General features: G+C 45.3%; 1 protein-coding gene and 1 long non-coding RNA gene across 7 annotated transcripts; one reads left to right on the top strand and one right to left on the bottom strand.

Annotated features, from left to right (window-relative positions):
• Positions 1–12,784: 12,784 nt before the first annotated feature.
• LOC134486750 (uncharacterized) lies at positions 12,785–36,674 on the top strand. 6 transcript variants are annotated; one of them, XR_010066125.1, is made up of 6 exons: positions 12,785–13,057; positions 16,740–16,845; positions 28,571–28,728; positions 29,252–29,344; positions 31,088–31,194; positions 32,012–36,674. It is a non-coding gene; the product is annotated as an uncharacterized LOC134486750 (long non-coding RNA). The 6 variants fall into 6 exon arrangements; XR_010066128.1 differs by having other exon boundaries at positions 12,787–13,057; positions 28,597–28,728; XR_010066124.1 differs by lacking the exon at positions 12,785–13,057 and having other exon boundaries at positions 15,115–16,845.
• Akr1b1 (aldo-keto reductase family 1 member B1) lies at positions 32,414–46,507 on the bottom strand. The gene is made up of 10 exons (NM_012498.1): positions 46,404–46,507; positions 41,455–41,622; positions 40,738–40,854; positions 39,717–39,794; positions 39,306–39,428; positions 38,802–38,908; positions 38,409–38,490; positions 37,813–37,896; positions 35,353–35,435; positions 32,414–32,806 (listed from the first exon to the last, which is right to left on the bottom strand). The coding sequence occupies exons 1-10, from the start codon at positions 46,467–46,469 to the stop codon at positions 32,764–32,766; spliced, it is 951 nt and encodes a 316-aa protein (NP_036630.1). The 5' UTR covers positions 46,470–46,507; the 3' UTR covers positions 32,414–32,763.
• Between the last annotated feature and the right edge of the window lie 25,301 nt (positions 46,508–71,808).

Raw genomic sequence — 71,808 nt, forward strand, 5'->3', positions numbered from 1 at the left:
CATTCTCTTTCTTTCTTTCTTTTCTTTTTTGCTTATTTGGGAGACCAGCTCTCTCCCAGCCAGCCAGATCTGGGTACCGAAAGCTGTGGCACAGGGTCAGTTCCAGGTGCAGACGGAAACCGGAAGGTTTTTTGCTTATTTGAAACAAGGATTCATGTAGCCTAGGCTGGCCTCAAATTCACTGTATAGCTGAGGATGACCTTGAACTCTCAACCTCCTGATTTCAACTCATAAGTTCTAGGATCACAGCATCACACCTAGACATAATTAATAACAGTAATGGTCCCTTCCAGCTTTAAGTTAATATGAAGTATCTTTTCCTACCATTAGAACAGCCATAGGAGTCCTGCTGCCTTTGACTTGAAAATACCCCAGTCTTCCATGTACAGGGAGTGCAGATAAAGGCAGTATAAGAAAAGGAAATAGTAGCAGTTTTGCAGAGTCAAGGAGGAAGAAGGCCCAGGAGATGGTGGCTCAATTCCCCAGCAAACAACTCATATAAATGGGCTGATGATCGCTCTTGATTGCCCATGTCGAAATTAATAGACTTTAAAGAGACTTCAGAAATATGTTCTCTTGAGTTGTTCAAGAAAATCCATGCACAGAAGGAAGCAGAAATCTAGAAAGTCAATAGGCGTTATTGTCCTTGTTTCTATTTTCTTTCTCCTGCTTTTCGAAAATAAAGACCCAAGAGGGGATCGTTAAACAGGGTCTGATGGCTTCATTTATCATTAAGAAGCCATCTTGGTCCTCTCTCCTTGGCCTTCCTTTCAGTCTCTTTTCTTCCCTTGTTTATGTCCGTTGTTCTTTCGTCCATTTCTGTGGGTTATGGTAGGAAAATGCAGGGCCCAGCTCAAAGGATGGCTAAGGAAGGGCTCTTGGTGGCGTAGTGAATAGGTTAACACAATTCTCACGTGACATAGGAACATAGGATTGGACCAAGTGAAGAACTTCCAACAGTCTGAAGAAGCTTTCCCCAATATGTGAACACATGCATATGATCGGGCATGCACACACAGACACACACAGACACACACACACACACACATTCACATGCACACACACAAACATGTGCACACACATGGTCATGCACACATGCACACACAGGCATTCACACAAACACACATGAGCATACATACATGCACACACACACACACAGACACACACACACACACACACACACACAGACACTGTGAGTGCACACATACACCTGCATGCACACAAACACACAGGAGCACACACACACATATGCACACATTCACATGCACACACACAAACAAACATGTGTACACACATGGGCATGCACACTCTCACACACAGGCATTCACACAAACACACATGAGCATACACACATGCACACACAGACACACACACATGCACACACACACACACACCTGCCTGCACACTAATAATAAACAGATTAGATTAGGTACGAGAATACCTGGCTACATAAACAGGATCAATGCTTCTTGTTCTTCACTCAGAGGCGTCAACATCTACCTATCACAGTGCCAACTCAGATGTCCTCCTTCCCTTCTTACCCTGCCCCTGTGAAGTTGAACATACAGCTCTCTAGTTCTAGTTGTGTCTGTGTGTCTTCACCTCTCTGGGGCTCTGTTCTACCCGTGCCCTCACTGAGCGTAAGCAAGGAGAAAGAGCCAGGCCTTTTCATGTTTCCTGTATGGTGTGTGGCTGCAGCTGCATGTCCCTCCTGCAGCTTTGGAGTCACAGCGGAAGTCTGCAGATGTGAGAGGGACAGTCGATGTCCTTAGGAAACTGAAGATGTGAATTTCTAAGCCCGGGGGACCTTCGTTCTGGGTTTGCTCAAAGTCTATTTTTACTTCAATGATTTTAGCTACAGCTGGGACTACGTTTACCCATTCACTTAAAAATGCTTCATTTCCCTTCCTCTCCTTTATGTCTTTCTCTGTTCTGTCCTTGGAAGTGGAAGTGAGTTATGTCGCCTCTGCTGCTCAGCACGGAGGCCCCAAGCGCCTTCCTTCCTGGGTACAGACAGGTGTTGTAGAACCCACTGGCCTGCCCCCAGGGAACCACTAGGAAATTTGCTGTGAATGCTGACCAGTGAATAGCATTGTCTGCTGAAAGCATGGAAGTTTTTTGTCTTGAATAAATGATTGTGGTAAGAATTAAATAAGAGGTCTGGAGAGTTGGATCAACGCTTAAGAGCCCTTACTGCTCTTGTAGCCAACTCAGGTTCCCAGGATCGGTTCCCAGCTCACAGCTGATTGTTACTCCAGCCCCACGGGATCCTGCCACCTCTTTGGGCCTCCACGGACACCGGGGATGCATATGGTGTGCATATAGACACATAGGTGAAATACTCATACATATAAAGTAAAACATAAATAAAACCTTTTACAAAGATTTTTTAAAATAATCAAATGAAAAGGTTTGGCACCGAGGAGGTAATCAGTAAATTATAGATCTCTCTCTTCCGTTGTCTGTAAAATCTGTTTTAAGTCCTGGCCAGAAAGCAGGCAAATGACTTCTTGTAACCTAGACATTTCCAGGCTCTCCTAACTTGCCTTTCATCCTCCTCCTTGTCCATGCCTGGAAGCCAGTACAAAAACTATCCCCAAAACCCGCGGTGATAGTGAGAACACGCCCAGCCCCTATTGCAGGCAACCTAATCCTCACGGTGTCACCGTCTGTCTAAATTACACAAAGTTACAGAGGATGAAAAGCAGATCAAAATGAAATTCACCCCGAACCGGCAGCGCGAGTCCAAACTCCCAGCCTCCCCTGGACACAAAAGAAAGCAGAGCAATGCTGCCCCCAAGTGTTCATACTCTGAATGACAGTTTTTAACTGCTGGGTTTTTTTTTCGTTAACTCCCTAAATCTAATGTGTAGCTTCAAACTGATCCAAGCCCGCCCGCCCCCTCCCCCAGTCATGAAAGTACAGGGTTGACAGAAACAGGTAGCGGCAGCCTAGTCTCATATATCTGATGCATGCACTGAAGTGAAGGAGATGCTCAGATGCAAGTGGGCCTTCCTTTGAATGGGCTCCCTTCGGCCCCTTCCTGGGAGGAGGTCACAGCACCATGGGATCTTAGCTTATTCCCTGTGAAGTGTGGCTGGTGAACAGCCACCGTGGAATGGGAGCCTCAAGGCACCCTGAAGGCTGCTCAGGTGTGGTCCTGGCATCCATTGTGGACCTGTTGGTGGATGGGAAATAAAAAGAAAATAGATAAAGATGTCCATTGGTGACATTGCCCTATTCCCGTGGTTATATATCCCCCGAGTGGCCCATTTTAAGATACAATGTAGCATCCCTGAACATTCACAACCAGTTTCAACCTCAAACAATGCCCTAAGCTTAGACAATGGGAGCATATAATAAAACCATTAAAAATGGATCGTCTGTTTCTAATATAATATATTGAATTATAAAAATATATGAACTTCATTTTTAAACCCAATCATGCCTTTTGCAAGTTTCCCATAACTATGAAAATCAGCTCTTGTGAGCTGGTAGGAGCTGGTTTTGGTATTCCATCAACCTGAGCTAATAATCATTCTGTCATTAACTTGAGGCCAATGAGAGAAGCCATGAGCGATCTTGGGGAAGAGGCCATTGATGGAGCTGCTGAGAACAGCACTCCTCTTGGCTGGCTCTGAGGCCACCACTGGGTGACAACAGAGTTCCACCTTACTGAGCCCCAACTCTTGACCTGGTTTTGCCTTTTCCATTTTTGGGTTAGGTCTACTCTGGCTTCTCTGAGGGACTCAGAGATACAGAACAGCCTGCCCAGTGTAGTCCTGGGCCCTGGGGAGTATATCCATTTAATGGTGATTGTTGAAAGAATCAGATAGTAGAGAAGGCTGTGGCCAAAGCATGGAAAGACCTGGCTTCTGGTCTTCATGACGCCATTACTAAGTTGTTCAACTTTGAAGTCTCTGGGCCTCTGTGTCCTCATCTGGGAGACAGAGTAGTGGAGACATTTGAATCTGAAGTCTCCATCTTTGAGATCTGACTTCCCTGTTGGGTCACAGGGTAAAGGAATGTTCTAACCCACATGAAGAGGCTCTAATCAATGGAAAACTCTACTGGGAGCCCAACTTGTCTATTCATGGCAGGAGTCCAGGGGCATGCATAGGACACCCTGGAAATTCCAGAGAGGGGCACGTCTATGCCAGGTGACCACAGCCTTGGATTGCTTAGGAAACATGTCAGGGAGAGTTCCAGCCAAGTCCTTTCTCATCTCTCCTGGGAGATGACCTTGGGATAGGAAGTCACGGGGAAGAGACGATGGTGTAAATACCACAGAATGTTACTTTTAAATGGCAAGCTTTATCAGGGGTGAATTACACTTCATCCTTTAAAAGCAAGGGGATATTTAACAAGTCAAGAATAAAGAGAAGGCTCTTAGGGACAAAGAGGGGATGAAAGAATGTTCTAGAAGTCTCTATACTTAGTCCTAATAGAAAGTCTCCTCTTTGGAATAGGAATTGTAACAGAATGCATTTCTTTATTTCTTGATCAGCGCTCCAGTGAAACTTGGCTATCCCATGATAGAAGAGCAAGAGGAGGAACGTGGAACTCCATCCTTGTCCTAAGGGAAGGGGAATGGGAAGGGAGGGGTGGATCCCGATGGCTCTTGCTCCAGACCTGACTTCCTTTCCATAGGACCCCAGCTCCTGGTTCTTTAGGCGGTGTCTGGCCGGGTTCTGGGCCTCTTCCCCCAGTGACCTGTGGCCCCTGTAGGAAAATTCCCTTTCCCTTTTGTTGAGCTGGGGCTGAGATGGAAGTTTCCAGAGGAATTTTTTTTCCCTCAGAACCCAAGGGGTGGAAAATAAGCACAAAGTTCTTAGAGCAACCCTATTCTGGTGGGTTTCCACAGTGGTGGAAGCACAGGCCCAGGCTAAAGGGAGGGCTAGTGGGCTCTTTCTCTGGTCTTAAACCTCAGCAGTGTCCCGGTTGCTGCCAACCCCTCACTGCGTTCCCCATACCACTTTTGGGCTGGGGCTATGGGGCATGTTCCTGAAGTACAGGCAGAGCCTTTGCTCCTAACACCATTCAAGTGGGTTTCAGAATCTCGGGGGTGGGGAACAGATCCAGCCAACACCATGTCTACCGTCTGCTCCAACTCATCCATCCTGTGTGTTCTTCTTCCAATGAAGACCTTTGCTAGTAGGCTCTTGTGTGTGGCCTGTAGGCTAGTCCAAGGCATAAGGCGTCTTGGAAACTTAACAAGTGTTCCCATGGCTTCTCAGGACTGGGGACTCAGAATGGACTCTTTTGGGTCAGAGGGTCAGGCTTGTTCATCTCTTGGCCAACTGAGTAGAACCCAGGCTTTGGAAGGCAAGGAGAGGCAGCCCACAGCACCTTGTCTTTGCATGCTCACTGACATCTCCTTGAAGAAGTTGTAGGGGGTGGTGTGGTTCAGGTGGGGCTGGTCCAGGAGAGAGAGGACCTAGGAGTCTAAGCACTGGTTGGCTCTCACAAGCAGAAATTCATAGGGTCACCCCTGGGCCCAAGCTTTCGTTGGGCAGAAATTATAGAGCAGCTAAGCCATTGTGGACACTGCAGGAGGGGAATCTAGATTTTCATGGAGTTTCCCAGTTCCACATACATCTCAGCCCCCAGGATCTCTGATACTCCTGACTCAGTCCTGGAAGTCACTCGCTAACTGCACTACTCAAGCATCAGCAGACCTAGGCCCAGCAAGGCACTGCCTACCAAGGCCTCTACCCAGTGGCCTCAGGACAAACATCTTAGGTCTTCTTGGCAGCACCAGTCCTGTGGCGGGGTAACAGGAGACAGGATGAGCACGTTCACTTCCTCTGTGAAACCTCCCCTCAGGGGCTTCCTTCTGCCAGGTTCAAAAAGCACCGTTGTGCTCAGTGACTAGATTTTTCAGGGTCCTCCCCGCCCCTCTCTCTCCCATCATTTTTTCCAAAGGATGTTCCAGAGAACTGGGATCAAGATACTGAACAGTCCACTGTACCCTGAGTTCTGACTGGGTTGATCCCAGTAGGCCAAATGCAAACCTTCCTTCCCTCAGAAAAAGCCCTATGTTTTTCCCCCTTTTCTTAACTCAACTCGGTCTAAGAACACCTTTAAAAGGTCCCCCCAGCCCATTCATCGTTCATTCTTTAAATGCAGTGGAGGTTAGAATTTGGATCCCCATTCCCCTCAGTTTTGTTTGGGTTTTGTGAGGTTTCCTTTTATTCTGCATCCAATGGGTAGAGCCGAGGAGATCTGTCTGGCAGGAGCAGGCTCAGCTCACTTGGAGGCAGGTTAGAGTGAGGCCCAGCAGAGGCTGCTCCTTGCTCTGATGCCTCTGGAGCAGGGGTAGGGACAGAGGATGGGAAGAGGAGGGGAAGTTTGCCTTCCCCCAGCGGTGTCTGGCCCTACTCAGATGTCCCAGTTCTTCGATGAGATAGCCCAGTGCCTTCTTTCCTCTCGTTTCTTTGATTATTAAAATTTCTTGAGACTGGCTCATTTACCATGGGAATGCTCATGGTAAAAGTGGGGGCGGGGGTTCTCACCCTTATAGAGACATTCTAAAGTCTTTCAAATTGCAGGCCTGGGCAGGCTTGGTAGAGCCAAGACATCAGAGGGAAAGATGGAAAGAGTAAGGCTGGCCTCTGACCAGCTGATGTAGAAATTTAGCCCTGTCGGGGAGACCTATCTCCCTCCTTGGTGCCCCATGGCTATTGACAGCTGATATCATAGACTTCTTTGTTTCAAGAGATTTGGCCTAGTCAAACTGAATAAGACCCTGTCCCTGGGATAGACCATGACAGCCTTACAGAAATGTGATTCTCCTGGGTCAAAGGTCCTTTTCAGGACAACTCTGGCCCACAACTGGAACACCTCAGCTCACTCCACCCCACCCACTTCCCATAGCACTGCCCTGGAGCTTACCTCAGATCCTTGATTTGTAGGACAGTAGGATGTTAGCCTCCAGTCAGTTCCCACCTTCCTCTATCTTACTATGCCATCCTCTGGGCTTCTTCCTTAGCTCTAGCCAGTGCCCAGGACCTTGGTGACATTCTTTACATTTTCAAAATTATCACACGAGCACTGCAGGCCTAGAGAATGGTGCTTCTGCAGTCTGAACTCTGAGGAGGCAACAGTATGGTAGTCAGACACTGTGTTGCTAAGACAAAATCCTGCAGGCAAAGAACATAAAAGGAGGATTTGCTTTGGTGCATGGTTTTAGAGGTCTCACTGTGGACGGCTGACTTCATGGCTATGGCCTTAAAATGAGGCTAAAAGTCATATGGAAGGCACGTGCTGGAGAGTAGTGGCTTACGGAGGACAAGAACAGAGTACAAATAGGGCATGCGCCTGCCCAGTGAGCACTTCCTTTAGAGAGGTCCCACCTCCTAACTTTTCATACTTCCAAACAACATTGTCATGTTAAGAAGCCATGAAAGGATTCATCCAATGATTAGACCAGAGGCCCCAAGAACCCAGTCATTTTCCTACATCCCATGAGTTGTCAGCCAAGCTCTAGGCACATGAACCTGTTGGGGGTGGGGCTTTTGCCTGTTAAAGTCATAGCAGGCAGAAAGAAGGGACATTCTTAAATGGTGTCTTAGTTAGGGTTTTACTGCTGTGAACAAACACCATGATCAGTGCAAGTTTTATAAAGGACAACGTTTAATTGGGCTGGCTTACAGGTTCAGAGGTTCAGTCCATTATCATCAAGGCAGGAGCATGGCAGCATCCAGGCAGGCATGGTGCAGGAGGAGCTGAGTTCTACATCTTCATTGAAAGGAAGCCAGGAACAGACTGCGCATCCTCAGGCAGCTAGGAAGAGGGTCTCCACAGTGTCACGCTTCCTCCAACAAGGCCACAGCTTTTAATAGTGCCACTCCCTGGGCCAAGCATATGCAGACCATCACAGATAGGATACAAGCAGAGGAGAGGGCACTGTCTCAGGATAACCTGGAGGATACCCCTATAATCCCATAATTGCTAGTCCACGGCCTCCGCCATGGCCATCTGCAGGACATTTTGGTCCTAGGCTGACCACCCAACTGATGTATTCCTCTAGCTTTACAGTGGAGGAGCAGGAGAGGGGCAGAGAAAACCTGTAGCGCTGTGGACCCTCTGTGAAGATGCCAAGCAGAAGCTTGGAGGAGAAGCTATCACCCTAATGCATGGCCTCAAAATGGAGACGTCCCTGTACGGTCGTGTGGCATTTGCTTCGTGTTGGACAGTGTGGTGGGTAGTTCACAGGTTGGTCAATCCTTGTAATAACTCTCTCTTGCACAAACGATTTTGCTGCCTTCTTCGGTAGATGCTGATACTAGAGTTCAGAGAGGTTAAGTCACTTCCCCAAGGCTCTAACCAGCAAATGACAGTGCAAGACTCCACCAGTTCCGTCCAGCACCTCACCAGTATTGCTCTAAAAAAAAACTATGTCTCAAAGCGAAAGTCCCAGAATCAGGCTAGGAAAGAATGTTTCTCTCTGGTGGGCATCTCCTCCCCTCCTATCTCCAACCTCTTGTTCCCGCAAGGTGGATCACAGAAACCAGAATTATTCTTGTAAGCCCCTCAAAGAGCACTTGCGTGGCCAGACCCCACCCCTGAGAATCTCCAACTTCCAGGTTCTGCCCAAAGAACACTTTCACAACCATCTGGATCCAGTCAATTGACGTGCAAGTAGCAAAACTTTGTCTAAAAAAGTAAAAAGCCCAAGATTAGGCCACATAATCCCGCCAATCCCAGGCTATCCTGGAAGGCTCCGCCCCCAAGAAATCCTATATAAACCCCGCCCCCAAGGCAGCCACACACCTGTATTTTTCTCAGTAAACGCCTTGTGTGAGGTTATCGTGCCGTGTGACTTTATGGTCCGATTTCCTCCACATCTGTTATCTGTGGCCCTGGTTGGGGCGCAGGAAGCTTTTCTCTCAGTTGATTGGTTTCTGTCATATGCTGATCTTTCAGCCTGACTCACTCTCCACCTCCTTCTCTCTTAATTCTTTACTAGACGTTTGGTTTTAGCTGTGATGGATTTGAGGTTTAAAAAACCAAAAATACGGCTCAGTGGTTAAGAGTACACCCTGCTTTTGTAGAGCACCCAAAGTTCCCAGCACCTGCATCCAGAGGCTCACACCTGCCCGAACCTTCGGGAACTCAATGTCCTCTTCTAGATTCTGTGGGTAACTGCACTCACAAACGCGCATGAGGGTGCACACACACACACACACACACACAAACACACACACACACACAACACACACACACATTTAAAAATAAAATTAATATTTTTAATGGTGCTTCGAGAAGTTAAGTAGAAAAGATGTGATTAAATGAGCCATTACCACAGAGAAGGATCCTTCTCAGAGACCCTTCAGCAGGACAATGTAGCCAGCCAAACTATTCCACAAAGATGCCATCCATCAGTGGGAGAGGGAATCCAGGGGAGGATGCAGGTGAAAGCTGAGTGGAGAGAAGTTATGCAGCTGATAAAGGAGAGACGGCAAGAGAGACAAGGAGGCCAGCAGGAATTGCCGGCTTCTCAGCTGGGCAAAGGGCAGTATCCGGAGTCAGTGGTGGGAGGGGAGATTCTACCAGTGAGATTTGCGCTTGACCCCAGCTCCAATTTCTGCCTGGCAGGACATGTACCACACTTTCCAAATGTGCCCCCTCCTCTGTGCCACTTCAGTCAGAATCAGAGGCATCAGGGGTGTTCCTTAAAGGGGTCGATTCCTCTCGGCCCACTTGGGATCTCAGTGAATAAAAAGAGCAAGAATTAGAAAAATCTTTGATATCCAAGATTCACGAATCTTCTTTCCTGCCATTTACCTCAATTAACTTTGATGTCGGGAACATAGGAAAAAGAACAGAGTTGGAGAGATGATGTCTTAGAGATGTTTGCGGATGTGTAATAGTTTTATGTGAGGCGATAAACCTTGAAAAGCTGTTATGGCTGGGGCAGGCGGAGCTGAGAGGGGAATGTATGTCCAGGGATCATTTGAAACCAGATGCAATTTTTCTCTTTTGTCTTCTTTGGTATATGACCTTTACACATAAGCAGCCCTAGGAGCCCAGCGTCTAGGAAGAGATCAGAACTTGTTACAGAAGAATTGCTTAGAGAAAAGGCCGAGCTCCTATTCACTTTTGACATTTAAAGATGAGCGGGGCCACTCTCTTGAGTCTGAGATATCCAGAGAGATGATTTGCTAAAGGCCTTTGCCTTCTGTTCCTTTACCGCCCGGGATAAACAAGGCCCTCTTCTGTTATTAAGGCTGAAGCGGAAAGTGGAAGAGGGTAATTGTGGCACAAGGGATGTCAGGGGAAAAACACAGTTCAAAGGGAATGGGAGATAGTTTATTCTGGAGTCGGGTGTGAGTCACCACAATTGGGAACACAGATGTAGGTTACTCCAGATTTCAATGTTCCAAAGTGGTAGCATTTCAATGGAGTCTTTATGGTAACAGAACAAAGAAAGCCATAACTTAAGGTACTGTTCAAATACACTGGTGGAAACATTGAGAAGGTTAAAGAAAAGGAGAAAATCTCTGCTACAGGCCTCAGATGCTGCCTGATTACACACTTCCTTTTGGCTGGTGGAAGCATTCCAAAAGGTTGTATCTGTTGGCTGTTAGTCACAAGGATGTTAGGGTTGGCACAAAGGGGACAAGAAGTGGTTATTAAAGCAGCTAAAGGTGGTGTCTTAGTTAGGGTTTCATTGCTGTGAAGAGACACCATGACCAAGGCAACTGTTACAAGGAAACATTTCATTGAGGCTGGCTTACAGTCTCAGAAGTTCAGTCCATTATCATCGTGGCAGGAAGCATGGCAGTGTGCAGGCAGGCATGGTGCTGGAGGAGCCAAGAGTTCTACATTTTGTTCTGAAGGCAGCCAGGAGAGACTGTTTTCTGCAGGCAGCAGGGAGGAAGGTCTCTTCTACACTGGGCAGTGCTGGAGCATACGACCTCAAAGCCCACCCCCACAGTGACACACTTCTTCCAACAAGACCACACCTATTCTAACAATGACACACCTTCTAATAGTGTCACTCCCTGTGGGCCAAGCATTCAAACAGATGAATCTGTGGAGGACCAAACCTATTCAAACCACCACAGGTGGCCCCATGGTAAGCTGAAACTGACCTCCACCCTCTTCACATTCACCAACTCAGTTAATCAACCTTGTAGAGGGCTCTGTGGAAGGCGGGGGTTGGGGGGTGTGTTTGGGAGAGCTTTCATTCACAAGGAAGTAGAATAGAGCCAGGTCCCTTTGAGACAAGAAGGAAAATTGGAGGCTGGGGCAGGAAACAAAAGACTTCTTCCATGAGTGACACTCAAGATGGGGCTCCATTAGCCAAGAACCTCACTTGTGCACAATGAAGAGTCTGAGAAAGCCCATCGGTATGGAGAGCCAGGAAGCCTTCTAGAAGACCCATCTACGATACTCAAGGCCAAGAGCCTGTTCCAGTAGAGCCAAGCTTTGCCAGCTGAGAAAGCTGAACTCTTTTAAAAAGATTTATTTATTTATTATATATGAGTACACTGTCGCTGTCTTCAGACACACCAGAAGAGGGCGTCAGATCTCATTACAGATGGTTATGAGCCACCCTGTGGTTGCTGGGATTTGAACTCAGGACCTCTTAACCGCTGAGCCATCTCTCCAGCCCAAGGCTGAACATTTGAAGCTGAGAAAGACTCAGACATCTAAGGAGCTTTCGGAGTTATCCAGCCCAATTAAACCTCACAAGCCATAGGCCTCATTTAACTTAATTTTAAATTTAATGCATTTGGATGTTTTGTCTGCATGCATGTCTGTGGACCACATATGCGCCTGGTGCGTGTGGAGCTCAGAAGATGGCATTGGAGCCCCTGGGACCAGAGCTACAGATAGTCGTGAGTCACCGTGTAGGCGCTCAGAATCGGACGAAGGTCCTCTGGAAGAGCAGCCGATGCTCTCAGCATGGTGTCATCTCTCCAGGCCCCCTTACATAAAACTTTCCTTCTGATACTGCATATCTGAGGTGTAGCCTTTGAATTCCATGGAGGAGTCACAGTGCTAAGAGTAGAAGATGTGGGGAGATTTTGACTTAGGGAATCTGGGAGCAGGGGGACCAAAAGTGAGGAACAGGAGCTTCAGCAAGCAGCTGGAAGAGGGGAGTGCCTATGGGTGGTCAGCGTTGCAAGGAGAGAAGCTGGAGTATGACTTGGAAAGCCAGGGCACAGGGAGAGAACAAAAAGTACAATTTCATGTTGCAAGAGGAAGGGCTGATAGAGATGGGACAAGATTCACTTGGTTAATAGCCAAGGGGCTTAGGTTCACCTTGGTCTGTTTCAAAACTGGGTGGGATGTTACCAGTGTAGTACACTGAACACTACCAACCAGAAGACCAATGTAATCTTATAAATGAAGGTCGAAGGGAAGCCGGGGTCACCCCAGGAATAGTTCCCAAAGCTTTGTCAACCTAAGTCCTTGTTGATACAATTTTGTTGATACATTTCTACCCCTTGACCAAAATATCATACTTAAAACAGTAACAACTAAAAAATAAACCACACAAATGTTTCCCACAGCCCTGATTCTAGTACTCTTACAATATTTTTGCGGCTGCACTCGACACATGCTGCATTATATTTTATTTCCTGCAAATAGCCACAGCCTCCCAGTGCTGCACGCTCTTCTGGAACCCGTCACTCTTCGCCCTAGAGTGGTGTTGCTCTCCCTTCGCCGTGACAACCAGATGAGGCTTGGTGATTTTCACCGGAGAAGAGGGGGAAGTGGGCTTGTGTAATTGTCAAGGTCGGGTTGCATGAACTGCATCGGTTTCTGCTTGGCTCTCTTTGAGACTTCTGCTCTTGGAGTCCAGCCATGATGTCCTGAGAGAGCCCGAGCCAATTATAATCCCCTAGTCAACAGTCAGCCAGGGTCTCAGCTGAGGCCAGTACCAACTGCCAGGCACTGAGGGAACAGGCCTCGAAGTTTCTGGTGATCCCAGCCCTAGCTAAGTCCAGCCTCACGGGCCCAGACCAGCCTGTCACACTGCTTATTCAGTTGGAATTGCTGACCTCCAGTAAGCGGCTGTGTCGTGCCACCAAGTTTTAAGGTAATTTCTTTAACAGCCGAGGTAGCTGGAGCACACAGGGTTTTGTTTTCATAACTATCGCATTGATTAGCATAAACATTTTCTCATGTGGCTGGATATTCATCATAAGTGCTCAACTGGGTAACAAAATATTTTGAGTTGATGTGGTGTGTTTATTTAAATATTGTGCTATTCTTGGCTATTGAGAAGGCTTCTCACCTCTCACTATTTAGCTGCTGGTATAAAACGTTGTGTGTAGAGACGTTTCTTCTTTACTGGATTGCCTCACTGGGACAAATTCCCAGAAGTAGAATTACATTTGGGTGTGAGCATTTGCCTGGCATCCCAAACGGAGAACCAAATTACTTATCAAACACACCAATGATCTGCCATCAATTATGCTCAGCAATACCCACACAGAAAATCACTCAGATTGGTTTGGAACACACACACACACACACACACACACACACACACACACACACACACTCACATAAATATATAATCACATTAATGGCATACCTTTGCCATATTCAGACACCCTCATCAATATTGCTAATTTAATCAAAAGAAATTGAATTTTATACAGATGGTTTCTACAGATTTTTTTATATTTAAAAGATTGTTTTCAATCCTACGCTGAAGTGTCTACATGTATTCTACATCTGATAATGCATTTTTCAGAGCCCTTAAAAAATCATTTTTTTTTAGGCAGACATGGTGGCATACACCTTTAATATGAGTATTTGGGAGGGAGAGGCAGGCAGATCTCTGTGTGTTCAAGGCCAGACTGGTCTACATAATGAGATCCAGTCTTTAGGAAAAAGAAAAAAGAAAAAAAGGGAAAAAGATAAAAAACTTTTAAAGCTACAAGTCACAATCAACTGATAGACTATGAGAATGCATTGATTGTACTAGGGTAAGCTTATCTCCCTTCCAATTAGTGAACTATATGAAATGGATTAAGTACCCCCTGACCAGTAGGACAAAGAGATTTCATAGGATAGAATAGAAATAGCAGAGCCCTATGCACTCAATAAACCTCTTTTTCTCCTTCTCTCACCCCCCCGTGTGTGTGTGTGTGTGTGTGTGTGTGTGTGTGTGTAAAAAACTTACTGTTTCAAGGTAAATAGATATTAGATCATTATATAAAATATATATTCTGGGCCAGGAGAGATGATTCTTCCGTTAAGAGCATTTGCTGCTCTTCCTAGGACCTGAACACAGTTCCTAGTACCTACACTGGGCAACTCACAACTGCCTGTAACTCCACCTCCAAGGGGTAGGAAAGCCCTGACCTCCATGGATATTCATAGGCGCATGTATAGACCAGCACACACAATCACACAGATGCATGATTCTTTCTTTTTAACATTTCCCTTTCTCTTTTTTAAAGATTTGTTTATTTATTATATATAAGTACACTGTGTAGCTGTCCAGAAGAGGGCATCAGATCTCATTACAGATGGTTGTGAGCTACCTGCATGGTGGGTTTTGCTGGGTTTTGAACTCAGGACCTCTGGAAGAGCAGTCAGTGCTCTTAACCACTGAACCATCTCTCCAGCCCCAGACATATAATTAAGAATAGTAAAAATATTTTTTTAAGAAAAATATTCTTAGTGCAATAAAAATATCTTTAAAACACCAGCCTTGGGCTGGCAAGTTGGCCTCATTTGGCAATCTGAGACCCTCAATTCAAGTCCTGGGACCCTCATGGTGGAAGGAAAAAACTGACTTTTGCAAGTCGTACACTGACACACACACACCACCACCACCACCACCACCACCACCACCACCACCACCACCACCACCACCACCACCACCACATCACCACCACACTAAATGTTTTAAAGATTTAAAATATCAGCTTTATAACTCATATTTACTGCCCTAAATATGGTTTCTAAATCATGGTCTAAATCACGGTGTGCATGTTCAGTTCTTCTGGGTTTCATGAGGTTGACTCCTGACTACTTTGCTACAAATGGCACAGCTCATGCGGTTATGCAGCTTGACACAGAGTTTGGGAAGCACATAAACATCAAAGACACTTGCTTCAGATTATGACCCTAACTGAAACAGCCTCTTCAGTGGCCTTCTTTTTTTTTTTTTTTTTCTTTTTTTTTCTTTTTTTCTTTTCTTTTTTTTTTTCTTTTTTCTTTTTCTTTTTTTTTTTCAGTGGCCTTCTTAACAGGCTGTCCTTGGGCATGTACCCAGCACAATTCGTACAGTGAATTGGCTGCACGTGGCCACTGCCCCTTTTGGCGCAATCCCCTTGTTACTTCATTTTTGGTCATCTTAGAGCCAAGACCCTCTTTTCTGTTTTGATGTATATTTCCCAGACTGCGACTTCCCTTTTTATATAGAATTATCTCTCTTTTGCGCTGCTTCAACTTTTCATGCAGTCAAACCCAGCCATCCCTTTCTAATGTTCCTGTCTAATTTCCATTGAAAACAGAAATTCATCTTGTTTCCACTGAGGTGATAAATGATTGAGCCCGTGATTTGTTCACTCGGTTCCTACCAAGGCATTCACTCAACACCCCTTGAACTAGAACTAGAACACAGCTCAGCAAAATGCAAATGAAGAGCTGTGGCACAGATGCTATTATGAAGCCAGGAAGGGGAGAGCCTATGAGGATCGTGGGCGCATGCGCCCCACTCCTCACTTCCAGCCATTGGCTTCTGCGTCATCAGCAAAACAGTTTGTGGTGCAAATGCTGACTGAGCAAATATTGTAATAATAATGAGTTGACTACAGCAAGAGATGGGAGGAAGCATGGTTGTAAATTTCAGGACCCATTCAGGACCCAGAATGAGACTCGGGAGTTGAGCTCTGGGACAAAATTATCATAGCAGAGAGCACAGAGATGATGATGACTATCGAATAATTTTTCTTTACTGAAGAAAAGCTCATTCCTCCTCGCCATCATCTGTGGGGTCTGCCTTTATTCCTATTTCATACATGAGAAAATTGCGGGGCAAAAGGTTTTGTGACTTGTTGAAGGTCGACAAGTTAATAGGTATCTGGAGTTTGAACCTGAGCCTAAGCTGTTCATTACTACGTTCTAAAGGAGAGTTGCCGCAGACCACCCAGGGGAGTGTGTCAGCAGAGGGACCAAGGCTTGGATTTCAGGTAGAGAACGGATTCAGCATGACAGACAGACACAAACTCGAGGTGTGTGCTGCTGCGAAAAGCTTTACTTCTTAGCATAGATTTAAGCAGTTAGAACAGGTACATCATAACTGGCAGTCATCCAGCTCTTATTCATCACCCCACCAATGTCCCTTGCAAGGAGGAAAGCAGAACGTGCAGTCTAGAAACAATTCTCAGCCGCAAACAATAGTTTAGAAAACTGCAGTTATACTGCCAGACTTGTGGGCACCAGGTATGCATTCATCATTTACCTTTGTTTTAATAAAGTTTAAACTCTATATTTATGGCCCGTCAGAATAAAATGGAAACTTTTGTAACCATTCTATAATTTCTTTCGTTTCTTGCTCAGTGTTAATTTTTCTTTTCTTTCTAGTTAACTCTTGATAAGTTTGTTCAACTTGTTGGAATTTGTCTATGATCTTTCTAAAAGAATCGTTACTGTTTTGAATCATGCTAAACAAAACTTTTCCAAAAGGGGGGTAAGGCTTTTCTGGAACAGTCATGTTGTTAGTAACTGCAATTAATTTCTCTCCTATTTGCTGGGAGCTAATGGATACAGCAGTTGAAGTCATCGCAGCCGTTGAGTTTATCAGGATCATGATGGTGTGAGACGTTTCCGTCTCTGAACTTTCAGTTCCTGAGACGTCTAAAGGTACATGAGCATCTTCCCACACTGCTATATTCTTAAAATCAGATATCGTTGACAGGCTTAAAATTGCTAAAAATCGCCAAGGCTAGAACACAGAAGGCACCTCCACCGCAAACATAGACCCCAGTCATCATCTATTTGTAGGGAGACGGCCAGGACCTCCAGGAGGCCAAGCCATTCCAGGCACATGCCTCTGTTCTGGATAGAAAGGAAGCACAAGACCTTCATGTCATGCAGACTCCACTGGAGTGGGTGTGGCAGAGAGGCCCCTGTGCAGATGGACCAAGGGCAGAGGAAGGGAGATTCCTGGAGGCAGAGCTGCTTACAATTCAAGGGTCTTAAAGGGATATTTGGATTGCTCTGTGGGGATCCACCACAGTGCCTCTTTCACTCTGTGGAGTTTCCTGCAATGAACCAGATCTGAAAAATGAAAAATGAAGACTGTCCTTATGGATATAAGACTGGGTTTTACATTCCACCAGTGGCTTCCCTGTATTCCATCGGATTATGGCAGTTCCTAGCTGAAGTGGTTTCAATGGCTCAGAGCAGGTCCAGCAGCAGGTGCATAAATCTGGACCCAGTGTGGCCTTCCCATCTCTTCATTTGTGAAGAGGGGACAATCCTACTCTTGGGGTGGACACACAAGCTGACCCATGGCGAGCGCTATTCTCGTATTTGTCAGTGCCTGCCATGGTCGTCTCTTCTGAACGGGTATGTTCTCATTAGCTGGATTTGTCATCATGCTTGGGTTCCAGGAGACCATCTACAGCAACAGCTGCAGACTCAGGGTGAGGTTTTATTTTGGTCCTTAGAAGTCACTTTTGCCCTCCTGGTGTTTCGCATGTGCTTCTTCAGTTTTAGGATGCATGGGAGCTGAGTGGGAGGGCCAGAAGTTCTTGTTTACTCCTGCTATCCCAGCATAGTTATTGTTGGTGCCTTCCCTTCGTAGTCAGAAATACCCTCGATGCAAAGAAAAGCCATATGGTCAGTCTATTTGGAGAGCAACAACACTCCTACCTATGGATGCTATTATGGGAGCTTTGTCAGAGACCCAAAGCTTCAGAGGATGGTGGTTTTGTTATTGTCTCTATGTGAGAGCTATAAGGGCTGTGTGGCTTTCTTTTAATAATCCAAGGAATCCTTCTAAGAACATCTCAAGTGTGTACTGTTAAAGGAAGAGAGTTACATCATTTTGAAAGTCTGCTATCAAAATATTGAGAAAACTCATAGCGTAGTAATAAATATGTTCTTATTAATGATCAAATAATAGATCTGGTGACAAGCTTAAAAGCTACGGTAATTTCGAAGTGGCGATGAGCGTCAGTGGTACACATGAAAACAACTGGGGGATATTCTCTCTCTCTCTCTCTCTCTCTCTCTCTCTCTCTCTCTCTCTCTCCTTCCCTCTTTCCTTCCTTCCCTCCCCTCATGCTTTTATTATCATTTATAAAGATTTGCCTTCGCCCCTTCTCTTAGTTACTTCTCTGTTGCTGTGATAAAGCACTATGACCAAACGCAACCCAGGGAAGGAGTTTATTTCAGCTATAGAAGGATAAGAATCCATTATGGTGGGAAGGCACAGAAGCAAGGGGCGGTCATGGCACCAGGAGAAGGAAGTTAAGGACCTCCATCTTGAACCATGAGTACTGGGCAGAGAGAGTAAACTGACGTAGGGCGTCTATGAACTCTCAAAGCCTGCCTCAGTGACATACTTCCTGCAACAGGGCTACAGCTCCCAAACTTCCTCAGACAGCGCCATCCACTGGGGGCCAAGTGTTCAAACGCTTGAGCCTGGAGAGGGCAATTCTCCTTTATAACCACCATGCTCCTCTAAACACGTGAGTTTAAGATTGTGAACATGACAGTGAGTAGGCAAGAATGAAGAATGCCATTGGAAAGTGAGTTTCGTAAGTCAAACGTGCCCATCAGCAGGGAGAGAGTACAGATAACATTTTTGTAAGCCTCAGTTTCTCCTTTGGAAATGGGTGAACCCAGACCACTGCTGAGAGTTTTAGTAACTTAAGGAAATCAGTGGATCTAACCCAAACTCAAAAGGGACCCCCTAACTTAGTAGTGGGGATTTGGGCCCAAGGAACATTGACTACGTGTCTTAGAGTACTCAAAGGCTTATAAGGTAGGTTGGAGAAGGAATAGACACTCTAGTGAGGGCAGGAATCCAGAAAGGAAGGGAGAGCCCAGGAATAGGCCAATGAGCCCAGTGAAGAGGAGGAGGTCATCAGAGTCTCAGGTTGGCAAGAGAAAAAGAAAACAGTAGACACACTGCAAAGGGTAGTGAGCAGCTCCAAAGAGGCAGAAGTAAGCAGAAGAGTTAGTAACAAAATAGGCACCAAGAGAGGGAATGTCCATACGATTTGAGGTCTTTATTTTTACAAGGCGTTTCAGGAAAGTCCTAGACAGTAAAAGTAATATAATGGGGCTATTACCAGTCATGGTTTGCATTAGTGAAAAAGGTCACATGATCATTTCTCTTCATATTTTACATCTAACCATCGAATCTCATTCCCCTCTAGTCAGTATTGACAAATCTATAGAATTCTATCCAGTTTCAAAACCACCACATATGTGTGAGTCAAGCATAAAGCTCGGGGGGTGAGGGGGGCAAACTGCACGGGGATCAAAAGGAAAAGGACCAGAGTGGTCATGAATTTGGTTTCTGGACACAAGAAGAGAAAGAGGGGGAAATGACATATGGGGTCATTAGTGTGTGGAATGTTGGGAGTAGCAAGGCATGGTTGGCCTGTCATATGTCTGTCTACTGGGACAACCTGTGCGACACATGCCCTGTAGGCATCATGTATTTTCATAATAGCCCCCTTCCTTCCTCTAACCTGCATGCATTCAGCATATGTTAAGAGTTTTTCTTGTTTTGTGGGAGCAACGCTACCTCCCTCACAGACTCTCGGTGAGGTTTGGAGATGGCGTATGCCAAAGGCTTCGTGCTGTAACCACTCTGTTCTCTGCTAGTGGCTTTGACAGTGGTATGGCCAGGAAGGGTCTCTCTGAGTACACTCGCTCAAACAGAAGTGTTGATCCAGTTCAGCCAGCAGAGGGAGGCACATACCAGGCCTTTGGTGGCTTAAGCTTAGGAGGCTAGGAAGTGGCAAGCATGGATGGAAACCTCCTTTGCCTCACACAGCCTGAGCAGGAAGAACAGGCTCCTTTCTGCTTGGCTTTGGCTTGTAGCCTTCTAAAAGGCACTCAGCCCGAGTGCTTGAGTTAAGCCCAATTAGAGCACAGGGGCATTGTCAGGTGAGTTCTGATGAAACAGGCAGGCCAGGGAGCAGACAGGAACCAGAGAGAGGGCCACGTACTCCACCCTACCCAAGAGGAATTTAATCATCTAAGTGGACAGAGTAGATGCTGGGTCAAGGAAGACTTCAGTGGTGTGCAGTAGACGTCAGGTATTTCTTCTCCAAGCCCTCTGTGCTGTCTAATTCTTCACTTGCCTTCTTGCAAGTAGGAATATCACCTCCTTGACATATAGTCCTGGGGTCCATCAGGGGTCATACAATAGGAATCCTCTCCTGTCCTCTGTCACCATCAAGCAGTTATTGCCTTATGTTTCCCTGTAGGCAAGACTGCAAAGGGTTTAGCTAGCTCTCTCTGTGGGCACACAGAGAAAGAAGACTCTACTGTGAAAAGCTCTCAGGGAGAACTTTCCCTCGGGATGGAGACCCTCCAACTCTAAAGACCAGACCGAGACACCACAGGATGTAATCAGCAAGAGGATTTGGTTTATTGTCGGGATACACAGGCACAGGCACCTGCGGGCGCTTCAGTCACTCGGGGGACTGGCGCGCGCCACAGAACCAAGGATGGGCTTTTTATAGGATTCTGGGGAGCAGAAGCAAGCATACAGAAGCAGATGCATGGTTACAGGGATATAATTGGTGGATTCTAATGTGGCAAGGGTTTAGCCCGGGGGCAAGTTTCCTAGCTACCTTCCTGGAACATAACGACTGACTGGGCCCCCCACCAGGGTGTGGGACCTCTCCCGGGGCTTTTCTCATTGTCAGGTGCTCAACCGCAGTCGTCCTGTTGCCAGGCCTTCAACCAAACATATCTTGCTTGGCAGCCGCTGTGTACTCAGTGTTCTAACCTTTCCCTGAACCAGTCATCTTAAGTACAGCCTTGCAAAATGGCGTTACTGCTGCTAAGCTGGGGTCTTTCAACTGTAAGGTAGAAAGGTAAGACGTTATAGGCACGGAGATCTTAGCCCATCGCTTCTACTTTTCTCCAGAGAAATCCAGGAAGTGAGATGCAATTACATAGGTTGTGTATCATTGTGCATGAAGTAGGTAGGTTGGTCGTCTTCTGTAGAGTGATTTCTAAAGGAAAATACCATACCGCCAGCTTCCAGGTAACTCCCGAGGAATCATTTCCAGATCAGCACGCTAGAGACAGAGTAATCTTACCATGCCTCTTAGTATGCAGAAAAAAGTTGACCACATAACTAGGCCTCCATACTCAACACCTACTGAACATTACCCAAGTGAGGGAAGTAAGCAGACAGTCCTAAGGCATCTAACTTTGTTTTTCATGGAAGATTTTTTTTTCTTAAACCTTTTTTAAGAGTCAGAATTTGAAGGTGGAGAGATGGTTCAGTGGGTAAAGGTACTTGCCTCCAAGCCTGATGATCTGAGTTCGATCCCCAGGTCCCACATTGTCAAAGAAAGGAACTAGAATTGAGTCTCACAGGTTGTCTTCTGACCACCACACAGTTTCTGTGTCATTTGTGTATATACACATGCACACACACACACATTCAAATAAAGTAAATAATAAATAATCAGAGCTGGGTGTGGTAGCACACACCTTTAAACTCAGCACTTTGGAGGACAGGAGAGTCTTTGAGTTCAAGGCCAGCCTCAGCCTGGTCTACAAAGTGAGTTCCCAGTTGCCAGGGCTATATAGAGTGACCCTGTCTCAAAAAAACAAAACAAAACAAACAAAAAGAACCAGATCCCTTTTCAAATGAGATGGTGTATAATTAAACAAAGTAATCAAGGACTTTGTCTGATTGAGGTTGGGGATGGGAGGGGAAGAGAAAACCCACATAACATTTTCCTCACTGCTCCACAATCTAGAGGGGGGGCCTCAGGCCTCCTTGTGGTTTCCCTTTGGAAGGTGAAACAGTGGGTCTGCGGTCCAGACTGTTCCGCTACTTGATGACTGGGTATCCAAAATGATGTGCTCAGACTAAGAGGATATCAGTATAGGTGACTGTCTTGGTTTATTTTCCTGTTGCTGGGACAAAATACTCCATCTTAAGAAAGAGAAGGTTTATTCAAACTCACAGTTCTGGGTCAGACCATCATGGCAGAGAAATCGAGGAAGGGTCAGGAACTTGAAGCAGCTGGTCCCATTATACCCACAGTCAGAAGGGACTCGTGGATCTCTGCATGACACCTGCTGCTCAGCCCCCATCTCCACACTTATTCAGCCCAGCATCCCCTTCGGGGAATGCTGCCCACAGTGGATGGGTATTCCCACATCAGTTAATAATCAAGATTACCCCAACACACACTGAAATATACTCAGAAACCCATCTCCCAATGATTCAAACTTTGGTCAAGTTTACAGTTAACTCTACCCGTAACAGAGACATATATACATATCACACACACACACACACACACACACACACACACACACACACACACACATCCATCTATATGAATGCTGGACTCAAGTCCATGGGCTAAGCCTTAGCTGACTCAGTTACGTAACCACTCAGACCAGCTGGGTGCCCTTAACATAGTCATTAAACCTCTCCTCTACAGAGCCTCAGATCTTTGAGAATTTTTACAAAGACCAATGACCCAATGCAAATCTACTGAGTCATGCTAAATCTACTGAGTCATGCTGAGTCTACTGAGTCATGCTAACTGGGAGGGAAGCCACCTCTTTCTCTTGGATTCTGAAGTCCAGGCCACTAAGGCACTGTTGCAGGCCCATGTAGACTACCCAGTGAAGTGGGCTTGTAGCCACCTCTGCTCTATACATCTACCCCACTTCTGACATCACCCAGAGCTCGGGCCTCAGGACCTCTCCACTGTGTTGAATTGGGTGGGTCCCTGTGCCTCTCCCGAGGGAACCAAGAACAGGTGGAGGACTCATTTTTTTTGATCCCCTTTGACTTGTACTCCAAATTCATCAAAACTTATCTGACTCTTGGGCAGGGCTCCAAGGTTGGTCTTTTCTTCCCTGAGTTTCAACTCCCTGCAAGATTGAGGCCCTGGGGGTTGGGGATTTAGCTCAGTGGTAGAGCACTTGCCTAGGAAGTGCAAGGCCCTGGGTTCGGTCCCCAGCTCCGGAAAAAAGAACAAAAAAAAAAAAAAAAAAAAAAGATTGAGGCCCTGTTAGTTCAAAAATCTGTCGCTTCATCTCTGACCACCTCTCTCACATCCTCATACCATTGAAATGACTTCTACCTGATGGAGAATTTTGCTTCTTACTCATGAGTCAGCAAGCTAAGAAGGACCAGAGAGAAAATCAGTTTAAGAAGATAATTGCTTTCTTCCTTTCTGCTTAGTCACAGGCAACTGGACACTTAAATGTTTCTATGTCAAGAGTTAAGAAGGCAGGGGTAGAGTAAGGAATTCAGGGGAAAGGCCGCAGACTTAGAAGTTGCCATTTCTGACAAGCTACGAGATCTTCAGCCTCTTACTGAGTTTTCCCTGATTTCAGTTCATCTGGAAAGTGAGACTCGTGATACATAAATCCCACTAAATTGATGTAAGGACAAACAAAATATAGAAAAAGTTCATTTTTGTTATTAAAAATGAGCTATGGATCTGAACATAGAATTCTCAGAAGGAGAAATAATAGCCAAGAACTATCATTGAGAGTGTTCAATATCCTGAGCAATTAGAAAACATGCAAATTAAAAATGCTTTGAGAGTCCATCTTTTCTGTCTAGAGTTTGTCTTCTCGGAGTTGCTAAGGTCAAGAGAAGAACTAACAAATGCTGGTAAAGAGGTCGGTCGAGGGAAACCCCATTTAGTGACCGTGCAGCCTTGATAGCAGGGCTTCTCAGCTTCCTAATGCTGTGACCCCGCCCCCACCATAAAATTATTTTTGTTGCTACTTCACAGCCATAGTTTTGCTACTGTTATGAATTACAGTGTAAACATGTGTGTTTTCATATGGTCTTAGGCAAACCTGGTGAAAGGGTCACTCAAAGGGGTGGCAACCCACAGGTGGAGAAACACGGTTCTATAGAAATCAATGTGGAGAATTCTTAAAAAGCTAGAAGTAGGCCTACCATGTGATGTGGCTATTCCACTCCTTGACAATGATACCAAAGGGTTGGTCATCCGACTACAGAAATACCTGCTCAGCCGTGCCCATGGCCGCTCTATACTTACACATTGCCGCTGGCAAATGGAACCAACCTAAATGCCATTCCGTAGACCATGGTGAATAGACAATGAAATCAAGCACAGACATATGATGAAATTCTAAAGGAAAAAATGAAATCATGAAATTTGCAGGTACGCGGATGGATCCAGAGTGTACTGTACTGAGCAAGGCAGCCTAGACCCAGAAATATACACCACACATTCTCTTCTTTGGTTCCTAGCCCCAGATCTTTGTATTTAGATAATAGCTTGAAATAAGTGCAGCAGACAGAAAAGTAGAAAGGGACTGTGGGGGCGGGGTAGGGAGTTCTAGAGCAGGGGGTGGTAGGATAGTAGGTGCCTTGAAGGGGTCGGGGATGGAAGAAATGAGGGGAGGACTTTAACAGCATGGGGAAGGGAGGGTAATATAGTCAGAGAGGAGGGCAGAGGGATAAATAACATGAGAGATGTTTGGAAATGGAGGAATGTTTTATAAAATTAATAGGTGGATAGATAGATAGATAGATAGATAGATAGATAGATAGATAGATAGATAGATAGATAGAAAGAAAGATAGATAGATAGATAGATAGATAGATAGATAGATAGATAGATAGATAGATAGTTTATATATCCCCAAGGGTGCTCACCTGAGACCCATAGACTGACAAAATTCCCATGCCAGCTTAGGAAACCTCCCTTTGAATTGTTGGTTGGGGGAGCCCAGAGACTCTCAAATCAATACAGGCTTTTGCTTTTGCCCTTGGCTGTCCCTCAGAATTTAATCTAAAAGATTTATACAATAGTGTCTAGATTCTCTGTAATCCATTTTGAAAATAAGCAACTGGAGAAATGTTCCATTAGGTACAGTGCTTGTTGTGCAAAGAGATCCCCAGAAGCCTTGTAAAAAAAGCAAGATATAGCAATGCCTCTGTGTAACCCATTGCTGGGGACAAATGTGTGAGTGAAGACAGACAGGTCTGGGAACTTCTGCTTGGCCATCTGCCTGAATCAATGAACTCTAGGTTTCCAGGCTCCCTGTCTCAAAACATAATGTAGAGAGTATCCAAGGCAAACACCAAATGTCAACTCCTGTCACCATACGCATGTGAACAAGACACACACATACCACACGAAAGCTTATTTCCACCACACACACAACAGAATAAAATAAAACAATGACGATGGAAAATGAACATACATGTTCTCGGGTTAAGACGTCAGTAGTGGGGTTGGGGATTTAGCTCAGTGGTAGAGCACTTGCCTAGGAAGCGCAAGGCCCTGGGTTCGATCCCCAGCTCCAAAAAAAAAGAACCAAAAAAAAAAAAAAAGACATCAGTAGTCCCACAGACACTTATACATACTTCCCTCATAACAAGACTGAGCACAGATGTTAACAAGATTGTCCCTTTGCTCTGTATAGCTTTATGACCTATAATAGTTTAAATGTATGTTATTCAGTTGGCCTATTGACAGCCTTAGTATAAATGGAATTTTACTATTTTTCCTGTATATACATTCAGATTCACTCACAAGGGAAGCAAACAGCTACGGTTTGCACAATGTGAGGCTATACTGTGATAGGCTGATGTTGACATAGATGTTCTTTACCACACTAGGGACATGCTCTCCTATTCCTTGTTTACCAAAAGATATTTATCATAAAGTCATTTGAATTTTATCTTATGCCTTTACACACACAACTTTTCCATCTGGGGAATTGCATTACTTTGTAGCAGTAAACCAACAATAGATTCCCCAAGATAAAATCACATTGGTCATTTTATACATTGTTCACTATTGGTAACTACAGTTCGTTCAGGATGTTTGTTTTTGGTGAGATTAGTGTGTGGTTTCCTCCCACTCCCCTTTCTTGAGGTGTTCCACTCAGAGTTTGAAAGCACGCAATGGTTAGTTTCTAATTGTCAACTTGACACAATCTAGAATCATCTATGGTCTTAACTAAGAAATTGTCTGGATAAGATTGACCTGTAGGCATGGCAGTGGGGGATTGCCTTAAATGTTCAATTGTTGTGGCTAAGACCCATCCCACTGTGGGCAGCACCATTCCCTAGAAAGTGAATTCTGACATGTATAAGAGCAGAGAGACAGAGCTAGCAGCAAGCAAGCATGTGTGCATTCATTCCTTGTCTGTTTGATTGCTGTTATGATGTGACTAGCTGCTGCAGTTTTTGTTTTGACTTCCTCACAATGATACAATGGTGGACTGTAACCTGAACTTGCCAACACCCCTTTTCTTCTCCAAGTTCTTTTTCGTTAGTACATTTTACAACAGCAACAGAAATGAAGGTACACAACACTGTTTTCTGAAAGAATTGGCATGACATTGTCTAAACCTGAAATGTTACATACTTATATAAATCCATTGATTATTAAATTTTGAGGATTTCTGGGGATGAAATCCAGGGCCTCACACATGCTAGGCAAGAACTGTTCCACTGAGCTGTGTCCTTAGCCCAGATCTTCAACTATGGAAAGATTTTAAAGCAACCATTCAACTTTGTTCATGGATATGAGATTATGAGTTTCCCTACATATTGTCTGCACAGTGAGGTCTGACAGGTAATGTCTTTATATTTCTGTATATGCTTTCTACTTTATGTTAGGTGGCAGTCCGGGAGTTAGACTTAGCTCAGGAGTGAGAAGTTTACCTGGAAATCTCAGCTCCAACATTTTCCAGCTATATAACCTTGGCTACTGGTGGTGTGTTGGCCCCAGAAACTTTATCTGCAAATGTGGTTAAAAACTTCCTATCACTGTTAGAGGGTTTAGTGCATATTAATTTATATCAAACTCATAAGTAATGATCAGGCACCACTGCTAGTATTTATTGTCAATTCTCTTTAATTTTTGACTTGATTGTTTATCTGTTTCAAGTTTTCGGAATGCATTTGGGGGGGGTAGGGAATAGTTTCTGGATAATTTGGTTACAACCTTATGGTTTTGTTTAACAGCGGCCAGAGAATATGAAAGTGATATCAATTTTTGACAAACTGTGAAGGCATTTTTGGCCTAGCATATTCCTGGTTTTCATAAACATCTTATTTATACTTGGACGTGAGTTCTCCAAGAATTAGGTTAGTAAAGATGACAATTCAGTTCTACACTCCGAGAATAATTTTATCTGTTTAATGTAAGGAAAGTATGTGGCTACCGTTGAACAGGTGAATAATTTAGATCTTCTGCCCACAATGACTACTTTCTAAGTGTTTCCAAAATTTTCTTATGAGGTGCTTTATTTTAGAATTCATAGAAATTTTGTGCAGATAGGGCAGCAGTTGTCAGATACCTCACACCGACTTTCCTGTGGTGAACAATTGACTTGGCCTCACTAGTGAGCCGATGTGGATAAATTTGTGAGTTGAGGTCTATGCCACTTTAGATTGCTGGTGCTCCTTCCCCGTCTGAGGACCTCATCTACAGTCAAGGTGACCCCCTAGTCTGTTCTAGTGCTTCCTGATTTAGATGACTCTGAGGACCGGTCATGTGTTTTAGAGGGTATCCCAGCTGCTATTCATCTGTTTTTGTTATGCTTAATTACTATTAGGGTTTTTGAGTGGAGGAAGAATAGACTGAGTGTACTGGCTAGTTTTATGTTAATTTGACACAGGCTAGAGTCATCAGAGGAAGGACCCTCAATTGAGAAAATGCCTCCATAAGATCAGGCTGTAGGCAGGACTGTAGAATATTTTCTTAATATGTGATTGATGGAGAAGGGCCCAGGCCATCATGGGTGGGTGATGGATTCTATAGGAAAGCAGGCTGGGCAAGCCATGTGGAGCAATCCAGTAAGCAGCATCCCTCCGTGGCCTCTGCATCAGCTCCTGCCTCCAGGCTCCTGCCCTGTGTGAGTTCCTGTCCTGGCTTCCTTCCATAATAAACAGAGATGCTAAAGTGTAAGCCAGATAAACCCTTTCCTCCCCAAGTTGCTTTTAGTCATGGTGTTTCATCACAGCAATAGTAGCCTTAGCTAGGACACTGAGTGACAGTCTCATCCTATCAGATTAAGTTCCTATCATCAACATGACAGAACCCTGTAGATGTCAGTTTTGCTTACTCGGTGGTATGTTGATTCGTGTAATCACTATAATTTTATTTTTCAAGGACTTATTTTTAATCACTTTAAACTATGCGTCTCTGTGGGCATGGGCACATGAGAACAGGTGCCCATGGAGGCCAGAAGCATCAGATTCCCTGGAGCTGCAGTTATAGACAGTTGTGAGCCACCTGATATGGGTGCTGGGAATTGAACCCAGGTCCTCTGGAAGAGCAGTATATGCTTTAACATCTCTCCAGCCTCTGTGATTTTTATTTCATTCTAATATCATAATATTATGATACAGAAAATTAACGTCTACACGAATAGCAGGTATGCCCTTGCCACAGCCCACGTCCATGGTACTATATACCAAGAGAGAGGACTGCTCACATCAGAGGGAAAAGAAAAAAAAAAAAACAGGAAATCTTGGATCTCTTGGATGCCCTGATGAACCCAGCAACTGTGAGTATTATTCATTGCCCAGGACATCAGAAGGGAAGAGACTCAGTGGCACAGGGCAGTAACCAGGCAGATGCAATGTAGTAGACAAAAATCCAGAGACCCAGATTCTGTCCCCCTTTTACACTAAACAGCTAATGGGCTTTGGTAAGTCACCCTCTGATCCTCAAGGATGTTTGGTTTTGGTTGGTCCTAATCTGAACGTATATTCTTCAAAGATTATGTATATGTGTATTAATGCTTCTGAGTGTCCTCTAAGCAATATGCAGTTCTCAGACTGTAAGTTTTGGTAGCCTCAAGGTGTACCCAATACATCAGGCTGGCTAGCCTGTAAGGCACTGTGGAAATGGTGATATATACCCTCTGGATTCGGTTGTGAAGGGCGTCATGGCTTCCATGTTTTATTGAAGTCACTTATTCGGGGAGAGTCAGCCATTGTGTGTGGACACCCGGGTAGTTTTTGAAAAAGGTACATGTGGTCATGAATTTTAATACCATTATCCTAACTTCTTCTATCGGCCTTCAGATGAAGATGTAGAACTCTCAGCTCCTCCTGAACCATGCCTGCCTAGATACTGCTATGGTCCCACCTTGATGACACTGGACTGAATCTCTGACTGTAAGCCAGTCCAAGTAAATATTGTCCTTAAAAAAGCTGCCTTGAGATGGCTCAGTGGTTAAGAGCACTGACTGCTCCTTCCAGAGGTCCTAAGTTCAATTCCCAGCAACCACATGGTGGCTCACAACCATCTGTAATGAGATCTGATGCTCTCTTCTGGTGTGCCCGAAGACAGCTACAGTATACTTACAGATAATAAACAAACAAACAAACAAACAAATAAATAAATAAATAAAGTTGCCTTGGTCATGGTGTCTGTTCACAGCACATCCTAGCTAAGACAGTGCACGCACTGAACAAGTGAGCAACTCTGTCTGTACCCAGCATCGACATGACTGGCTGAACCACCTTGAAAGTAGATCCCAGCCAAGAATCTCACAATCACATCCTCAGACATTCTCCACCAACGAGAAACTCTGATGTAGATCTGCCCGGAATACCAGCAACTCTGAGAAATGAAGGTCTATGTTTGTTACAAACAAGAAAGGGCTTTGAAACTGTGTTGCAGGTCTCTCCTGGGTAGGAGGCTTTGGGAAAGACGCTTCTGGCTCCATGCCGGGTTCCTCCCTTGCTTGAGGCTTTATGTGCAGTTTATATGTTGAAGGTCCAGGCAGGAGCAGAATGAAATCAGCTCCCCAAAATGAAACTAAAAATGCTGGTCTGGAAAATCACCAGACTAGATGTTCTTCACAATTCTTACCATGTCTCACATCCTTGGCTTGGCCTTCACTGACTGCTCCTTATAAATTTCATCCATGAAACGATCCTTATGAAAACATCACAGGCAGCATTTTCTTTCTTTCTCTTTTTTAAGTCAAGTTTTATTTTAGTGTTTTTTTCCTGTATCTCTTTTTCTCCAAACAGGTAACATTGTTGTTCATGTTGTTTTGTTATTGCTGCCCTTGATATATTTTTTTAAAGATTTACTTATTTATTATATACACTGTAGCTGTCTTCGGACACACCAGAAGAGAGCATCAGAGCCCATTACAGATGGTTGTGAGCCACCTTGTGGTTGCTGGGAATTGAACTCAGGACCTCTGGAAGAGCAGTCAGTGCTCTTAACCACTGAGCAATCTCTCTCCAGTCCCAGCATTTTCTTTAGCATATATTCTTTGTGCCATTAAATAAAACCCTAGAGAGGTAAATACAGTTCCTCAGGTGCTGCCCCTTCCTGTGTGTGAGTTCTTGCACCCCTGGATAGTATTTGTGAGCTGCAAAGGGACCATGGGTTTGCTTCTGTCATTTTTAGTTATGATGATATTAATATCAGGAATAATGGCTGACCATGTTTGTAATATTTTTCCGTGCGTACACACACACACACACACACACACACACACACACACACACACACACACACGGATGCCATGGTGTACATTTGGAGGGCAAAGACAACTTGTGGAACTCAGTTCTTTCCTTCCACCATGTATGTCCCAGGGATCAGAGTCAGGTTATCAAGCTTGGCAGCTTTACCTGTTGAGCCATTTCCCTGGCCTGGCTGTCATGTTTGAATAGCTGTGTGTGCAAGTTTTCATAAGTTTAATAGTCATGACATCATTTAATCCTTATGGTCATCCTAAAGCAAGCATTTTATAGACAGAGAAGACAAAGGTTGTGTGATGGTTTATATATGCTCTGCCTGGGGAGTGGTAGGATTAGATGTGGCCTTGTTGGAGGTGTGTCACTGTGGGTGGGCTTTAAGGCCCTACTCTTGTCTGAAATTGAGTCTTCCACTTGCAGCCTGCAGATGAAGATGTAGAACTCGAACTCTCAGCTCTCCTGCACCATGCCTGCCCGGACTCTGCTATGCTCCCTCCTTGATGATAATGGACTGAACCTCTGAACCTGTAAGCCAGCCCCACTTAAATATTGTCCTTACAAGAGTTGCCTTGGTCATGGTGTCTGTTCATAGCAGTAAAATCCTAACTAAGACAGGCTGATAGATTAATTTGCCAGTCAAGCAAGTGGAATTGCAGTTGAAAGAATATAGAGAACCCTTGTCCTTGAAGAATATGGGCTGCCCCAAGCAAAGTAGCTCTTCTCGGGGTTTGAAATACACTGGAGATTCAACTCCTCTTTCATTTACTGGCAGTGCTAAGTTTTGTCTTAAAATGAAAACTCTTCCCAGTGAAGAGGTTTTCTGGTGTCTTCTGTTCAATAAAGAGAATTAGCCACATAATAACCTGATAAGAGCAGTTATCAGTAGAGTATGGACCCCAGCAAGAGGAACTGGACTGCTGTGATGCTAGAAGCAGGGCTCAGACCAAGGCCACCCAGTAGCCTGTGCAGGTGGAACTCTTGGTTCCAGTTGTTTAGGTTCAGAACATCATTCTTCCTCAGAAGAGGCCTAGCAACTGCTGCCACCCAACTAACTCCCTTCAAGAATGGCATAAATATCAGTACCATGTAAGGCAGTCATGAGACATGATCAGATGGGCCTATAACCAACAAACTAAGCCAGGAACAGAGCTGCTGGCTTTCTGAAGCCTCAGGCCACATTGTGTATCCTGCCTCTTCTACCTTCTGTCATTTGAACCCTGGATGAAGAACTGCTACCACAGAGACCAGCAAGAGTATCGGGTCCCCAAATCTGTTTTCTGTAATCTTAAAGTGTACACCACATCCAGCTGATGTCAGCTTTTTATGCCTTTCTTCTCTTTCTAGATGATGGGCTTCACAAAATTGCCCGTTGCCCTCAGGCCTTCTGATTCAGGCCTCAACAGGGAGGACCACCCAGGTAAAATGTGACACCAGGGGCTTTATGCCATAGCAAAAAGTCCTGGTTGCAGTGACAATCACCCAGAACACGTGTAGACCCTTAAAGTCCTTGGGTATAACCCAACTAAGATTGCTCAGTCTCCAGACATGAGGCCCAGACACACTCTGTTTGAGCTCACCATGTCACCAGGATGCTACTCACCACCCTGACACTCTGCAGTGTCGTGCTAGGATACGAGTTCTCAGTTTGTTCACAGCACTGGCCTGTGCTTGGCACTCAGGCTGGGTGTGGGGCAGAAGGGGTGCACTGTATTACAGCGCAAAAGCAAAACAGACGACCACCAAATTCACAAAAGCAGTTTTTATTTGAGGCAAAAAGTCTGACCCCCATAGGACTGGAGTTCTAAGCACTCAAATTTAAGTGTTAGTGGCATGACTTGGGCTATAAATCTTGCTTTCTCTTTGGTTGGAAAAGGTACTCGTGTTAAAGTCCTCCAGGTGGGAAGAAGACCAAGAAAGGCCGAAGAAACTCCTCAGCTACTGGTACTGCCCTCCACATTCTACGTCAAACTAACAAACTCTCACCATCTGGTCTGCAAGGTGCCACCCAGTGCAGAGGGACACTTGCAAGGGCAGATGAGGCAGAAAGAACATGTGTTAAGTCGCTTGGGGAGGAGCAGGATTCGTCCACCACAGCTTCAGACTTCTGCGTGGAAGGGGTAATCCTTGTGTTTGGCACAGCTGTCAGAAAAGAATACATGCAATTTACAAGTTAAAGACTTCCTAAAATTAATTGGGTTCACTTATTTATTTAGTGTGAGTTGCTTCTCTCCTATCGTGTGGGTCCTGGATAAACTCTGTTTATCCTCAGGATTGATCCAAATGTCTGAACACTCTGCACCACCTTGCCAGCTCTCAAGGAAAAAGATTCTGTCTGTAACGAACGAGTCACCAACACAGAGAAACGGAGTCTCACTGTGGACTGAGCAGTCTTAGAGCCTTCTGATCTTAGGTACAGCTACTCAGGCTCTGAGCTCCTCTTGTCTTGTGATGTCAGGAACTGCATCATGTGACAGGCTGCACTAAGCCCTAGCCTGGAGCACACTGGGCAGCAAGTCCTGCGTGGGAACTCTGAGGAGCTGGCAGGATCATACAGCCTCATGTCAACTTTCTGCTGTCTTTTAAGACAGGGTCTGGTGAGGCGGGGCTGGCCTCAAACACACTGCTTAGCTGAGGATGACCTTGAAGTTCAGGTCTTTCTGACTCCAACTCCCAAGTGCTGGGATTACAGGCGTGTGGCACTACACCCAGTTCATTTTATCAGCTCCTGAACACAGGACCAAAAGAACAGAGATAACAAAGCAGTAGAAGGGTTTACGAGCTGTACCTCACTGAACCCTGAAGGGCAAGTCAAACAGCCAGCCACTCACAGGAAAGGAGAGGCCCCTCTGTGACATCTGGAGTGAAATGAGCACCTAACAGCAGCTGGGGATGTACTGCAGGAACAGGGCAAGGGCTGGCATGGAGCCAAGGTTCACAGTCTATTTGGTAGGGCCAATGGCTTATAATGGGAACAAAATGGCAAGAACACTAGAGAAACTAGGCAGGCACAGTGTCAAAGCCTGAACACGTGTGTGTGTGTGTGTGTGTGTGTGTGTGTGTGTGTGTGTGTGTGTGTGTGTGTGTGTGTGTGTGCGCGTGCGCGCACATGTTGGAATCAAAGGACAACTAGTGTGACACACACACACTCACATTAAAAAAAAATCCAGTTAATTCTGCAATAAAAAATCAGAGACAATACCATGAAGTCCCAGACAGCTCCTGCTCTTTGGAGAAGAGCAGGAAGGTAAATCAAATATAAGAAAGGTCATTTCTTTCTTAATCAAATCAAACTAAGAAAGGTTGCGCTACTCCTCAGAAGATGAGTATGTTTTCGTCTGAGGTTGTGCTTCTCTTCTAGAATCCAAGCAAAAGTGCACTGCTCGTTTCTTTCCACACCCCAGAGGATGAGGATGAGCCAGGCCCCGGGTATGCAGCTCTCACTGAACACTCAGATCACTCAAGCTCCCCCGCAACTGCCTTTCTTCGCATCCTGGACTCAGACACCAGCAGCAAGAGCTCAGTATAGCCGTGTGTGTCCACAGGAGGGCTGGCATGTTAGGAAAGGTTTGCTGGGAGCACTAGAGCCCGCCCCTGCCCCAACCCCAACTGCAACCCATGTCAACTCAGTACTGTCCAAGCACAGCTGCTTCTAGAATAGTCATGGAAGGTGCAAGGAGGTGAGCAGACACAAAGGGTTTGCTCTCCCCACAAGCTTTGATGTCAGCATCAGCAGTACCAGGGAACTCGCAGGGCTGAGTGACTTAACTACTACAGGCTCTAGGAACCGGATGGATGCTACAGGCAGGTGATTCGCTTCTCTCCTGTCCGTTAGATCCAAAGTAAAAGATGATTTTCACATTAAAAGGTTAAACGTCCTTAGTGTAATATCAGAAAGGGTCCTGTTTCAGAGTCCTGGGCTAGTTCTGTTTACAGCTTACTTAGAACCTGAGGACTCTGTGATGGCAACATGTAAAAAGCCCGAATCACAAACCTTACTGCCTATAGAGACCGTAGAGGTTGCGGCCACCACCAGGCAAACACCGAGTTATGCAGATGGCGAGTGAAAGCAAGAGAGTGTGAGTGAGAATCAAGACAGGAAGACAAAGCAGGCATTGGGGACACAGGCTGCTTCTTAAAGCAAACTCATCCCCAGGGATTCGGAGTCCAAACCCCATTTCAGAGGGAAGCAAAAAACCAGCAGAGGTGAAGCTGAAGGGCCCTGGGTGCCCGAGTGGCATTAAGCCATCTGAGTGGCATTACAGCCATCTGAGTGGCATTACAGCCATCTGAGTGGCATTACAGTCACAGGGTGTTTTGTGCCAGAGCTGGGGCTACCCTGAGCCCAGCACCAGGGTCTTCCTACCAAACTCCTCGTTAGCGTCATTAAGTCAATCGGTCACATGCAAACTCTTCTAGGAAGGTGGGTACCAGAGAAGCCCCTGGGACCATCTGAGTTCAGAAAAGCCAAAGTGGACCAACTGTGCTCCCAGGCAGGTCTCCTGACAGCCACCCTCCCCTGGCTTTGTGCAGTGCCTCCGGGTCTGTATAGATTAGGAGACAAGGTCTGTGTGAAAGCAGGGCGGGCTGCAGGGGAAGGACCCTGCCTCTGGGGCCTGAGAGATGCCTGTTAGTCTAAACATTTGGTGACATAGAATAGGTAGAACAGGCACCACACTGGAACTCACCTCATCAAGGCGCACACCCTCCAGTTCCTGTTGTAGCTGAGTAGAGTGGCCATGTCCTCATTGCTCAGCTCAAAGTCAAAGACCTTACATACAAACATGGAGGAAAGAAACAAAGTCAATAAGCTCACAATAAAACAGAGACAAAGCAGGAAGTTCCAGATGGCCCTCACTGCCTGGAGTGCAGAGGGCAGGAGAGGACATGGGACTTCAAGAAGACTGGTAATTATGCTCCAGAAGGTGCAGGCTTGTGGCCCTATCTGAAATGGCCTCTCCCTTCCAGGATTTCCAAGCAGAGGGCACTGTTCAGTCATTCCTGTCAGGCTCCTGAGCCGCTCTACTGTGATAAGCACCAGGGGAAATGTTACTGAGTGTCCTGACTGCTCCATTCACCAGAAGTGTAAGAGGAGACGCCTCAATAGCTGGAACACCCATTAATCCGGGTTCTGGGTTCTGCGCTGTGATGAAAGAAAGGCTCTGGGCTGTCCCCAGCAAGGCACTCCAGCTGGGGACCGAAGGACAATGCCTCGCGGATCCATGTGTGACAAGGCCTAAGAAAATATGTCAGGTTTTGACATACAGAGCAAGAAAGGCTTCCACGAAGACAAAAGAATGAATACAGGAATATGTAACAGACCCTAGCACACTGACTCCATGATGGAAGGAAGTACCATTCAAGTCATAAAACTCAGCAGGTACACAACACCGTCAGCCAAATCAAAGACCAAGCAAAACACCCAGCGAAGGTGAAGCTGAAGGATGCATTACAGTCATGGGGTGTTTTGTGCCAGACCTGGGGCTACCCTGCTGTTAAATTTCAATCCCAGGGCAAGCGTCTAAGGTGCCTATTTAAGGTAGCTAAGCAGACCTGGCCTCCAGGTTCAATACCCTTCAGTCCCTACCAATTACAGGGTGTGGCGGGCACACCCACCTTCTACTCAGCTCTCCAGCCCCTCCCCTATACAGCCCGACGGTTCCCTTACTACCCACTTCGCTCCTTTTGTACCTTTGGCTTCCTGGCTGTTGTACTTGGTCCCCCTCACCCCAACCCCCCGGTTCAGGAGCAGTCATGTCCTTTCCTTTCTAATTTTTTTGTTTGTTTTTATTTTTAATTCACATCAATGTCCATAGTTCTGGAAAAGTCTCTACATGTGCTAGCCTCGCCTTCTGGCTTCTGCAGTTCTACCTCTGGCTAATTGTTCTTGTTAACTGAGGTGTATCACACCCAAGATGTGATTGTGTGCTTAAACCCTGAGAAAGGCTTGGGATCCCAAACACCCAGTGTAGTCACAGGCTGGCTAATAAAGACTTTCTACTTGTTTAAACTCATGTCTGCTTAGTCTTCTCCGGTGGATACCCCACAACAGAATACAGAAAAGAAGTTAGGGTACAGGGTGGACAACTAGACCAGACGGCCTTCCGCAGCACCAGGACTTGGAAATGGAGCTGCACCCTGACAACCCACTCCACTTGGCACATTCTGATGGCGGAATGTGCAGGACTAGACTCTGCTACATTCTCTTGTGACTGCAGCCATGGAGAAACAAGCAAAGTGCACAGTAAGATGAAAAACAGAAACAAACAAAAACGAAACACTAGGTCAGTGGGTTAAGATTGGTCACCGACATTCTTTCTTCTTTTTCAAGACAGTTTCTCTGTGTAGCCCTGGCTGTCCTGGAACTTGCTCTGCAATCCAGGCTGGCCTCAAACTCACAGATCCACCTGCCTCTGATTCCCAAGTGCTGGGATTAAAGGTGTGCGCCACCACCGCCTGGCTGTGTTTTCTTCCCTAATACTTTAGAAATGAATTATGGGGTGAGGTATTAACCCATTTCTAGCAGGACATGTCTCTCGTCCCACATCGTTACATGTAAGTGGTATGTATGGTCACGGTCACGAGGAGGAGGTAGGATTAGAGTAGCTTACTATGTCGTCAGAACCACTCTAGTGCCCATTGTGGACTCTGTGGGGCTGACTTTGAACCAGACTTCGGCAGAGCATCCCTTTGCTTTGACGGGCCAGAGGCTCCTGTGATGTGGTCCCAGGACCGTCCTGGAGCAGCTCTTTCCCAGCTAGCCTCTCACCAGGTAGCCTGAGCTGCTGCAGTGGTGGGGGTAGGGCATTCTCCATGCCTACACTCCTGGTGCCCAAGCATTCCCACCCCTGCTCATGACTGCTTAGGTCTTAACAGAGCCAGTGGATCGGTGTATGTCCTGGGCGTCCATGGACCCACCACCAGCACAGCAATGTTTCCTGAGCACTTAGTGTGGAACCAGGGCTATCAAGTGCTGTCGCGTGTGCACCACGAACTTTAGTCTCACCTCAGCCCTCACCATAGGCACTGTTTTGAGTGTAGTCAAGTGACTTGCTCGGAATCACACAGCTGGGAAAGGAAGGGGAGGACGAGAACCCCCAGGACCCACCTGCCATGGAGGAAAGCCAGGCCTGGAGCTGGGATCTTACCTTAAAGTTCTCAGCAATACGTGCTGGTGTCACAGACTTGGGGATCACGACCAGGTTCCTTTGGATGGGGAACCGGATCAGCACCTGCGGATGCAGAGGTGTGGAGTGTGTAAATACACCGTGTTACCATCTCAGTCAATAAGTGCACAGGCAAAGAGGTTGTGAGACGCCAAGTGACAGCCACGAGTTGGTGCAAATCTGACCCTACAGTCCTGCTCCATCAGTGGCTCCAGGCATGTCACAAGGCCACAGGAAGTCACTGCCTGGTCACACTACCCCTGGAAGAAAGAGAACACCTCCCACACCGCAGGCAGTAAGAGCTCTTCTATTAGTAACCGGGAAGAGCTTCTAAGAACAGCACTAAACGCTGGGCTGATGCCTGTGCCGCACATAGAGACGGTGGGGACAGGCACTATTGTGCCAGGGCCACGTGTCACTTAATTCTCTCAATTTCTACATCTGTGCCCCTGAACTGCATTCTAGGACTCCAAACCACACTTCCACAGAGGGCTTCAGGCTCAGCCCCCTCCACTCCTGACTGACAGGGACCACTGTGAGTGTAGAGTTCAGTCAAAAGTACCAAGAAGCATCCATACCTGGGCTGTAGTTTTATTGTACTTGGCTGCAATTTCCTTGATCCTGGGATCCTCCAGGAGAGAGGGGTCCTCAGGCTTGGCCCTGGAGCAGAGAGATGGGGAAATCAACAATCTTCACCACTGCCACTCAAGGCAGCCGGCCACCTAGCCCTGATCCTCCCACTGACTCCTGGGTGGTTGGTCAGGCTCCTAGACCGAAGCTGGGTCATGATCTACCTGCTGACCCTTTGCAAAAGAATATATATCCATCTCTTGCTCCTAGAAACATGAACCTCCCAGGAAGCCCAGAGGACCCACGGAAGGCCTGCAGCCAGCACAGAAGCATTCTCTCTGACAACCAATCATTCCCTTTGGTTATTTCTTATCTCCAACAGTGCTCCCACAGAAGCTCACCAGGGCCTGTCAGGAGAACCAAGGGGACTGTATGCAGTCACCACGATGCCTTTGCAATGGCAGTACTCAATCAGCTTCTCCTGAGTTAGGTATGGGTGGCACTCGATCTGCAACACAAGCAGGAGGGGTGACTGTGGCAGTGGACACAAATTCATGTGACGTGGTCAATGTCCCTTTTCTCCCCACACAGAAATGTCTGCCTCCCAGATAAGCTGGAACAACTCTCCACATTTCCCAGCTGATGGCCTTCACATTAAGAGCAAGAATAATTTTGTTGCCAATGCTCTATGGCCATAAGCCCATAAGGCCTTCCCTGGCCTTGGCCATTATCAATAGATAAAAGCCTGCAGCTCTCACCAGCTACCCACGGCTTATGTTAGAAGCCACGTCTTTGCTGACTGGCCTCAAATCCTATCCCTGCAGAGCTTCTACTCTCTGTGGTCCACAGGCTAGAGCCAGGACTGGTAAAACAGCATGCCAGCATCCTCCCTTGGGGACGCTTACCTGGTTAACAGCAGGCTTATACTTTAAGCCAGGTTTGTTCAAGATCCTCTCAATCTGAAGAGGGTTGAAGTTGGAGACTCCGATTGCTTTTACCAAACCTTCATCCACTAGTTGCTCCATAGCCTAAAAAGAAAAGAGATCTGAGTTCTAAAATGAACTCCAAGAGAACAAGAACCAGAAGCATGTTTGTGTCCAGCACTTTACAGGTGAGCCCTCCCATCCGCGGCCAGACCCTTCTATCTTTCAGAAGCCAAGAGGAAAACTGGACTGGCTTTCACGAGACTTAGCAGACAGACACAGAGACGGAATGATCTAAGCACAGGACATGGCAGAGCAGATCACTCACGCCTGGCTTGCACACAATAACAGGGTACCAGCAATAAACACGGGTCTCAGCCAGGGGCATCTTACCGTCCAAGTGTCCACAAAATCGGTGTCACTAGGAATCACGTTTCCCGATGCATCCAGGGGGAAATAGTCAGGCCCAGGCTGTCAGTAACAACAAGCACACACACAAAATCATCAGTGACACTTCTTCACAGACTTATTAATCTCACAGCACTACAAACTGTGGAAGATGGTAAGAGGTATATCTGGTAGCCAAGATGAAAAGGAACCAGAAAGTGACCCCGATGGGAATCCCTGTCATGACTGGAGCTGTGAGGGTGTCAAATGGAGATTCAGACATATCCAAGTCTCTGAGCCCAAGCCTGACATGGAGAAGGGCCTGTGGGCAGGGTAGGGAAACTCAGGCACTGTGAGTCTCAGTGGCTCTCAGACCTAGAAAGCTATCACTCTGCCTCTCTCTTTCTGGCTTGTCATAAAAAACACAGGGTGAAAATCTAGTCCCTCGGGCCCCAAGAGACCATGGTAAGCTAAAACAGAGTGGAGGATAAAACCAGTGACCTTTCCATCTGGGTCACCACACAGAAATACAAGAAGTGACTCTGAGATCTGCGGGTCACCACACAAATGAGACTGGCATGCAACGGAGGTGCAGACTCATGTGTGTGTGTGTGTGTGTGTGTGTGTGTGTGTGTGTGTGTGTGCGTGCGCGCGCGCGCGCAGGCGTGCATCACATGTAAGCCCCAGAGGAAACTCAGCGGGGCAGGCTTCACCTACAGCCGTGTGCAACAGGGACAACAGCAGTCCTGTCAGCCATATTTACTGTCAGTTTTAAGTTCTGGAGGCACTGAGTGAAAAGAGTGGTGTCCCCCAGACTCCAAAGGCTGCATCTGAGCCACCAGCGCTTCAGACAGTGCAGAGAGGCCTGAAGTTGGTTTCTAATACGTTTTAGGTGATGACGCTGATGCTGGCCCAGAAGCACACCCCAAGCAGCAGAGACAAGATGAGTCAAGCACCTATAAGGTGCTGAGAAGAAAGAGAAGACCGCACCTGAACCGCTCGGATCCAGCCCCCGTGTGCCTCTCACCTTGAAGCCAGTTGGCCAGTGAATAAGGTAGAGGTCCAGGTAGTCCAGCTGCAGGTCGCTCAGCGTCTTCTGGCAGGCCCCTTTCACCATGCTCTGGTCGTGGAACGTGCACCACAGCTGGAGCCAGCAAACGGCACAGGTTACCCTGCCATGCCAATGCCTCTTCCCGGCTGGGAGCCACACAGTCCCAAGGCTGAGGACACACATGCTCTCCTCTCCCCATAACCATGACGCTAGGAGTAGCTGGAGAGTTTCCAGTTCATACTGCGGATCCCAACTTCCCAAAGGCAAGTGGGGTGGTCAGGTCAAGAGCACCTCACAGAGACTAAACGAGGCACGGCTGTAGATCAGGAGGTGCTAAACACATGCTCTAGGTCTACTTCCCAGCCAAGCTGGTCCACATGGAGCCAGCATCGCCCTCCAATCTGGGCTCCTTTGTACATCCACAGCCTCTAGCTAAAACTAAAGGCCAGCAGTGAAACCCAGTTTGTCAACTAACTTAACTCTGTCCCTGAAGTCACTCCTTACAAGGGCAAGTCAACCCCCAACCAGGCTCTCATCTACAGGCCCAGCAAAGAGATACACAGGTGGACAAGTAACAGGTCCACCACCCGCCCAGCACTAACCGCCATCATGTTAAGGGTGGACCTGACTGGCAGCTGGGTCCCCCTGGCTGGGAGTGAACTGGACCCCAGCATCCTCACAGATTGGTGGTACCTTGCTGACAATGAAGAGATCCTGGCGCTTCACCACCTGCTCCTTGAGCTTCTCCTGGAGGGCCACCCCCACCTCCTTCTCATTCTGGTACACCTGGGCGCAGTCAATGTGGCGATACCCCATGTCGATAGCAACCTTCACAGCCTCGGTCACCTGGCCAGGAGGAGACTGCAAAGGGAGGAATGTCAGTCATCGATTAAAACCCAAACCAAACAGAGCCGTGCCTGCCCAGAGCCGAGAAAGGACAGTGGGGTTAGTAATCCTGGATCAGGCTCCTGTTCTGAGGTTAGGCCATGTCAGGCCAACACGCATTTATGCTACAGCATTCCAGTCAGCCCCCGACAGGGGTGTCAATTTCACCTCAGCAGAGCCTGACAGCCACAGGCCAGCAGCCTAGGTATGATCCTCTGAAGGCAGAAGCATGAACACTGTGAGGTTTGGGGTAGCCTGGTCAGAAGAAAGAAAAAAAAAAAAGCACTAGCCAAGATCTATGTAACAAAAGGCACCATTTCACTCAAATAGTTCATGGCATTTATCACAGAACAAGAGCTCAACTGCTGCTGACCCAGGAGGTGGGCACGGACATGGACACGTGGTCTCTCAGAGGTAACAGCAGACAGAAGTGAGTGGAAAGGGAAGATGGCTCCTTGCAAGATTATCACCTGAGCTTGGTAAGGAACGTGAGAAGCCTGGCCACTGAGGAGGAGGAAGAAGAGGAGGAGCCTGCATAGTCCTGAGCTTCACCAGTCCCCGGACTGCACAGCACTGTTACCCATCCCCAGGCTGCTCTTGCCAAGACTAGAGAGCCAAACAAGACCCTGCGCTGGGCGCCGCTGAACGAACACAGCACATTCCTCTGGCGAGCTGGGGCAAAATCGGATGAAAAAGAAAACTCCCCAAGGCCATCAGCAGCCGCCAACGTCTGTTTTGTCTGGAGCCTTGTGAACAAAACAGTCAGGGGATAAAACAGCAAACAGCAGAAGAAGCCCATCCCCAGCACCTGTGGGCAGTGGTCTTTGCTCCTCACCCAGTGGGGAAGGACCTGCCCGGTGGAAGGGCCACAGCGTTCTTAGGACTGAGTTACCTTCACTACGTGCCTTTAGACTGCTTGGCCCCCCTCTCATTTCCCTGGAGGACCCAAGAGTGCACCTGTAGCTTAGCTTCTCCACAGGTTCCTCCTGTGGTTAAAGGAACTATCTCGGCCTATGCAGGGAAAGGCTCTCCCGGACAGGGCCCTCTGGGGCAGCCAGACACAGCCATGGCTGGTACTAGCTGTGAGGGAAAAGGAAAATCCCTGATTGAGAAAGACCACACAAGAGGGGCCTGGAGAGTGTGTGTGTGTTTCTCCTGCCTCGGACATACGATGAATTTATAGCAGGATCCAGGGCCCTTGTGCTGACTCTCATGCTCGCCTTGTAGGAAGCCTACTTAGAGCCTGGCAGAGCTTGGCTTTGGATAGAGCGCTGGGCACAAGGTCCAGGCTGGGCAAAGCCACCCGACATTTGCCACAGCCACTCACACAGAAGCAGGAACATGGCGTGAGCCGAGCGGGGCTATGGTACTCCATTTCAGGACCTGCGCCCACCCGCTGAGGAATCATCCTGGAGTCCTTTGCTGGGAGAATGAGGGCTCGCAACTCCTTGAGAGAATGGGGTCTCAAACGTCTCAATTCTGGTAACCTAATTTATAACCCAGAATGGAATCCAAACCGTGAATCTAGTGACTGTCATGGCTATTGCAATGAGGCCCCACCCCTACCCCAACTTTTCTGCTTGCCTTCTGCGTGAGGTTAACCTGGCTTTTCTGTTCCTCCAAGCTAGAGTGCAGCATGCACTGAGACTACACTGTCGCAGACCAACACTACACTGAGCGACGTCGTGGAACATCTGACGCCAAACCAAAACCCACAGGAAAAAAATTCTGTGTGATGTTTTCACGGAAAGACAAAGACAGATAAAGGCTCAAAGCGCAGGTCAGGAGAAAGAACACTGCTTCCAGGGGCTTCCTTCCCACACAGGCCAGAACCCTGGTGGCTTAGTAAACAGGCTTAAATGTACCACCTCCCCAAGTCTCTGACAGAAAACCCCCAGAATGATCACAATGTGCCACCTTTCATGCCCTACCCAGTCGCCACAAAGAGCACTTCCCACTGCTGGATTGAGAGAAACCAGCCTCACTTGTTTGTTTTGATGGTATAACCTCGCCTCACAGTTCAAGAACTTTAACGGTGATTCCAAGAGATGAAGACTGAACCCTCAAGAATGGCCTTTTCCCCAGCCTGAGAACACTGAAAGCCCACAGCCTAGTTTAGCAACAACACTAATAAAACGTGTTCTACTGTTATCGGTCAATAAAGCTGTCCGGATTTTAAGACACATCTCCACTCCACAGAGATGTAGCTCCAGGACCGGCCCTGCATAGACAAGATATATTTGATTTTTTTTTTTTATCTTAAATATGGAAAGGTTGAGGAGTGTAGCCTGGTCACTGGCAGGCCACCAGAAAACCAAACTCCTACTTCAATGAGCACAGCATTTCTCCCTGACCACAGGCTCTAGGACTGTCAGTGGACACTTGCTTTAACTCATGAAATGGCAGGAGGACCCTTGCACAGTTTTCTTCTAAGGACAAGTACTATTATCCCAGAGAGGCAAAAATCACACTCAAAAAGCAAGCAAAGAAAATATATCACAGCTTAAGAATGCCATGTGACCCTGTGAAAGGGAATACAGGGCGTGAGCACATATATAGTAGTTTTATCTGAGATACCAGAATCCAATTGGGATACAATTAGGCCAAAAAGAAAAAAAAAGTTCACCTCAAGAGACTCATGGTTTTGAGGCACAGAGGGCATTAACTGGAAAATAGTCTGAGAACACAGCTGTCCCTACATTCCTAGCAGCAATTCCTAGCCTATGTGTGGAAGAGACAATGGCCGTGTCCTTCAAAGATTTTCAACTAGGTCAAAACATTATCAGTAAAAGGGCCTGGTGGTCTGTATCAGGCCAGCTCTGCCTTAAAGGCCTCCTGACCACACAAAACTTAAAACAGTATTTTAATGTAATATTGTATATTTAGCATGCATTTGGGGGGTCCAGAGGGCAGGCAAGTTGGCCAGGAAGAAAGTCCATGCAAGTAAGAGTGTCTCCCAACTGCCTCAAATCCTCACCTCCCAGGAGAAACAGATTCCCTCAAGGGAAGAGTGGATCATACCCTGTCAGAGTCCCGCTGTGGTCTGTGAGGTACCAGGTGGCCACAGATGAAGTTCCAGAACAAGAGACCGCACCCACACACCCTCTGTGACCATCACAGTGACTATGATATACTGTGTCATCTATGAAGGAACGCCACACATGTGCAAGGAAAGTATTAAGTTGATATTCTTTTTTTAAAAAGGGAAATCTGGGGGCTGGGGATTTAGCTCAGTGGTAGAGCGCTTGCCTAGGAAGCGCAAGGCCCTGGGTTCGGTCCCCAGCTCCGAAAAAAAAAGAACCAAAAAAAAAAAAAAAAAAAAAAAGGAAATCTGGAAGTCTCGGCTGTCCTCCTGTCTCTCACTGCCACCCTTCGTCCCTCCACGCTCTCTGCACCAACCTCCCCCTGCCCCCAGACACAGGCAGACATTTTCTTCACCCTGCCCTAACTCAACATGACTTCTGGATCCATTCTACAAGCCAGGCGCTGCGGGAAGTGACAGGAATATCTGTGAAGGCGGCAGAATGATCTATACATTAAAATGTATGTAATTTTAAACAAACACCCAGCTCTCTGGGGCTGTTGCATCCGCTCTAGCCACCGGCTTATGAATGTTTACTCGTGTTTACCCGAGAACTGATCTCAAAATGCTTTTCTAAAGTTATGAGCTTGGTTTTTAGAGAAATGGGACAGAATTAAAGTATCAGCATCCCACCCATGTTGAGGGTCGTGTATTACAAAACCACTGTAGTTATGTGTGCCTTTACTGTGCTGTGTTTATTACAGCAAGGAAACCATCTTTCTTATCCTTCCAATGCATAGAATTTAATCTGGTATGATGGTTCTCATTCAATCACATCTTTACAGTCACCAAGGACCCTTTGGAAGGAAACGAAAGCCGCACTTGCTAATCTACTGGCTTAGAAACACATTCAGAGAAAGACAAGTCTATGACTTGTTTCTTATTCACCATATACATTACCCACTTTAACTGTAGTCTGGGTAGAAACAGACTGTCCAGTTTCAAACCATCTGAACTCAACCCTGCATGATTTTCTCTTTCCTTCACTGTGTCTAAGTGCTTACATACAGCCCAGGTTCACCCATACTCCAGGTTCTTAAAGATCCAGGTCACAGCAGTAGCTTAAGAGCTGGGTTTTTCTGCTTCAGCAATACCACCAAAACTGGTTCCTTATTTTTCAAATAATCAAATCAGTTATAATTTTTAGTTTTTAATTATCGGTTCTTTCTTTTTGTATTTCACTCTAACGTATCAGGCCGTCTTCTCAAGCCTGCTGTGTTGTGTTGGGGTTTGGGGAGGGTGGCACCCAGCAAAGCGGAAACCAGATTAATTCTAGAGGAGTTCCGCACCCGTTAAGAGCTGCACTCAGCGATTTAAGGAAAAGAGAAACAGGCTGGTTCACTGCAAACTCTCGCCTCCTAATTTAATTATCTCAGGCCTATCGGCCCAAGTGGCTCATTCCCGAGAGGGCAACATCTGCTCCAAGTGAGGTCAACTCACTCGTGAGTTTGGGGTGCCAGATGACAAATCTAGAGCCCTGCTTCAGTTCCTCTCACCCCCGTGGGTGTGTCTCCACCTGGGGCACCCACGCGGACTCGCGCAATGCTCGCCCAGAGCCCCACACGCGGGGCCGCGGCCGGATGCGCCCACAGGCCCCAACCACCCGAGCCCCGCTCCGCGCAGGCCGCTCAGGGTCACCCAGCGGGTGGCGGGCCACGCCCTGATGAGCACCTACCTTCCAGGTGCCCAGACCCAGGGTGGGCATCTTGGTGCCGTTGTTGAGTTCCAGATGGCTAGCCATGATTGCTGCAAGTTACGCACAACGACCCGCAAGAGTGCAGCGCTGGCTCCGGCGCGCACCTTTAAATAGCCCCAACAGCCTGCAGAAAGGACGCCTGCGATTGGCGCACGGCTAAGAGACGGCGCCTTCTGATTGGTCTCTTCCGTGGTCCTTAAAGGGTCAGCGAGGATGCTTCTTTCCCTAGGTCCTAGAGGCACGGAATTCTCCAGCTGCTCTGCGCCCCACGTGGCAGAGTGTTTGCCTGCTGTTGAAGCACCAGACTAAACGCTCTGAAAATAACCGGCAGACTAGAGATAAGGAGACTGGGAAAAGGTTTTGGTTTCATTTTAGAGGCCAGAAAAAGACGCTTGTGTTTTTTTCTAATCTCAGAATAATACTCTTCTGGAATCCTGCACATCTTGTTTTGAAACTGATGGAGCAGATAGGCGTCAGGTGTACTTAAGAGCTTTTTTTTTTTTTTTTTTTTTTTTTTTTGTCTTATGTTAAAAGTTAAGCTTCAGGTGTATTTAAGCCTCCCCCTCCCTCAGCCCCCTCAATTGAAATGATTGTAACCAGCTTTGCAAAATACTACAAAATGCCCGCTTGTAGTAGCTTTCTACCATTACCAGTGTCTGAACATGCTCAATCTGGTTCAACAAGCCTTGATGCGAAACCCAGCAACCGTTAGCTATAAACCCTCATAAGCTTGATCTCCGGATCACACATAAATGATTTGGGAAAGTAAAACTGTTGAGCGGGCAGGTTCCAGTATAGCAAGTTGACCAAACTCTCTCTGGAAGAAAAGTGAACAGGCAGAATCCCATACTAGGAAAAGTCCGTTTTCATACAGCAATGATTCCAAGTTAAGGGGACACAAAATAAATGAATCAGTTGGTATTGGGTAGAAAAACAAAGACTTTCCCTGAAATAATCGGAGTTGCCCCAAGAACAATGGCGGAAATTTGGCACTCTTCCAACACCCCTCTGCGTGATGCTCTGTTTTGTCTGAGTCTCCTTCTGCTGGGTCATGCTTCAGTCGCCCCCCTGATTATGCAACACAGACAACTGCATCTGCAGAGTAATGAGTCAGGAACCCCACCTCTCTAAGTGCCATTCTGGTGATTTTCCAGTTGGTGCCCTCCTAAAAGGTGGCATTCTTCCACTCCCATCCCTGGGAAAATTTATAAAGAACAGATATTTTCCACTTGGATTTTGTTAACAAAACAAAACCCCACAGCTGTTGGCATGTGGAAGTTCTTGTGTAATTTTTCTCTAAATAGTAGAATTTGAATTTGAGTGTAGTGTTGGGGATTAGGTTTGTGTAAGATAACAGGCGACCTGACACCCGCCACTTGTCCTCTGTGAAATCCCTCTTGGCATAGAGACTTCTCTGCCATTTGAACTCCCTGGATCCAAACACCAAGAGCTAATGACTTGTGAAGCAATGCGCTTGCTCTGTGCGGCAGCCCACCTCTCTTTACTTGGCATTCAGAAAGTGAGGGGGAAAGGACTGAGATGATGCAGTCCACCTGGTTGTTTAATGAGATCCTGTCTCAAAGATAAAGGGGACAGTACCACCACCACCAAAGCACACATCTTTGGTGACAGATAGGTGGTATAACAGAAGAGTCATCACCAGTTAGAGAAATGTACTATGCAGCAAAAGCTTTGTTGTTGCAAAATAAACTAAATATAATGTTCGATCCTCTAAAACAGTATTTTGCCTGGGCTACTCAATGTAGACAGATGTACCCGTGGAAGGGCTACTCAGTATAGACAGATGTACCCGTGGAATTCTCCTAGCAGGCACAGGGCTAAAGTTGACACACTGTTTCATTAGTCTCCTGGCAACTCCCATTACCTCCATAATCTTTGTAAAATTTATTGGGCATGTATCAAATTCTTCTTTAAAGAAGAATATAGCTGGGCGGGAGTAGCACACACTTTTGATCCTAGCACTCAGGAGGCAGGCAGATCTCTGTGAATTTGAGCCCAGCCTGGTCTACACACACACAGACACACACACACACAGACACACACATACACACACACACACACACACACACACAGAGAGAGAGAGAGAGAGAGAGAGAGAGAGAGAGAGAGAGAGAGTGTGTTAGAGTGTCCAGGACAGCCAGGGCTATGCACACACACCCTGTTTTGAAAAACAAAAACAAAATAAATAAAACTATTAAATAAATAAGAATATAGGCAGGCAAAAAAAAAAGGGGGGGTTGGGGATTTAGCTCAGTGGTAGAGCACTTGCCTAGGAAGCTCAAGGCCCTGGGTTCGGTCCCCAGCTCCGAAAAAAAAAAAGAACCAAAAAAAAAAAAAAAAAGAATATAGGCAGGCATGATAGAGCATGCTGCTATTCCCAGCACTCTGGAGGCAGAGGCAGGAGGATCTCTGTGAGTTCCATAGAAAACCCTTAAAAGTGAACTTCCTTTACTAGGAAGCTTAACACACTCAGTGAATTCCCACCACAGGCATTTCTTGAGAACATGCATGCAAGCATGCATGCATGCACGCACACATTCGCACATGAGGGGGGTGATGGAGGGGAGAGAGAGACTGTAGTTATAAATGAGAGAGGTGGATACTGCCTAAGACTCTATTCCCAGGGGATGTTACTTGCTCCTACTTGTCCCAGTACTGCACAGACTTCTTTGTGTGTGTGTGTGCATACAAAAACCAGCGCAGTGCACATACAGTCAATCTGCAAACATCCAACACTAGCAAGAAATAAAGTTTGGCCATTAAACATGAAGACAGTATAGACACAAAGAAGAGTGTGTTTGAAATGATGCTAAAATAAAAATGGACACAAAGTATATAAACAGGAGTTTACACACAACACAAATGTTTAATGACAAGTTTAATAAAGATCAGGTAGAGAAGACATACAACTTTTGAGAAAGGAAGAAGGCATAAGAAAAGAGGATACCATAGGTCAGACTATTTCCTTTGTAAACACATTTCTTTTTGCAATTAAAAAACAATCTTGGGGGTTGGGGATTTAGCTCAGCAGTAGAGCGCTTGCCTAGCAAGTGCAAGGCCCTGGGTTCGGTCCCCAGCTCCAAAAAAAAAAAAAAAAAAAAAAGCCAATCTTTAGGGTTGGAAACATGGCTCTGTGGCTAAGAGCACTGGCTGCTCTTCTCTTCCCAGGACTCACATGAGGATTACAATTGCCTGTTATTGCAATTCCAGAGGATCTTGATCCTTCTGGATTCTGCAGGCACCTATACACATCTTGTATATATTCATACACACACACACACACACACACACACACACACACACACACACACGTATATAAACAGTAAATCTTTTAAAAAAATCTATTTTTAAGGACAACCTCCTTTTAGCTGTCAAATGCCCACAGTATAAAAGCTTGAGTTTCTTGAGTCCACAGTACTATTCATAATGATACAACTTTGTGAATATACTAAAAACCACTGCATTGTATATTTTTTAAAATGAATTTTAAGATGTATGGATCCTGCCCCCATAAAGCAGCTATGTGCAAAGCAGCCAAAGTCACTTACTGCACAGCTCGCCTGGGTGGGTGGAAGTGAGCTTACTTTCACACAGTCACTTGGGACGCAGGGTATAGAGGTTTCCTCTGTTTATTGTTTCAACCCAAATCTTCAGAGTTTGTGCCAAGAGAGCTAAAGTTGGGGGAGAGTCTCGCATTGTTCAGATCTGGAAACAGTGCACATCCCTTCCATTATCATGTATTGGCCAGACTTAGCCAACAGGCCTCGTGTCCTAGTTTGCTTTCTAGAGCTGTGATAAACACTGACCAAACCCACATGGAGGAGGAAAGAGTTTATTCACCTTCAGCTCCCGATCAGAGCCCTCCATTTAGGGAATTCGGGACAGGAGCTCAGTCGAGCAGGAGCAGAGTCATTTCTTGTTTCCCATGGTTTACTCAGCTTTCTTCCTTACATAACCCAGGACCATTTGCCTAGGGGATGTCACCACCCATAGTGGGTTTGGCCCTCTCACTTTAGCTACCAATCAAGAAAATGCTCCCCAGACAGGACAATTTGATAGAAGCATTTTCTCAGTTGAGGCTCTCTCTTCCCAACTGACTCTAGTTTGTGTCAAGTTGTCAAAAAACTAACCAGCCCACTTTGCCTATCTGCAACGGTCTGAGAAAGTGTCACCATTATGGGTTAGAAAGCAAGGGTACCTGGGAGAGAGGGAAGGCCATGAGGCTCTTCCACAATGACAAAACTACTGAGCTTTCAGCATGCTTGAAGCACTGTATTAGCACTGTACAAATGTTACCCGGAGGAAAGGCTGTTGCCAATTGTAATACCTGCCGTGATTATAACACCACAGAGGTTACCTATTCCATGAGCCGTATGTACACACTTTCTACTTCATTATCCCTGACTATACTATATGTAACATGTAGCAGAGCTAGGGCATCAGTCACGAGATAAATTGCTAATGTCTTGCTCAAAGTAAATGTATGGTCATGATTTGAGCCCAAGGAATTTGACTATAGAACTGTGGTGACCAGTGTTGATTTTTAATTTGGCAGCATCTAGCATCACCCGGCAGCTGGGCCTCAGGGAATGCCAGTGTGTGGAAAGGGTGCTAGTTTTGATTATAATAATTGTTGTCGTGGGTAGGACCATTCCCTAGTAGAGACAGGAACCTGAGCACCAGTACACATTCAGCACCGCCTGCTTTCTGATAGTGGGTACCATGTAACCAGTTGCTTCAAGCTCCTGATGCCTTGATTTCCCTAACAACCTTAAGTTCTAAGTGGAAACAGACCTCTTTTCCCTTAAGTTGCTTTTGTTAGGGTATTTTATCACAGAAAAGTAAACCAACACAGAACCCAGCGCTCAGCGACAGCAGTGACTTTCAATTTGTTAAATCATGATTCACAGTAAGGATTAGATCTCATAACACAAGATATATAGACATGTGAATAAAGACACCTTAAGAGGGGTAGAGTTGTGGCTCAGTGGCGGCTAAGAACACTGACTGATCTTCCAGAGGACCTGAGTTCAGTTCCCAGCACCCACATGGTGGCTCATACCATGTGTATGGTATGCTTCTGTTCCTAGCTTCTGTTCCAGGGATTCTACGCCCTCTTCTGGCCTCTGTGGGCATTGCATGCGTGTGGTACATCATATACATCCAGGCAAACACTAATACACATAAAATGAATGAAATCTCAAGAAACCTTAAGAGGTAGGTATATAACATGTTGTGTGGCTGTGTGGTCTATTCTTTACGTGTGTGGTATATTCTAGTGTTTCATACTTCTGTCTGTCTGTTTTCTTTTCAGTGCTGAGCTAAATTCAATCAGAACACCAGATTTCATAATCCACTAAAGAACTGCTGCCCACAATGTGAAAACTGTTGCCCTTCTTTCTCTTCAGGTTTTCCCTGAAGTCTTAACTCTCGCATCAGGAAAGCTGCAACAGTATCACACAAAGAGCACAGTGACAACTCAAGAGATGACAGGAGATGTTCATCATGGGCTGAGGTCTGAATACCTTGTGCAGTGATTGTAGAGCTAACCTGAAGGCTACGGGGTCTTTCGGAGGTGGAGCATGGTTGGTGGAAGTACGACATAAGGGGCGGGCCCTTGGGGATTAGAGATTATTCCTGCCCAGGATTCTGACTTGCTCTTTGTGCAGGTTGTTTGTTGATTTGACCCAAGCTAGGCTCATCTGGGAAGAGGAAACTTCAACTGAGAAAATGCCTCCATCAGAATGGCCAATGGGCAGGTCTGCGAGACATTTTCTTGATTGATGATTGATGTGGATAGACCCAACCCACTGTGGCCAGGTGGTCCTGGAATAGGCACATGCATGCGCATGCGCACACACATGCGTAAGGTAGTCCTGAAATTCACGCTCGCATGCACGCACGCACTGAGCAAGCCATGAGAAACACGCCAATGGCAGTATTCCTGCATGGCCGCTGCTTCAGTTCCAGCCTTGAGTTCCTGGCACGGCATCCCTTTATGATGTGTCAGACTGTAAACTGACACAAGTCGTTTCTTCTTCTGGTTGCTTTCGGTCATGGTCTTCATCACAGCAAGAGAAAGCCAACTAGGACACTCTTGCTGCTTCCTGTTCCACCATTGGCAAACTACTGCCTCACACTTCTGCTGCCACGGAACTACCTCACCATGCCTTCCCCAACATGATGAACTGAAATCCTTGTGAGCCCAATGCAATCCACCATGTTGTTTCTGTCAGGTAGTCACAGTAACTAACACAATGATTGTCTTGCCGTATCTCTCCTTCCACCCATCCTTCACTTTTGTCACGAGAACCCTGTTGGTTTTTTAGATCAGGGATACAGGACATGGCAAGAGAGGAGGAAGCAGCAGTCACAGGGCGCTCAGAGAGCTTTAGCCCCACCCTCGAGGGAGATGAGACTCAGAGATATAGGAAATGGGTCTTCGGGAGTGCTGGCTCCAGTGAGTCAATATTTGTTCGTGTTTGTGAGGCCAGGTTTAAAGGACAAACATCCCCGAGTTAACTGTAAGTATTATTTCCTCCAATAGATAGGGGAGGACAATGAAAACAAAAGGATAAACCAACCAACATGTGGATTTTGTCAGTCTCACCCTGACTCTGGCAGGTTGGTGTGGATGACATCATCCACTGTTTGTTCCATTCCTCTTAGCAAGAGGGGCTTCCCATGCTTTACCCCTACAACCTCCCCCCAACCCCCAGAGACAACTACCTACATTTCTTTCTCTCCTTTCAGAATAATTATACTGCGGTTTGTTGATTTAATTTTCCCCAATCCAAGCACTTGTTAAATGGCTTTTCCTTGAAACTTTGGTGAAGTGGAAGTTTCCAGTTGTGTCTTGTGATGTAGACTCACATGATGGTGATGTCTCCTTGAGGCAAGACCCATGAGAGGACACGTGCTGTTTGGATAGAGTATAAGTAAGACCCAGCAGACAGGGTTCTTGTATGGCTAGATTGCAAGGCTTCATTCGTTGGTCTTGAGTCTTTCCTGATCTTCCATTCACCGAGAGAGGCACAACAGATTGCTCCTGGCGTTTCGGCTGGTCCTGGTCACTTCTGCTGACTTGTAGTGATTTGGCAGAGGCCTGGCAGTGTTTTCTAGATTGTTCCTCTATTGCTGATTAGTGTTTGGTGACACTTTTAAACTGGATTGGTGGTATCCGGACAAACAGAGAATGGAATTGCCCCAAAGAACTACTTCTGAGCAGATCTACATCCTTTTGTCCTGTTTCCCATCTTTTCTCCCCTACCCTTAAGCAGGGTCGAAGCATTTGAGAACCCTTATTAAAGTAGGGTTTGAAAAATCTAAGCCTACACTTTGGTATTTCATTCAACCTGGACCTTTCTTTTGCGTTCGATTTCTAATTGTATTACAGTGTTATTCATCTTGATTTTTGCTCCACTTAATCGATTGGTTGATTTTGAGCCTGGTCTTCCCATGTAGTTCAGGCTGGCTTTGAAGATGTGACCCTTCTGCCTTAGCCTTCAGTGCTGGAATTACAGGTGTGTGCCACCACACATGGCTTGATTATTGAAACGTGTGGGCCTTTCTCTAACCCTTAAAGTTTTCTCAGAAGAAAATACCCCGCTCACCACATGCCACTTTGATCATCAGAGGAGTAAGAACTGAGTGGCAGTGGTAGGGATCTTGGCACTGGGCAATCATTACTGCCTGGCAGTAGTTCTTGGCTGTTGTATTACCAAGAGTCGACACCTGTATGTGTCTGTATGTGTCTATTCCCTTTAGCTTCTAATCATGAAAGCTCTAGAAAGAGCAGGTGAAGCCAGCATTTCAACTAAAATGACTTTTCCACCCTCCTCCTTCTCTTCCTCTTCCTCCTCCTCCTTTCTTTTTTCACAGTCCTGGTCCACCCTCCAACAGTTCTTCATCCCATCCCTCTTGTCTCGGAGAGGGTGCTCCCCACCTCCCCAAGCCTGCCCTTTCCCTGGGGCCTCAAGTCTCTCTCAAGGGTTAGGTGCATCTTCTCTCACTGAGGCCAAATGGTAGTCCTCTGCTATATATGTGTCAGGGGCCTCATACGGCTAGCGTATGCTGCCTCGTTGGTGGCTCAGTGTCTGAGAGATCTCCGGGGTCCAGGTTAGTTGAAACTGCTGGTCTTCCTATGGGATTGCCTTCCTTCTCAGCTTCTTCCAGCCTTTCCCTAATTCAACCACAGGGGCCACCAGCTTCAGTCATTTGGTTGGGTGTATCTGTCTGCATCTGACTCTTTCAGCTGCTTGTTGGCCGTCTCAGGGAGGCAGTCATGCTAGTCTCCTGTCTGTAAGCACACCATTAGCATCAGTAATAGTGTCAGGCCTTAGAGCCTCCCCTTGAGATGGATCCCATGTTGGGCCTGTCACTGGACCTCCTTTCCCTCAGGCTCTTCTCCATTTTTGTCCCTGCAGTTCTTTTAGACTGCATGGACAATTTTGGGTCAGATTTTTTGACTGTGGGATGGTAACTCCATCCCTCTACTTGATGCCCTGTCTTTCTACTGGAGGTGGACTTGGTAAGTTCCCTCTCCCCACTGTTGGGCATTTCATCTAAGGTCCCTCCTGAGTCCTGAGCACCACTCACCACCCAAGTCTCTGGTACATTCTAGAGCCCCCTGCCCTGAGGTTACCTGTTTCCATTCTTTCTGCTGGCCCTCAGGGCTTTACTCCTGATGCCCTCCCCCCAGTACCTGATCACGCTCCCCTTTTCCCTTCCTGTCCCCTTTCCCCCTAGGTCCTTCCCTCCCTCTGTCCCTCATGATTGCTTTCTTCCTCCTAAGTGGAGTTGAGGCATCCTCAACTTGTTAACCTTCTTGAGTTCTGTGGATTGTATCCTAGATATTTTGTACTTTTAAAGCTAATATTCACTTATTAGTGAGTTTATACCATGCATGTCCTTTTGGGTCTGAGTTATCTCACTCAGGATGATATTTTCTAGTTCTATTTTCCTGCAAAACTCATGATAACCTTGTTCTTAAGAGCCGAATAGTATTCCATTGTGTAAATGAACCACAATTTCGATATCCATTCTTCCACTGTGGGACACCTGGGTGGTTTCCAGCTTCTGGCTATCATAAATAAGGCCGCTATGAACATAGTGGAACATGTGCCCCTGTGGCATGGTGGGGTATCTCTGGGTTTATGCCCAGGAGTGGTATAACTGAGTCTTCAGGCAGATCTACTTTCAATTTTCTGAGGAACCTCCAGATTAATTTCCAGAGTGATCGTATCAGTTTCCAGTCCCACCGGCCATGGAGGAGTGTTCCTGTTTCTCCACATTCTAAGATGACTTTAAGAACACACACATTAATTGAAAGAGACGCAGCATACTTGTCCCAGAGTGTATGTGGCAGTCAGAAGACAACTTGTGGGAATTAATTCTCCCTCCTTCCACCAAGTGAGGCTTAAAAACCCAACCTAAGTTGTCATGCGTGGCAACCGGTGACTTTACCTTCTGAGTCTTTCCACCAGCCCAAGAAAACCTTTATGAAATTAAATAAAAAATGTAAATTTCACTTACTAATTTCTTTTCGGGGTGAGGATGGTGTACATGTGGGAGTGAGACGACAGCTCCTGAGCCTGTCCTGTCCTACCTTGAGGTTTGCATGGACTGAACCTGTGTTGTCAGGCCTAGAGGCAAGCGTCCTGATGTACTGAAGCATTTCACCAGCCCAACAGAGAGAGGTTGGTGGGCTACTCTAGTTTAGGAAGTATAGCTAGGGCTTACAACTGCTGCTATGTGCTAAGGCCTTGTGGTTCTGTGGCAAGAACCTCGAGCGTCTGACACTTCCCGAGCGAGAAGCTCAAGGTTGTTTAGTGGCAAGCAAAGAGACCTGTGAAATGGTGCAGAAAAACAGGGCCTGGGCCAGAGAACAGCACACACCTTGCTCTTTGACTTAGGAAGAGAGTGGTAAAACCAACAGAATGTCCTACTAATTGGGGCTCTGGTCTCTGGGTGGGGCAGAGGTGTTAGAGACTATTAAATCCAGATGCAAAACTAAAAAAAAAAAAAATATTTTTTACCTCAGAACTGCCTATCTTGGCCTTGTGTGTGCATGTGTGTGTGCCTCTGTGTGTGCATGTGTGTGTGTGCACGTGTGGTGGGGGATGAGGGTGTGCAGAGGTTACGAGTTAGCCTCAGATGTCATTCCTCAGGTACCACAATCTTGTTTTTAGAGACAGGGTGTCTGTCTCACTGAGAGCTGAGGCTCACTGGTTAGGCAAGGCTGACTGACATGCCATAGGCAACTGTCTACCCCTCTCCACCTCCAGAGTGCATACCACCATGACTGTCTATTTATGTTGGTGCTAGAGATCAAAATCAAATCCCCATGCCTGTGTGACAAGTGCCTTACTGATCTGTCTGACACCCCAACTCTGGAGTCTTGGCATTTTTAAGTGGGCCATGAAGCAGTTTCTCTCTCCCCATCTGCATGGACTTTGTGTAGAAGGGCTAGGACCACAGGCATGTGTAGGTGTATGTGCAAGGCTCCTATAAGAGATTCAAGTGCAGGTCCTTAACACTCATAGAGTGAGTACTTAATCTGCTTGGCTATCTCCCCAACCTGAGGCTGGCTTTTATTCTGAATGTAACTTAACAGGAATGTGGAAGGATTTCAACAGGGAAATATCATGTTCTGATATATATTATAGAATGGTCATTCTTGATGCCATGTGTAGCCTAGATGTGGGGATGAGGTACCAGAGGGGAAGGGGAGAGACCCGCTAGTAGCAGCCTGTAGTGCTCTAAAAGAGGTGAGAGGGTCTAGGTCATGGGTGATGTCACACTCTTAATTTGCTGGGTAGTAGTCAGGGATGGGATCCAGCATGCAGGATGTCAGTTCAGGAGGATGCTTGACATCAGCACCCATGAAAGGGAGGGGTCTGAAGATGAGGGAGCATAGGTTAAAATCCATTTTCATATAGGTCCAATATAGCTTTTTATTGATGTACTGAGAGCTATGGTGTTTTCATAGTCCAGAGATGTCCCTGGTTATACCAAGATGACCATAAAATTCAGCAAACCATGAAATTTGTTGTGCACTGAGTGTGGGCCATATTGGAAGAAGTGTGCCATTGGGCAAGGCAACTGTCTATCAGAGGGTCTAAAAGATGAAGGGCGTGTGCCAATTGAATTCCCAGGCATTCTTAACTGTGTCACCTTACAAAGTGTCACCCCATTTAGAGACAGAACAGTTAGTTCTGAAGAGTACAGAGGTGTAGGAATGGACAGCAAGGTCTCCAGAGCTTTACTGAAAATAGCAAAGAGCAAGGACTCCTCCTGCCAGCCTTGGACCCTATTACACTATACACAGAGGACTACACCATATGCAAAGGACTTTGATTCGATGTGTGGCTTCCACTTCCTGACTTCCTGATGCCTGATTTTCAGAGTAAAACTCACACCTCAGTGAGTGTGCTTTATAGACTAGAGCATCCATGAGGGAAGGTATCAGATGAGAAACCTGGTTTGGTGGTCTCTATTGCTGACTGAGTGGAGATCTGTCAATAGTAGGAGTCATGTCAGCCTTTTTTTAAAACATTTATTTATGTATTTATTTTATGTATATGTGTATACCATTGCTGTCTCTAGACACACCAGAAGGGGACATCAAATCCCTTTACAGATGGTTGTGAGCCACCATGTGGTTGCTGGGAATGGAACTCAGGACCTCTGGAAGAGCAGCCAGTGCCCTTAACCACTGAGCCATCTCTCCAGCCCTAAGTCATGATTCTTGCTTCTAGCTCATGCACAGCCACCATCACTTGCACGGCTCTTCCTCTTCTCATGTGCCTAGCATACCAGCTGTGACCAGAAGGCTGATGCCAAAGCCAGATCAATATTAATGGCATATGCCATGCTGGATTATCTGCTATGGCATTGACATGACATGTATTTTTCTAGCTCAAAAGCAGTGCATAGATCTATAAAGACAAAAAGGGCCCAATCCTTCTCCAAGGAGACTGTGAGTAAATATCCTAGGAGTGCTTCAGATGGTTGTCAACCTTGGTGAGAGCCAGGAGACTTATGCTTTATTAACAAGCACTTACACCTACTACTTGTCTTCTCCCAACTCATTGTCAGAGATGCTCAGACTGTGCGTTTTTTCCTCCTTCCTCTCTACAAGCTTGCTTGGAAGATGTTTCACCAGCCAGAGGCCCAAGGGCCTGCATTCAGTCTCCTCTCATCGTCTCTTCTGCTGTAATCACGGCACTGGAAGAGTTAACACCGGGCAAGGGAATGAAGGCAGCGTGGGAACAGGGGTGGGCTATCTCAGCCTCCTAGCAGGCCTTTTAAGTACTGTGGAAATGAAATCCATGAAAGAAGTCTTGTTGGCTGTTGTGAGAGTCATCAGTTTCATCAGAATGAGGACTTTGAGTCATCATTTTTTCTTTCAAGAAGTTTTTGTTAAGGAACGAGAGCACACACCAAAGAAAAGCACTGAGTGTGCAGAACTGGAAGCTCTTGGTGGGGCCTGGGGACCTGTTCTCCCTCATTGGAAAACAATAGAAAAGATGATTGTTAGATCCATCTGGCCAGCCTCACTATTTGTAAGGTTAGCCACAAATCATTTATATGACTTGTATCATTTTCGTTAGGGAAATAAGTCTAATGCCCACAAGTTTTTTTTCTACTATATGTATAATTTGGAGTATATCTATTTAGCTTATGATTTTGTTAATCATGGGGGCTGGGGGGGATATGTGTCACAGTATACAGAGAACAACTTTCAGATGTCAGTTCGCTTCTGCCACGTGGGTCCCAGAGCTTGAACTCAGGCTATCAGGCCTAGCAGCCGATGCCTTTACCCACTGAACCATCCCATCAGTAGAGGGTGTGTATTTTAATATATACTCACCCACAGAAGATGGGGAGATCATATGTAGAGAGGGCAGGGGAGAGAGAAGGGAGATAGGCTGGGGAAGGGCAATCTCTAGGACTTGCCAGAGATCTGGGATGGCGAGAGTCCCCAGAGGGTCTATGGGGGTGAGTCTAGCTGAGATTCCTTGCAGTGGGAGACATGGATCCTGAGGTGATCATTTCCTGTAGTCTGGCAGGACTCCCAGGGAAGGATAAGGACAGTGAGCTACCCACAAAGCCTTCAGCCCAAAACGTGTCCTCCCTACAAGATGCGCAGGGGCAAAGATAGAATGGAGACTGAGGGAATGGCCAACTAATCTCTGCCCCACATGGTGACCCATCTCATGGGCAAGAACCAATCCCTAACACTATTAGCAGTACTCAGTTATGCTAGCATAACTGTCCTCTGAGAGGCTCCACCCAGCAACCAATGGAAAGGAATGCAGAGACTCACACCCAAACATTAGATGGAACTCAGGAGGTCTTACGAAGGAATTGGGAGAAAGATTGAAGGAACAGAAGAGGACAGGGACTCCACAGGAAGATCTACAGAGCCAATTAACCTGGACCCTTGAGGGCTCCCAGAGACTGAGTTACCAACAAAACAGTGAACACAGGCTGAACCTAGGCCCCTGTATATGTAGCAGATGAGCAGCTTGGTCTTCATGTGGGTCCCCAACAACTGGAGCAGGGGCTGTCCCTAAGCCTGTTGCCTGCCTGCCTGCCTGCCTGTGAATCCCATAGTCCTAAATGGACAGTTTTGTCTGGCCTCAGTGGGAGAGAATTCGCCTAGTCCCAGGGCAACTTGATATGTGTGTGTAGGGCAGGTGGAATTGACATACAGAGGGGAATTTCTTCTTCTCAAAAGACAAGGTAAGGTGAAATGTGGGGAGTACTTGAGAAAGGGGGTACTGGGAGGAGAGGAGGAAGGGCTGATATTGGGTTGTAAAGCAAATAAATAAATCTAATAAAAAAAGTTTTTCCCACTAAATGAAGTCCATTCAGAGGCTTAATAAAAAATCTGTAACTACATTGATTCTCTCTTCCTCTCCTATGTGTGTGAATATGTGTATGTGTCTGTGTATGTGTCTGTATTTATACCTGAGTGTGTGCCTCTGTGTGCCTCTGTGTGTGTGTGTGTGTGTGTGTGTGTGTGTGTGTGTGTGTGTGTGTGATAGGACAACTTGTAGGAGTCTGTCCTTATCTCTCACCATGTGGAGCTCAGGGATCGAACCCAGAATGTCAACCTTGGTGGCAAGTCCCTTTGTCAGCTATTTTGCTGGCCCAACCTCATTATCATGTTGTTGTTAATGATGATGTGTATGAGTGTTTTACCTGCATGTACATCTATAAGTGTACAACATGCCTGGCTGGTGCCCTCAGAGTTCAGAAGAAGGTGTCAGATCCCTGAGAACTAGAGTTACAGACAGCTGTGAGTTGCTGTGTGGGGTTCTGGAAACCCATCTTTACTGTTTACTACATTTTAGGACACAGCCGTATAAACCTGGGAACATTCAGAAATGTCTTCATTTTTAGACCATGTCTGACTATGTAGCTCTGGCCTGTTTGAAAACTCATTACATAGAACAGCTATGGGCAATTAAAATAAACTCCCTTCTAGAATGTTACTTTACAGTTTGTTTCAATCAGTTGCAAGCTTTCTTGTTCACTGAAAAAAAAATGAGGCCAAGAACAAAACTTTCCTGAAGGAAGAAATTTTGGGATTTGTTGTGTATAAGTTGAGATCAAGACTGTCCTCTTTTGACACAACCTAGCCTCTTAATGGAGAGTTCTCTAGGCCAGCTTGGGCTGTGGGCATATCTGTGAGTGAGCGTCTTGATGGTTCATGAATGTAGGAAGGCAAAGACCATTGTGAGTGGCACCATTTCATAGGCAGGGCATCAGAGGGGGAAACCTAGCTGAGTACTAAGCAGTAACCAAGCAAATTTCCACACGTTCATTCTTCTTTTGCTCTTGACCTTGTTTTGTGTTTACTCCTTGGCTTTCCTACAACAATGGACTGTTACCTGGAACTGTAATCCAAAGGATGCTTCAAGCTGCTTTGTAAAAGAATATATTATCCCAGCAACATAAATGAAACCAGAACAAAAACTTTCAGTGTCCGTGGGAGAGCAGTCCCTACTGTCCCTGGAAGTCAAAGCTCAGAATGACCTCAATAAAAGCTTGCTGCCAAGATCTGATAAGGCCAAGGGAGAGCAAGAAAGGGAGCTGAGATAAGAGTTTTCACTTGTCAAAAATAGTCAGGCTTCTGAAACCTCTGCTAGGCCTATCTGTGTTCATCATAAAGTTTGGTTTTATCAAAGAACCTTGCAATGCCGATTTAGCACAGACCTCTCTTCTTTGAAACACTGATCACACTCCTTGCCTTCCCTCACATCATACCTTATCATTGTCACATATCTTCATACAAGTCCCCATACCAGTTTAGCCACACTCCACCTCGTCTATGGTATTTTCCTCTTAGAAACTGTCCACCCACCAACCCCCACACCTCTCCTTGGCCTTAAATTCCTGCTTGCCCGTGCAGGATTTAGAGTTGAGCCTCATCTCTCCTCCACTGGAGTACACAGAGGCAGTGGTTCTGAAAACATTCCCCCTTGAGTTTTAGTAACTTCCTTTGACTGATGTTTTCTTTGTCAGCGATGCTTAACTTCATCTCGTGGATGGACTAGTATAGGAATCTCCTGAGCGTGCACGGATAAGCAGGGATACCATCGGCAGTACCGCCCTCCCTGTAGAGGTGACCGTGGGATTGCCACTGGACGTGGATGACGTTGTGCCAATGCTCTGGGCCAGTTGGCGGGATGAAGTGGTTACTGGAGCTGTCTGTTTTCCGCCTTCAATTTCTAGTAGCCAGCAGTAATTTCTAAATGCTTGCCTCACCTATGCTAAGAGAATAAGAAAAAAGTATCTTTGCTTGCCCTGGGTTGGAATTATAGACTTTGTGATATCCAAGCAAATGGTGATGGACACATTCAGTGGAACCCAAAGAGGAAGGAGAAGCCTGGGGATAGAATCAGCTGCTTGACCAGCTTCTCCTTAACTTGGGTTTTTCATTCATTCATCCATCCATCCATTCATTCAGTCATTCCTTTCATCCCTCCATCACTGAATATGTATATATGTGCTTGTATTCGGTTTGATAAATAAAATTTTACATTTTAAACATAATGTTTATAAAAATACTAATGTGCACAAAAAGTTACGTAGTTCTCTATTTTCTTTAATGGGATCCAGTCTGAGAAATGACATTTTAGACACTGCATTTACATTGACCAGTTGGCTTTCTACCTTAGCAATCTCTTTCAGCAGACTCATGTCTGCACTGGAGAGATGGCCAGAGGTTAGGGGCACTAGGTGCTCTTGCAGAGGATGGATTCAATTCATACACCATGGCTGAGTGGTTGATAACCGCCTGTCACTCCAGTTCTAAAGTGACATTCTCGATGGCCTATGTTCACCCGTGTGCACACTGGCAGATAAAAAAAATACATACATTTACAATAAAAAGATCTGGGCCTAATAGAAATAAAAATTAGAGCTAACATCACTGCTAATCCTAGGCGCTTCTTAGAAGATCCATTCACTCACTTGAAGAAAGAATTGATGAGAATTTATACATTAATATTTCTTTGAATTTTTTATTGAAAACTCATTGCTTTGCTGGTCTTCCCCTCATAATTATTATGTTGTGATTCTTACACAATCACTAATCAAACTCTACCCTTCTCTTCTATTGAGCCTTAAAAACTAGACATAAAATTCTCAGTGAATTTCCCACATTTGCCCTTTATCCCTGAAATGACAATAAGGCTCTATGATCCTCTCAGATGGGACATAGATTGTTTGATGCTATGCTGAGGAACCCATATGCTACAAAAACCCTTAACAGATTAGCAATGCACACTTTAACGAGGTACATATTATATGAGAACACTTTTAATAATTAAATTCTTGAAGTGTATGCAATTAACTTAAATCAGACATTGAAAGCAAGAAAACTTAGTTTTTAAAGCTTAGTTTTTAAAAGAACACAAAAGCAAATGAGTTTAGGAAGTTAAATACTCCAGGGAGTGACCAGAAGGATTCATCTTACGCTAACCATAGTTATCTGCTGACCGACTGAGTGAGGACTGGACCAGTGAGCTGGTTTACTTGGTAAGATTATCTGGATGGTTTCTTTTCAGGTGAATCAATTATTTAGCCATTCACTGAATCAATTATTTAGCCATTGATAATGGAATGCTGCTCTAATTTTTATTTCTATTAGGCCCAGATCTTTTTATTGTGTATATATATATATATATATATTTATCTGCCAGTGTGCACATGGGTAAACATAGGCCATCGAGAATGTCACTTTAGAACTGGAGTGACAGGCGTTTATCAACCACTCAACCATGGTCTATGAATTGAATCCATCCTCTGCAAGAGTACTGAACTTCTAGTTGGAAATTAAGAAGTTTTCACTACTTAAAAAAAAGTCAGAACAACCATTTTGGAATTTGATGCACCTAAATATCTTAGTTGTAGTGAAACCGTTATTAGCCGAAGCATTGCAGGACCTGATTTTCCTTTCGGTTGTAATACCAAAAAGTTTCTTGACAAGCCTTCAGTGAATGTCACACCTTGCCTAGTAGTTCTTCTCCAATGTGCCATTCCCAGTGCCTGTGTCTGCCATGACTTCCATCTATCCCTTTAGTGTAGATTTCACTGTCTTAGCATACAAGCCAAGAATTGTATACAGGATTTCTTGCAGAATCTTGGCAGAGACAAGGACAGAGGGAAAAGATCCATCAGCTTTCTGGATTTGTCTGGTGTTTATACTATTGTCCCTTACTGGATTTTTGAAAGCAAAAATTTTTAAGAGTTATTTTTCCAGGCAGAGGTGGCATAACCCTTTAATTCCAGCACTCAGGAGGCAGAGGCAGGCAGATCTCTATGAGTTTGAAGCTAGCCTCATTTACAGAGTGAGTTCCAGGATGTCCAGGGCTACACAGAGAAACCCTGCCTCCCAAACAAAACCAAACAAAAATAAAAAACAAAAACAAAAAACCCCAGAGATTTATTTTATTTTTAATTATATGTACATACGTGTGTGAGCATGTGTGTGAGCATGTGTGTGCTTATGCGGGCAGGCACACAGTGGAAGCCAGACACCCTGCAGCTCAAATTTGCAGAATGTTGTGAGCTGCCTCATGTGAGTACCAGATGGAGGCCAGGTCCTTTTTCAGAGCAGCAAGCACGCTTAGCCACTGAGCCATCTCTCCAGCCTCATTGGATTTTTGAGGATGCATTTCCCTAGGAATTAAGGCCCCTCCCACACTGTTTGATCGACTGATTCAAGTCCACCCATCCTTCACATATGCGTTTCTTCCCAAATTTCAGCCCATTCTATTGTAAATCTCACACATCCAAAGTGACAGAGCTTCCTTCTGTGGCTAGGAAACAGGAATTGGGATATGAGATCTTTAAGCAAAGATAGCTAGTAAATATTTAATGCTTCGTTAAAATAGAAAAGTTAAGTAACAAACAATGACCTCGCCTACCCAGTGTTACCCAATAAGTACGAGAATGAGAAGCAGACTTTCTTCTCTTTGGACTAGACTGAAACAATATTATCTTTGAAAAATGACTTTAGCATTGGGAAAAAAAAATCTCTCACTGGCCTTTAGCTGCAAGGAAAAGTATTACGGAAACCCATCTTTCTCAGTACCATTACTAAAATCTATGTTTTAAAGCACTGAGTATTCTAAGTAGTTACATTTATCTTGGCCCTCAGAAGGCTGTCTGATAAAATCATTGACTCTTGAGTCCCATTGACTCCATCAATGGAAGTGCAAGTTGCTTGGTACATTTACCTAGCAGACAAGAGGGCTAATCGTTCAGAGCAGCTCATAAGTTAAGGCAGGAGAGTACAGCCATCCCCATTCCAAATCATATAATCCTATGAGATTAATTTAAATTTTTTTATTTTTTAATGAGTCTGAGTGTGTGGAAGGGCGTTGTTTCTGTGGAGAAAGAAGGTCATTTTGTGACATTTCTGAAAAGCTTCAGAAAGTAAAGAGCTGAACCAGACTGTGTCCGTAGCTGTGCAGATTTACTTCCGGGTCTTCAAGTCCATCCCATTGATCAGCCTGTCTGTTTTTATGCCAATACCATGTGTTTTTTAATTAACATTGCTCTATAATACAGCTTGAAACCTCCAGAAGTTTTGTTTTGTACAGGATTGTTTTAAGATATCCTGTTTTATTTATTTATTTTTTTATATGAAGTTCAGTATTGTTCTTTCAAGGTCTGTAAAAAAGTGTGTTGGAGTTTTGATGGGAATTGTGCTGCATCTGTAGATTGCTTTTGGTAAGAAGGTCATTTTTTCTATGTTAATCCTACCGATCCATAACCATGGGAGATCTTTCCATCTTCTGAGATCTTCCTCAATTTCCTTCTTCAAAGACTTGAAGTTCTGGTGTCACAGCTCTTTCGCTTGTCTGGTTAGAGTTACACCAAGGTATTTTGTATTTGTGGCTATTGTGAAGGGCTACTGATTTCCTGTTTTAGTTATTGTTGTATCCAGCCGTATCCTTGAAGGTGTCTGTCAGCTGTAGAAGTTCCGTGGTAGAACTTTTGGGGTCTTTTATTGTTGGGGCCTGCCAAATAAGGTGGTAGTTTACCATTGTCTGGACAGTTCTCTTGAGCTAGGCACAAAATGGAGGACTCCCTTTACCAGCAGGGTTTCTCCTTATCTGACCTTGTCTGGGGAGCCCGGAAACCCCCCACACCCTTTTCCTGTGGAATGTCACAAATCACTGGTGAGGTTATGAGATCGACTTCCTTTCTCCTAGTAAAAACCTGTCAATCAAGCACCTTGGAATTCCTGGAATGCCTCTACATGCAAATGAGGCACCCTAAACTGTAGGCAATGCTATGTGGCTCCCCTAGATATCCATACTCCTTCCCCAAAACTATATACTCTTGATTCATCACGATTAAAGTTGAGCTATCTCTCTGGACCTGGTCCTGGTAGTCGTTATGATTGTTCTCATGGGCCATTGGAACCCTGTTTTTCAGCTCTGCAGCCTTTCTCCGTGTGGGCTAGGGGCCAACAGCCCTTGGGGAGAAGGGAGGACCACAATTTATGTATACTATCATATCATCTGCTAATACAGACACTTGACTTCTCCCTTTCCACTTTGTATCCCCTTGATCTCCTTCTGTTGTTTTATTGCTCTAACTAGAAATTCAAGTACTGTATTGAATAGATAGGGAGAGAGTAGACAACCCTGTCTTGTCCCTGATTTTAGTGGAATTGCTTTAAGTTCCTATCCATTTAGTTTGATATTGGCTATTGGCTTTCCGTATATTGCTTTTATTATGTTTAGGTATATACCTTGTATGCCTGATCTCTCTAAGATTTTTAACATGAAGGGATGTTAAATCTTTGTCAAAGGCTTTTTCAGGATCTAATGAGATGATCAGGTGGCCTTTTTCTTTGAGTTTGTTTATATGGTAAATTATACTAATGGATTTTCTTTTTCTTTTAAAGATTTATTTATATTATGTATATGAGTACACTGGAGCTGTCTTCAGACACACCAGAAGATCCCATTACAGATGATTGTGAGCCACTGTGTGGTTGCTGGGAATTGGATTCAGGACCTCTGGAAGACCAGTCAGTGCTCTTAACCACTGAGCCATCCCTCCAGCCCAACACTGATGGATTTTCATATATTGAGCCATCCCTGTATCTCTGGAATGGAGCTTACTTGATCATAATGAATGCTGTTTTTTATGTGTTCTCGGATTTGGTTTTCAAGTATTTTATTGAGTAGTTTTGTATCTGTATTTATGAGGGAAATTGGTTTGTAATTGTCTTTCTTTCTTGAGTCTTTGTGTAATTTAGGTATCAGGATGACCGTGCCTCATAAAATGAGTTTGCCAGCGTTCCTTCTGTTTCTAGTTTGTGGAATAATTTGAGTTGTATTGGCATTAGCTCTTCTATGAAAGTCTGATAGATTCTATACTAAAACCATATCTGGCCCCGGGCTTTTTTTGGTTGGTAGGCTTTTAATGACTGCTTCTATTTCCCTAGGGGTCATAGGTCTATTTAAATTATGATCCAATCTTGCTATAATTTTTGTAAATGATTTTTATTTAGAAAATTGTCCATTTCTTCTAGAATTTCCAATTTTGTGGAGTACAGGTTTTGAAGTAAGACCTAAATGATTCTGAAAAGGCTAGGCTGATTCCACGAAGGCCTTCAAATTGGCAGTTAAGGAGACAGTGCTAAATCTTTGTTTCCAAAACTGAGCAATCCCAGGCACGTCAAGGTCTCAGAAGCTGCCCCACCACCTGGCCTGAGGCAAGAACAATGGGGTCAGCAGCAGTTTCCAGACCTCCCCAGCTACTTTCTCAGCAACAGTTTCCAGACTTCCCCAGCAAGTTTCCAGCCCCCACACCCAGTAATGGAATGTCCATAGAGATGGACCTAACAGATTAACTTAGCGGTCACCTGCCCTGGAAGTCTCTAATGTGCTTTAAATCAGGCCTGCCAGCTTACTTGTTTGTCTCTCTATTCTGGTAACAGGAAACCCCAGCATGCTGGACCTCTGCAGAATAAAACCATTCTTTGTGTTTACATAATATGTGAGTCTAGGGTGTCATTCTTTGGTGAATTATGGACCCCTCTTTGTATTTTCTTGGTGTCTGTTGTTATATCCCCCTTTTCATTTCTGGTTTTGTTAGTTTGTATAATCTCTGCCTTAGTTTGCCTACGGGTTTACATATGTATATCTTGTTGATTTTCTCAACGAACCAATTCTTTATTTAATTGATTCTTTATAATTTTTCTCTTTGTTTCTATTTTATTGATTTCAGCCTTGAGTTTGATTATTTCCTGCCATCTACACCTCTTGGGTGTGTTTCCTTTTTTCTGTTCTAGAGCTTTCAAGTGTTCTGTTAAGTTGCTAGTATGAGCTCTAATTTCTTTATGAAAGCACTTAGTACTATGAACTTTCCTCTTAGCACTCCTTTCATTTTGTCCCATACATTTGGGTATGTTGTGCCTTCATTTTCATTAAATTTTAGAAAGTCTTTATTTATGTTCTTTCTTTCTTCCTTCCTTCCTTTTTTCATCCTTAACCCAGAGATCACTGAGTAGACAGTTGTTCAGTTTCCATTGTTTTGTAGATTTTCTGTTGTTGTTGAATTCCAGCTTTAATCCACAATGGTCTGATAAGAGAGTGGGTTATTTCAATTTTCTCATATCTGTTGGTATTTGCTTTGTGGTCAATTTTAGAGAAGGTTTGTGCTGTGCTAAGAAGAAAGTCGTGTGTGTGTGTGTGTGTGTGTGTGTGTGTGTTTAGGGGAAATGTCCTGTAGATATGTTAGGTCTATTTGGTTCATATTAGGTCTGTTAGCTTCATTGATCTTAGAAGGTGAAAATTAGGTATAGATGTCTTCCATTATTAACATGTAGGGGTTTGATGTGTGATTTACTCTTTAGTAATGTTTCTGTTACAAATGTGGGTGCCCTTGCATTTGGTGCACAGATACTCAGAATTGAAACATCATCTTGGTGGATATTTCTTTGATGAGCATGAAGTGTCCTTCCCCATGTCTTTTGATTAATTTTGGTTGAAAGTTTATTTTGTTGCATATTAAAGTAACTATACCAGCTTGCTTCTTGTGTCCATTTGCTTGGAAACTCTTTTCCTATCCCATTGCTCTGAGATATTGTCTATCTTTGATGTTAAGATGTATTCCTTGTATGCAGCAGAATGACTGCATTTGTATCCATTCTGCTAGCCTGTGTATTTTTATTGGATAATTGAGTCCATTAAGGTTGAAGGTAAAGATGACCAGTGATTGTTAAATCCTGTTATTTTGGTGGTGGTAGTGGTGGTGGAGGGGTGTGTGTGTATGTGTTTCCCTTCTTTTGGTTTTGCTGACATCCAGTAATTTGTTGGGTGTAGTTAACTTCCTTAGGTTAGAATTTTCCTTCTCGTATCTCCTATATGGCTTGATTTGTGGATAGATATTGTTTAAATTTGGTTTTGTCGTGCCATTTCTTGGTTTCTCCATCTAGGGTGATTGAAAGTTTGCTAGATACAATATCCTGGGCTGGCATTTGTGTTCTCTTAGAGCCTGCATGATATCTGCCCAGGTCCATTTGGCTTTTAGAGTCTTTGTTGAAGTTGGGTATAATTCTAATAGGTCTGCTTTATATGTTACTTGGCCGCCTTACACTTTTTTTAATTTGTTTGTTTATTTTATAAGGGCATCAGATCTCATTATAGATGGTTGGGAGCCACCATGTGGTTCCTGGGATTTGAACTCAGGACCTCTGGAAGAGCAGTCAGTGCTCTTAACCACCGAGCCATCTCTCCAGCCCCGCCTTACACTTTTTAATATTCTTTTTTAGTTCTGTGCATTTAGTGTATTGATTATTGTGTGATGAGAGGATTGTCTTTTCTGGTCCAATCTATTTGGTGTTTTGTAGGCGTCTTGTACACTTATAGACATCTCTTTCTTTAGGTTAGGGAAATTTTCTTCTATGATTTTTGTTGAAGATATTTCCTGAAATCTACCTTTTCTATTCCTATTATTCTTAGGTTTGGTCTATTCACAGTGTTCCAGATTTTCTGGATGTTTTCTGTCAGAAACATTTTAGATTTTGCATTTTCTTTCACCATGTTTTTTCATCAGTTTTTTCTATGGTATCTTCTACACCTGAGATTCTCTCTTCCATCTCTTATATTCTATTGGTGATGCTTGTGTCTGTAGTTTCTGTTAGCTTAGATTTTCTACCTCCAGAATTCTCTCGGTTTGTGTGTGTTTTCTTTTTATTGGATTTTTTAAAATTTATTTACATTTAAGATGTTATCCTCTTTTTCGGTTTCCCGTCCATAAATCCCCTATCACATTCTGCTCCCCCTTCTTCTATGAGGGTGTTCCCCTATCCATCCACCCACCCCTTCCCACCTCCCTGCCCTGACATTCTCCTACACTGAGGGGTCAAGCCTTGGCAGGACTAAGGGTTGTGCAAGTGTGGTTTTTTAAGATTCATTTATTTATTATATATAAGTACACAACAGAAGAGGGATTCAGATCTCATTACAGATGGTTCCTGTTTTCTTTATTGGTTCTATTTCCATTTTCAGGTTTATTCATTTCCTTCACATGTTTGTTTTTTTTCCCTGTATTTCTTTAAGAATTTTTTTTTCCCATTTTCTCTTTAAATGGCCTCTATCATCTTCATAAGATTGGATTGAGGCCATTTTCTTGTGCTTTAGCTGTGATGGAATATCCAGGACTTGCTGTAGTAGGATAGCTGGGGTCTGGTGGTCCTGTATTGTCTTCTCTGTTGTTGATCATGCTCTTACGCTGGCCTCTACTCATCTATTTTGGGGTTATTATAGGTTTAGATGTTGATTTCTGAGTTTATCTTTGTTAGATGGGTGGAGGTTCTTCTGGTGTATCCCCCCCTCCCCTTAGTTTCTGTTTCCTCTCTGGTCTTCTGGCCTGAGTGGCCTGCGGTTCTGGTGACCAGCAAGTCTTCAGTTCCACTAGAGTCTTCCACTGGGGCTTTTGTGACCTCTGTGAATTCTGAAACTTTGGGAGCTAATTTAGCCTCTGAGATCCATAAAACCAGCATGATCTCAAGGAAAGCAGAGGCCTTCTGGGGTCCCTGGTGCTGGTGTAGCCTCTGAGAAAACAGGTGGAGCTGTGGTTTGCATTATGGAGCCCAGGGGATGGACGTGCAGCTTATGGTATGTTTAAGGGGGGTTGGAGGGCATAGGGCAGGGTCTATCTGGGGTCCCAGGTACCTCATGGCCTCCTGGAAGCAGGTAAAATTTCACCTTACTTTCTCTTTTTTTCTTTTTCAAAAGGTTTATTTATTTTAGTTATATGAGTACACTGTTGCTATCTTCAAACACATCAGAAGAGGGCATCAGACCCAAATACAGATGGTTGGGAGCCACCGTGTGGTTGCTCGGAATGGAACTCAGGACCTCTGGGAGATCAATCAGTGCTCTTAACCGCTGAGCCATCTCTCCAGCCCTTCACCTTACTTTATTAACTTTTCCTTACTGCCTCCATTCTTCCCACTAGAATAGATCCCACCACAGCATTCTTTGCTCTAAATAGAGCACCTCAAGTATTCATAAACTACTTTAAAATCTTCTTCAGGTTAAATTAGATGTAATGTTTACAAAATTTGTAACATGGTGGCCTAATCTATTAAAGGTCGTTTCTTGTTTAGTTGTACTTACATTAGCCCAAATCTCTTTTCAAGTGTGGTCCCCAGGACTGAACATTATATTCAGGATGAAGCTGCATCGATTTAATTGTGCTTTCATGACTGCAATCTATATCTCTATTAAAGAGGCCGTAGCTGAATATGATGGCTTACACCTGTGCTCCCAGATGCTGACACTGGAAGACGGCTGTGAGCTCAAGGCTAGCC

Source organism: Rattus norvegicus, chromosome 4, assembly GCF_036323735.1.
Source record: "Rattus norvegicus strain BN/NHsdMcwi chromosome 4, GRCr8, whole genome shotgun sequence".
Lineage (NCBI taxonomy): Eukaryota > Metazoa > Chordata > Mammalia > Rodentia > Muridae > Rattus > Rattus norvegicus.

Excerpts from the sequence above, each read along its gene's own strand:
- Akr1b1 (NM_012498.1), bottom strand. The coding sequence starts at position 46,469 with ATGGCTAGCCATCTGGAACTCAACAACGGCACCAAGATGCCCACCCTG. Across the intron at positions 40,855-41,454 it reads ATCTCTTCATTGTCAGCAAG|CTGTGGTGCACGTTCCACGA; the intron begins GTACCACCAATC and ends TGCTGGCTCCAG. Across the intron at positions 37,897-38,408 it reads ACAATAAAACTACAGCCCAG|GTGCTGATCCGGTTCCCCAT; the intron begins GTATGGATGCTT and ends CTGCATCCGCAG.